General features: G+C 56.4%; 2 protein-coding genes and 1 non-coding gene across 6 annotated transcripts in view; 2 read left to right on the top strand and 1 right to left on the bottom strand.

Moving 5' to 3' along the window:
* The first annotated feature begins 17,537 nt into the window (after positions 1-17,537).
* Positions 17,538-52,817, top strand: MED24 (mediator complex subunit 24). 3 transcript variants are annotated; one of them, XM_039516651.1, is made up of 26 exons: positions 17,538-17,677; positions 18,314-18,452; positions 22,995-23,077; positions 23,659-23,697; positions 26,495-26,568; positions 28,618-28,841; positions 29,424-29,535; positions 30,374-30,524; positions 31,008-31,121; positions 32,022-32,069; positions 33,254-33,336; positions 34,436-34,522; positions 35,040-35,151; positions 35,885-36,027; positions 37,877-37,914; positions 38,679-38,761; positions 41,831-42,009; positions 42,323-42,422; positions 43,278-43,453; positions 43,886-44,150; positions 44,483-44,664; positions 45,156-45,249; positions 45,644-45,743; positions 48,949-49,026; positions 49,595-49,743; positions 50,609-52,817. In XM_039516651.1, exons 2-26 carry the CDS (start codon positions 18,323-18,325, stop codon positions 50,723-50,725), a joined length of 2,961 nt encoding a protein of 986 aa, XP_039372585.1. In that variant the 5' UTR covers positions 17,538-17,677; positions 18,314-18,322; the 3' UTR covers positions 50,726-52,817. The 3 variants fall into 3 exon arrangements, with proteins under 3 accessions (XP_039372585.1, XP_039372583.1, XP_039372584.1); XM_039516649.1 differs by having other exon boundaries at positions 48,946-49,026; positions 50,609-52,813; XM_039516650.1 differs by lacking the exon at positions 17,538-17,677 and adding an exon at positions 18,063-18,171 and having other exon boundaries at positions 48,946-49,026; positions 50,609-52,815.
* Positions 38,267-38,374, top strand: LOC120392321. The gene has a single exon (XR_005591672.1). It is a non-coding gene; the product is annotated as a small nucleolar RNA SNORD124 (small nucleolar RNA).
* An 11,317-nt stretch (positions 52,818-64,134) lies between the features above and the next one.
* The window catches only part of CSF3 (colony stimulating factor 3), a 6,950-nt gene continuing 3,984 nt past the window's right edge, over positions 64,135-67,100 (bottom strand). For both annotated transcript variants that reach the window (XM_039516658.1, XM_039516659.1), the window contains exons 4-5: positions 66,937-67,083; positions 64,135-66,488 (exon numbers count right to left, since the gene is read on the bottom strand). In XM_039516658.1, coding sequence (XP_039372592.1) covers positions 66,315-66,488; positions 66,937-67,083 — 321 coding nt within the window. In that variant the 3' untranslated portion in view covers positions 64,135-66,314. The remainder of the gene's footprint in view (positions 66,489-66,936; positions 67,084-67,100) is intronic.

Genomic DNA, 67,100 nt, shown 5'->3' with positions numbered 1-67,100 from the left:
GATGATTAAAAAAAACACACAAAAACCCCACGCCCACCCTACTGTAGAAAGGATTAAATTCCGTAGGTCGTTTGTCGTTTCTATAGGACCCCATCAAAAGATTACTGAGCCCAGCGGTTTCCCCCTTGGGAAATCCCGCTGGGTGGTTCATGAGGAGTTCTGAGGAGTCTCCCTTGGAGGGTTGCGCTGGGCTCTGCCCATACACCGAACGGGAGACAGTCCTGGCAGCACAGAGTTTGCAGTCTAAGGGCAAGTCGAGGCAGCAGGTGGATCCAGACCGAGCGCCAGCAAACGCTGGGACAATATCAGCAGTATGACCTAGCTGAATTCCAGCTCTGGTTAGCTGCCACCTCAGTCCTTGGCACAGCTAAATGTTACTTCTCCACTGGTCCAGTGTCTCCTGGTGGCCACAGAGCGGGGACAGCTGTCGGTGAGGTGGGAAGCCTGGGGAGGTTGGCCCAGAGGGCAGGGGCTCTCCTGCCAGCGCCAGGCAGGCAGGCTTCAAGGAAGCTGGGCTCGATAGGTGGAGGGGTGCAGAGACAGAAAAAGGCAGATGCTCGTCTCAGTTACACCAGGGAAAATCCAGAGCCTTCTCTGGGCTCACAACTTCCCCTACTGTAACGGAGAGAAGAACCTGCCCTGCAGGCCATGAAACTGGCCGGACAGTTTAGAAACATGGGGCAGGCTGGGACCAGACAAGAGTGATTTCACACACACGCACAGAGAGAGAGACACACACGGTGTGCAAACACACAGCTGCAGAGACACACGCTGGAGCATGCAAAGCACATGCCTGCTCGCACCTGGGCATGCAGGCACACACAAATGCCCCAAGATGTAGAGACATGGGTGGCGTGCAAACACACGTGTTCACATGTGCAGAGATAAGTGCACTGCTGTATGCAAACACACACCATGCACACACAGGCCTCTGCATGCACAGCCGGAGACAGACACACACCCACGCACAGAGAGGCAGCCCCCCGCCCCACAGCCATGCACATAAATCAGCTGGGGATAAACGCGCGCCAGGAGGAGAGGCCGGGATCAGAGCCCAGCGCTCTGAGGTTGCTCGGGGGAGAGCGATGATCTCAGAGGGGAGCAATGACAATCCCCTTGTTGTGGTGAAGATGTTGGCTCCCCTGCCCCCCTGGGGGTACCCACAGGCTGGGCGGGGGAAGATTGCACAGGGTCAGAGGTATTAGTGTCCATCCTGCCTGCCAGCCCCATGGCTGGGGAGGATGGGGACTGGCTCATAGAGGGTCCACACTGGGCCGCCAGCTGCTACGCCCCCAATTGAGTCTAGGTTAGAGGCTCCCATTGGCTGCGCGAGAGGCTCTCAGCCTTTATGAGGCCAAGGCTCTGCTGAGCTGTAATGCTCAGGCCCCCGGCCCACCACCATCAGAGGGGCTTTGTGCCTCCATTGCGCGAGACGGCAAATGTGACAGGAGCCGGGGCATTTTACCACCCCAAAGCCCCCGCTGCGGCGTCAGCTGAACACAGCCCCTTCCTCTCCTCCCGGACTGAACTGCCACCCAGCGTTACCCTATGCGGTTAAAGAGCCGCCGTGCCCCACCCCAGAAGTGGCTGCATTTGGGGGCTGGGGGCAGCAATCCATGGCTGTTTCCTGTATGTGGGTGTCTGGGCCAGCATGTAACCGACCAGCATGGGAAGGACATTAAAAGGTGATGCCCTGAGACACACAGCGCTGATCCCCTTTCCCTGCACCCCAAACCATTCCCAGCTCTGGCTCCCACCCCTTCCTAGCAGCCGCTGTCTCCAAAACTGCACAGGTCCGGCATGCGGCCCTGAGGAAGGCCAGTCTGCAGGTGGGCAGAGAGATGGGCGCACCTCAGAACCAGGTGTGCTGTGCACAGGCCGCGGGGACGCATGGCTCCTCCAGGCTCAGATCTTGCTCAGGAGGGAGGGGAAGGGGCAGGCAGGGTGTGTGGGTATGTGCAGGGCAAGGGGAGGCAGCATTGAGTGCGGGGCAGCAAAGCTTTGGTGAGCTGATGAATATCACCACAAAGGGGTTTGCTGGGGCTCGGGGAATGTTTTTCCTCCAGTAAAGGTTTGGCCCAATGGTGAACATTATAATGGGGCGGGGGGAGGTTGGGTTTGAGGGGATCCGCAGCACCAGGGGTATGGAGATTGCAGGGCTGACACAGCCAGGAACAGGGGTCAGACTCGAGGGGCGTGGGAAGGGAGGCAAGGCTGATACAGCAGGGGAGGGGGCTGCCCTGCCCTCCCTGTTCTGCAGCCTCGGGCCCCTCCCCGAGTGCCAGGCCAGGCCATATTGTGGGGGACGCGCCCAGCCGGGGAGAGGCTAACACAGGATTTGCAATCACCTGACTCGGAGAGACCAGAGCCCTGATTGCGAAGAGCCCTGTGTTTCCGGGGCCCCTGAGTCAGCAGCAATTCAGCCTTGGAGAGTGGGGGTGGAGAGGCGGGTGAGGGAGGAGGGAGAGCAAGGGGCTGTGCTGGAGACGGGGTCTCCGTAACCAGGGGTCCCCCACTGGCCCGCTGGGCTCTGCTCCCTCGGTGGTGCAGCAGCCTGGATGCCAATCGCCACCCGCCCCACAGCCAGGGAAGCTTCCCCCCACCTCTGCTACCTGCCTCCCCACTCAGCCCAGCCAGGGAAGCGACGGAGGCCCAGGTGCCGGCGCCCGCTGCAGCCAGCCACAGGCCAGGTGTGTGTGTGTGGGGATGTTCCCAAAATCTCCATTCTGGGGCTCAGCCCCCCCTACCCCTCAGGGAGCATTGTCACCTCACCCCAGGCAAACCTCCTTAGCAGACCTCTCCCAACACAGCTCTGCACCTCCCTCAACACCCCCAGACCCCCACCCCCTGGATCAGGGCATCCTGGGGGCAGCAGCACCTCAAGGAGGTGTCCTAGACCCCACCAAACAGATTGTACCACTACCCACAGGACTGGCACACTCCCGTCTCTTGGCTTTTATACCTTGTCTCCTCTCCCAGCAGGCCTTGCTTCAGCTCCTCCCACCCGGGAATGGACCCTGGGCACTACAAGTCCCAGAATGCCTGCCCTTAAAGGGCCAGTGACACCTCGTCACCTGGTGGATTGGCACGTGGGAGCACACTCCGGGGACCCCGGTATGTAATGGGGGAGCCCAGGAGGAGGTAATGAGGCCCTGCCTGGGAAGTTGGTTCACACCAATGGGTGTCCCACCACCCTCCCTCCCATGACACACCACACAGGGGCAGGGGCTGGGCGTGGAGCCTCTGCCAGAGAGCAGATGGGGAGCCTGGCACCGTGTCACCCACAGGGCTGGTCTCCGCTGCCCATCCCCACCTGCCTGTGTGCAGGGAGTGCTGCCCCCGCCGGGCGGCCCAAAGAGTCCCCCTGGGAAGCGGGCTGAGGGTTCTCCTGGTCCAGCTGGAGGGGGCGGGCTCAGGGGTTGCTAGCAATCCCCACCACCAGGTTGGCAGCTGGATGCTGGTACCCTCTTCTCCTGACAGGGGCTGTGGCGGCCCTCCAGCCCCCTCCCTGCGCTGGAGGCAGCGAGCCAGTGTGGGGGTGAGGCCGTGCAGCTTCCCCCCTGCGAGTCCTCGCTGTACCGTACACTTTATCCTCTGCAAATAATCTGCGTCTGCGGCAGCGTCTGGCTGCGATAAGGGACCAGCCAGGGCTGAGCTCATCCTTTGGGGAAGGGCCTGCTCAGCAAGGCAAGGGGGAGTCCAGTGTCCCCAGGGCTCCCCTAGCATGTACTGACCTGCCCCTCCGGGACGTGGGCTGCCCCAATGAGCTTCATCCCAGCCCAGACCCCAGGCCTCCTCTCCATGGATCGCAAAGGGCTTTGTCTGCACTGGTGAGCTGAGCCCCCGGGGTGGGGCGGGATCATTAGCCCCATGTTAGAAGGGGGAAACTGAGGCATGTGGTGGGGAAGGGGCCACCCATATTCACATGGGAACAGAGCTGGGAATAGAACCCAGGAGTCCTGGTTCCCAGCACCCTCTCTGCTCGACACCCTTCCATAAGGGCAGAGACAAGAGAAAGATAATTCCCTCCTGACCACAGCCCTGCCTCTCAGCTCTGGCCCTGAAGCCTGTGGACTGGCACTCGCTGTCAGTGCAAATTCACTTCTGAGGCTGCTGCCAAGGTGTTTCAGGCTCAGAAACCCAGCCTCCCTCCTGCCCAGTTAGATAGCAGCTGGGATGACACCTGCCCCCAGTAGGTGATAGACAGCTGGTCCGTCAAAGGGCCCTTTGGTTTCAGCAGGGATGGGCCAGGCCTTAGAGCAGCATCCACTGGAGGCGGAGGGTGGCCATGAGAGGAGGGGGCTGGAATCTGGAGGTCACAGGGTTTTGGGACTGGAAACTGATGACTTTCCAAACTGCTTTGGGTGCAGCCACAGGTTGCACAGGATATTGGCCTGGGAAGCCCAGGGCTGGGCTAGCGGGGGCTGTGGGTCGGGATTGAGCGGCATCCAGAAGAGCTGCGGGGGAGCCCAGAGCTCGGCTAGCAGGGGGCTGCAGGTGAGGTGAAGTGTGGGGCCACGGTCACTGTTCCTATCACCCACAGTGGGCTCAGATCTCAGGACCCAGATCCTAAAATCCCCACACGGTTCCTGACCAAACCAGCACCCCCGTCTGCACCGGCCGCTCCACCGGGGCCCAGGCTATATATAGACAGACCCATGATGCCGAGCTGCAGGATGAATTTTAATGAGCTTGTTCCGGGCGAGTGCATCTTGGATTGGAGAGAGACGCATCCCGACCGGGTCTCTCCGGCATTCTCCTCTGCTGCAAGGATCCACCAAACAGGGTAAACCAGGAGGCAGATTAGTAGCTGCTTCCCCTTGCAACTGTCCCACCAGCCGGCGGGGCTAGGAACAGTTCATCTCTCCTGCATCGTCCATGCCAAACCATCCCCAAACACAGAGGGATCCCTCACCCCGGCCAGAATGCGCCCACCTCTGGGGTGGGGCCTAGCAGCTGCTCAGCAGAACCATTCGAGGGTCGCTCTCCCAGCCACCTCTGGGAGCCCGGTCTCCCAAGTTCTGTTCCCTGCTCCTGGGAGGTCGTGTCCCCCCCCGTGCCTCAGTTTCCCTGACTGTGCTTGGCTAACGCTGGTGACGTGGGGACCCTGAGCAGGATGAGTCTGGGTGGCTCTGCAGGTGACAATGGCTCTTCCCTTCCCCACGGGGCCTGGGGTGCCCAGCAGGCCCTGCCCCCCAGGCTCAGCATGCCCAGGAGCAGAACTGACGCACCTCCCAGCATGCTTTGCACTGTGGATCTGGGCAGCCAGGCTGCACCCGTGCCCAGTGATGCCCAGACCTGGGGCGCCCTGACAGGACAGACCATTTCCGTGGCGCTGGCGTCGGCATGGAGCCGGCTGCTTCTCTGTCCTGAAGCCACCCAGGATGTTGCACAATGCCTGGTGGATCAGCTGTTGGGGGCTGTCGCCGCCGGACGCAGCTGGGGGAGCCGTGCCAGGAACCAGACAACAGCTTGTGCATGGGGCAAAGGCAGGGGGAGGGGAGGGGCTGGGAGCCAGGACTCCTTTTCCTAGCTCTGCCCGATGAACTGCTCAACCGTGGGCGTGTCCCATGCCTGCTCAGTGCCTCAGTTTCCCTGTTTGTAAAACGAGGTGTAAAATGGCATGTGACCCATGCCACTGCCAAGAGGCTGGCTTTGCATGGGGAAACTGAGGCACAGGGCAGGGCAGGCCTTGCCTAAGGGCTGGTCCCCTGGGGGTGGGAGGACGACTGATAGCCCAGCATGCCCTGCTTCCTGCTGGGAACTCATCCTGGGAAGGAAAGGGTTCACACCCAATAAACTGCAGCCCCGGGGGAGTCTCATTGGTGGGAATGGCAGCCAGCCCCCCTCAGCCCCTGCCCCCAGCCATCTCTTCCAGAGCCTGCGGCTCCCCACCTTGGCTCCCAGGCCAGGGACCAGAGAAACAGCGGGGTCTAGTCTCAGGGAAACGGCCCCGGGAGGGGGGTAGTGGTTGTGGGGGAAGGGCTGGGAGCCAGCCAGGACTCCTGGGTTCCATCATCGGCTCTGGGAGGGGAGTGGGGTCTGTGCTGGAAGCTCTGGCTCCCAGCCCAAGCAGGGATCCAGGCCCCCCGTGCGCTGCACACAGGCAGCCTCACACTTCCTTGTAGCTGCCCCACAGGCACATGGGGGGCTCTGTCTCCTTGGGGCAGCTCTGCCAGGCCTGGCACCAGGGGCTGGGGGGAACCAGCCACCTGGGGGGCAAAGGGCTCGCTCGCCCATCACTCATCTCCAGCATGGGGACGCCTGATCCTGGGGCCCCTGGCAGCACCCCCTGCCCCCGGGCTGCTCCCAGCATCTGCCTCCCCTCGGCGCCAGGTGGGGAGGGCCATTAACCCCTGCGGTGCTGGGGGACCCTGCTGGCTCCAGCTCCCCACAGGACCGGATTCCCCATGTCTGCAGGAGGATGAGAACGGGGCCGGAGCCCTGCCCTGCCTGGGCCGTGGGAGCCCATCGCCGTCTGCCAGGGGGGCTGGATGCAGCTGGTCCAGGGCTCCCTGCCAAGGCTGGTCCCAGGAGGGGGACGTTGGCTGAGAATCCGACGGGCTCCCCGAAGCACGAATTCCTCCCCCCAGATGCCTCAGCTCCGTTCCCAGCTGTGGGGGGAGGGGCCTCATTCTTAAAAAGGGAACTGGCAGCTACCCCCCCCAACCCGCTGGGAACTGTTCCGGCCCCCTTTGCCCGTGCCCCGCAATCCCGAACTGCAGCCCCCCCCAGGCTCCTTGTCGCCCGGTGGGTGCAGGTGTCAGCAGGACCCCGGCAGGGCAGCGCTTCCCCAGTACGGGGGTGTGGGGGGGAAGCCTGCTCCCGCAGAGACACCCTGAGCGGGATGGGTTGTGGCAGCCTGGGCAGAGGGCAGAGCGGGCTGGGGGCTGGGCGCAGGCAGGGAGCTGGGCACCCAGAGAGCTCAGCTCGCAGTGCCCTGCCCGAGGGACGGCCCCAGGAGCTCTTTGCGCAGCCCTGCCACCAGCTGCCCGCGCCCCCAGGGGCCGGCCAGGCTGGGGGAGGGCAGCTTCGTAGCTCCCTGCACCTGCCGTCCGTGGGCTCCAGCAGCCTCATTCACCCCCAGGGTCCCCACCCTGCTGCGGACGGACCTGGCCTGCCGGGCTGCCGCCTGCGTGGCCCCTCCACCCCGGCGTCCCATCCCAGCCGCACGGGGGGTGGGGCCCGGGTCCCTCCGTAGAGCATTTGGACAGCGCTGCCTTCTGCTCTCCACCACCCCAGGCGGGATTCGAACCAGCGCCCCACCGACAGGGAAGAACAAGTGTCCCGTTACAGCCCCCCCCCCCCCCGCCCCGGCCTGCAGCTGTCAGACGTGCCGAGGGCCCCGTGCGTAGCCCTGGTCACAGGAAATCTCTCCTTATTAATACCCACCAGCCCCTCCCCACCTGGGCTCCTCCAGCGCCGGCTGCCCTCTCCGGGAGTCACTCCCACAAGCCGGCAAGGCACTGCCCAAATCCCCTTAATCCCGGCTCCATCATAGGGGGATTTGTGGCTCCCTGCTCCGCGATGAATAATTAACGCTGGGAATTAAGTGGCCTTTGTTATTCCTCATCAGTGCGATTGCGGAGCGGACGTCCCCTTGGCTGGCAAAGCTCCCGGCGCCTCCCCTGCCCCTGTACCTGGGCTGGGATTTGGTCCCTGGTGGGTGGGCGGGGGATCTGGGCATGGCATGGCCCTGGCTGGAGCCTCAGGGAGTTATTCCGAGGTGGAGGGGCCTGGAGGGGCCAGGCACCGCTCACCGCATCCAGGCTTGGTCCTCAGCTCCTCACTGCCTAGGGAGGGGAAGGTTCGGGGCTACAGGCCTCCTGAATGCCCTGCTCCAGAACAACCCTTCCCTGGCTCTAGAACGCCCTGCCCTAGAACATCAATGTTCCAGACCAGGAGTCTGGCAACCTTTCAGAAGTGCTGTGCCGAGTCTTCATTTATTCACTCTAATTGAAGGTTTCACGTGCCAGTCAGACATTTTAACCTTTTTAGAAGGTCTCTTTCGATAAGTCTATAATATAGAACTAAACTCTTGTTGTATGTAAAGTAAATAAGGTTTTTTAAATGTTTAAGAAACTTCATTTAAAATTAAATTAAAATGCAGAGCCCCTGGACCGGTGGCCAGGACCCGGGCAGTGTGAGTGCCACTGAAAATCAGCTCGTGTGCCGTCTTCGGCACACGTGCCATAGGTTGCCTACCCCTGTTCTAGACCAACTCGCCCCAGGCCCTTCCTGCTCTAGAACAGGCACCTGCGCTAGAACACGTGTCTGTAGATGCATCCGTTCTAGAAGAACCACGTGCCCCTGCTCTAGAACACACATCTTGCTCTAGAACATGGACGGTTGCTTGTGCCCCACAAGGGTGAGGGCAGCAGGAGACGGGGCCCTCCCCTAGAGTGGGAGCAGGTACCCCATGTCTGACTGCAGCCCAGTGTGTGTGCTTGGGGGAGGTGCAAATGGAACGTGCAGGGGGCTGTGGGTCAGGATTGAGGGGCACTGGCAAAGCTGTGGGCACTGAGGGGCACTGATAGGCCTGTGGCCCCGCCGGTTCACCCACTGCAATAGAAAGCTGCCGTGTGCCTGCGTCTCTGATCCATTCCTCCAGCGAGGCCTCGGCTCCGGGAAGTGGAGCGTGGTGCAGAATTGGGTCTCGGCGGGGTCAGCGCCTCCCCGGGAGACAGGTTCATTAGGAGGCTGCTAAACGAGCTCTTTTCTCAGGGCAGGGTCGCTCTCGCCCTGTAATTAAGCCAGAGCCGGGTTGGGAGACAAAGGCTCCGGCATCTGACTCCCTCCCTGCCATGGCCCAGCGGGGCCAGGAACACAGCTCTGCCCTGCCTGGGGCGCCTCTTATCCCCTACGTCACTGGGATCGCTGCGGCCCGCTCTGGGGTGGGGCCCGGAAGCCACTTCTCCAGCCACCAGCAGCAATTCAAGGAGGCTGGATGCAAGCCCCCCTGCTGGGGTCTGACCAGGAGACAGGGGCAAACACCCCCAAGGATTGGGAAAAGGACCCCAGGGACCAGGGCCTCTCTGTGACAGGCGCAGCCCCCGTGTGCTGACCCAGGCTAACGCCCGCTTGCTACCAGCTCTCCTGTCCCAGTACTGCCCGGCCCAAACCCGGGACGACCCCAGGCACGGGGGCACTGGCTGAAAGGTGCCTGGGGGTGTCAGAGTGCAGGGGCCTGGCCCCAAGGCAGCTCCATCGCTCCAGGCAGGCTCCAGCTGGGCTGTGAGTGCAAGAGGCTCCCATACTGTCCCATCTGCTCCTGCCACCCAGAGTCCCTGCTCAGCTTGGGGTGAGAGGGATCTGAGCCCCGGGGAAGGGCTTGGCACCCTGGGCAAGGCTGGTTCTAGGCCCCCATTATTGGGGGGCCAGTGGGTATCCTTGGGTCCCTGGATGCTGCAATTTAAAACACAACCTGCTCGCCAGGCGCCCGGGGCTGCTGGACCTGGGAAATCCTGGGGCCGAAGCTCTGGCTGCTGGGTCAGGGTTTTGCTGGGATCGGTGATTTTGGCCTTTCTGACAATAATCTGGAGGCCCTTGAAGATCATGGGGGTGGGTGGCAAATGTCCCCTCTTCCCCTCCCACCCCCCATACCAGGCCTGCAGTTGGGACATGGGAGGCTGAGCATCGCGGGGAAAGGCCGGGCCCCCCCAGGAGAGATGGAGAATCCCGACCATGGACCCTGGAGGCAGGGACCCCCCACGGGCCTTGCTGGCTCCCAGGATTGTCCTCTGCTCCCCTCCTCCAGCAGGGCTTGGGCTTGAGGCACCAAGCCCAGGACTCCTGGGTTCCGTCCCTGACTCTAGGAGAGGAGTGGGGTCTTCTGGGTTCGACTCGAGGGGCCAGGAGCCAGGACTCCTGGGTTCCATTCCCAGCTCACCTACTGAGAGCAAGTCTGTGATTCTGCCCCAGTTTCCTCGTCTGTCCCAGGAGCACGTGGGAGCAGGAGCCAGGTATCTGGCTGGGGCAAAACATCCTCACAATGGCGGGTGTTCATCAGCCACAGTCACAGGCCGAGTCAGTGACAGAGCTGAGGACGGAACCCAGGAGTCCTGAGTTCCACCCTCCCCCCCTGCTACTCAACCCTGCTCCTGCTCCCCCTGGGGCCAGGAATAGAACCCAGGAGTCCTGAGTCACTGTGTGAGCGGAGCACAACCACCCAGCACCCCTTCCCCCTGCTTCCCAGCCCACCCAGTGCTGATCCCCCCCACCTGGCGTCGCAGCCGCTGCTGCTGAAGTCTCAGTGAAGGGCGCGGTGCCCTTCACTGCCTCAGCGCTGGGGGCAGGGGCTGAGGTTACCAGGAGTCAGTGCATTTGTCAGGGCCACCGGCAGAGCCGGGGGGGGGGGGAGCCCAGGGGCTGAGGGTCAGGAGTGAGGGGCACCGTCAGAGCTGGGGCGGGGGGGGAGCCCAGGGCTGGGCTAGCAGGGGGCTGCGGGTCGGGATTGAGGGGCACCGTTTCCATTTCCAGAGGCCAGAGCTGGGGTCCATTTCGGGTGGGTTCAGAGATCTGGTTCCTGCCCCAACCTGGACACTGACGCTCCCAGCTCCTCTTGGCTGGTTAGTGCTGGGAAATCCCAGCCCCCGGAATGAGCCCAGGACCCCACCCCCTTGTTCCCCCACTGCCAGATCCACTTCAGCCCCTTCGGCTCGTACCCCGCGTGGGGCTGGGAGTGGTGGCGCTGGGGTGGGGGGTTGTCACCCTGCCGGCCACAAGAGCTGAGGAGGCATTTTCCCCACGCGCGACGGGTCCCAGGGAAATTCCCACCCAGAGCGACGTGCTGAACGGGAGCGGCGCCCCCGGGAAATGGGTGCTGCCCCGAGCACCCAGCCACAGCTCTCCAGCAGGGTCATCCCCCCACAGCCCGGGCTGGCCGAGCCCCACGCCTTGGGGACCGGCTCCGTGCTGGGATGGGGGAGCAGCCAGGGAAACCCCAGGGGCAGCCGAAAGCCGGGTTGGTGTTTGGATAGGGGGCGCTCTGCTCTCTGAGAGGGGGCTGACCCCGGAGCCGTGCTGGGGGGCGCTATGCCGGGGGGTGGGGGGGGGGGTCTCCCCCCAGCAGCCAGGCCCAGGCCCCAGCACTAGTGGGCGTAGTTTGGCAGCCCTCTCAGGAGGGCTTTGTTCATCCTTCCTGCACTGGGAACAAAAGGTTCCAGGGGCCCTTTGCGTTTTCGGTGCCTCTGGCTTTGTTTCTGACGCCGATGTTGTAAACGACCCAAATATTTTACCCCCGGGCTCCGCATCCGGCCCCCAGCTGTTCGGCTGCTGACTCTGCGGAACACGCTTGACGCTGGCCAGCTGCTCCCAAGCTGCTGACCCCGGCCCTCTCCTGGGCTTGGGGGCCCTGGATCTTTCGCAGGCTGCCAATGCTCCGGGATGGCTTCCACCCAAAGGGTTGGTGGGTCAGCCAGCGGCCGGACCGCAGCAGCCCCGACGGGCTCTCTCCTGGGTGAGACCAGAGCTGGCTCACGGGGCTGCGCCTTTCCCGTCCCTGAAGCTGAGCACCGCTGGGCGGGGGCAGGGACTAAGTCTCGTCAGGACCCCTGTGCTCGGCTGTGGTGCTAGCGGGCACCCACCTCTGCACTGTGACCGCATGGGTGAGGCCCCCTGCCTCAGTTTCCCCATCTGAAGCACTGATACGGTGCCACCTCTGCAAAGCGCTTTGAGATCCTGAGCTGCTTCCATAAATGCAGGATCCTGAGTAACTATTCCCTCTCCTCTCTCTCTCCAGCTGCCCTCAAAGCTATGAGGGGCCCGACGGTGTGGTGGGGAAGGGGGGTCCCCTATTGGGCACCCGGCGCCCCTTTTATTCTGAAATTCTTTCCCTGTTGCTTCAGCTCCTCCTGCCGATGCCATGGCCTCTCCCCCCAGCACGGATCCCTCCTGGCATCGGGTCACTCCGCCGCCACGCTGGCAGGGCCTGGCACGTTTTGTGTGGTGCCCACAGCTCAGTGACTAGGCCCTAGAGCCAGAGCGGAAGCTGTACAACGAAGGGACCGAAAGCCCGGCTTGCCCAGGCGTTGGGCTCCAACCTGCCGCTGACATGGCACAGCCGGGAGATCGGTCGCCTTTAGCCCTGGGCAGAGGAGCAACGTCTTCGCTGAACTTGGCTGGAGACCCAGTTTGTGCAGATCCGTGTAACACAGAGCTGGGATAGCGGGGGGTGCTGGGATTGCAGGGGGCTGCGGGTCAGGATTGGGGGGGCACTGGTACAGCTGGGGGGCTGGAGGGAGCCCAGGGCTAGAGTAGCGGGGGGTGCTGGGATTGCAGGGGGCTGCGGGTCAGGATTGTGGGGGCCCTGGTACAGCTGGAGGGAGCCCAGGGCTAGGGTAGCAGGGGGGTGCTGGGATTTCAGGGGGCTGCGGGTCAGGACTGGGGGGGACTGGTACAGCTGGGGGGAGCCCAGGGCTAGGGTAGCGGGGGGGGCTGGGATTGCAGGGGGCTGCGGGGTGGGCTTGAGGGGCGCTGGGGAGATGGAGCCAGAGCAGGGCAAGCAGGCTGCTGGCCCAGGAGCCCTGGCGAGCGGGGGCTGCGGATTCTGGCATTGCCAGGACAAGCGGACCCTTCCGGCCCAGGCGGGGCTGTCGGTGCCGTGGCACGAGCATAGGCTGTTTCCCGGCCTGTTGAATGGCCCCCACAGAGCCATGCTGGACAGACGCCAGCTCAGCTGACAGCTGCTGCCTCTCCGCAGAGCCCCCCCCACCCCGCCCGCCGGCTTCGACCGCCTCTTTGGGAAGGAGCTGAGATGAACAATAAACCAGGGCCCTGTGTATGTGTCGGGGGGGGGGGGGGGCGGGTACGATGGACCGGGTGCCAGGGATGGCCGGGGGGAGCCCAGCACCCTCTGCTGGCCATAGTGCAGAATCCCTGGGCTGGGAACGGTTTGGAGGGGGGGGTAACACTGCGGATTACAGCCCCCCCAGGCACTGGCAGCGGCTGCTCATGTGCGGGCAGCGCCCGCGTGGTGTCAGCTTGAGGCAGGGCCGGGCTCCCACAGGCTGCGGCGGGAGCTGGCGTGTGCCAGAGCCTGGGGCCAGGGCCGTCGCTTGTACCCCAGTGGGATCCCAGGGGCACCCCACGCTGGCTGGGGGGAGCCAGGCCAGGGCCCTGGCATCACGGGGTGCAGGGCCCCCCCATCCCTCCCTGCTGCTGAGCAGCAGCAGCTTTTCCAGGCGAGGTGATGACCTAACCCAAGGCAGCGGGGTGTGGCCTTCGGCCCTCAGCCCCCCGGAGGGATCCAGGCTGCTCTGGCGCTTGCAGTCCTGGGCACAGGCTCAGCCGCCCGGGAGGGCGGCGCCCTCTGCTGATGGCAAGGGCAGTGCAGGCCGTGGCAGGGCCGGCGTCCCCCAGCCTGGCCGGCGAGCCCCAGGTCGAGGTGAGACGTCGCCACCGGCCTCTCCGCTGAGATCACACCGCTCGCCAGCTTAGCCTGTGAGCACTTGGGTCAGGGCTGCCTCTCCGCCTGCGCGCTGCCCGGCATGGCAGGGCCCTGGGCGGGTCTCGGGGTTGTGCTGTCATACAAACAGAAGGGGACAAGGCAACGTTATGTGCTGGGAACGGAGACAGGCCAGGCCACGCCTGCAGGACGGTCAGGGCTGTCTGAGGATTCCCTACGCAGGCTCTCTCAGCCATGTTCTGCTCCATCTTCTGTGCGTGGGCTGGGCGGGGAGGGGGGTGTCCCAGGCAGCAGACGAAGACCCTGGAGGGGAAGAGAGAGGGTTTCTGAAACCACACATGGGCTGATCATTATTCTAAGCCTCTGTCACCTGCTCCCTGCCGCTGGGGAAAGAAAAAGAACAATGTATTGCACAGCCACAGGAGAGGAAAAGAGAGGCAAAGAGGTGGATTACCGCTTTCATGGGAGAAAGGAGCTTCCTAGATAGCTCACGGGCACTCGGAACTGCCTGGGGCTAGATCTCAGAGCAGCACCGAAAGCCCTTGCACGGCCGCTCAAGGGGAATCTCTGTCAGCGGTGAAGGGCCTATGACACACAGCCGAGAAGTTTGCGATTCCATCCAGCAGGGGGCACTGGTGACTCAGCCACAACCACCGGTTGGTTGCCGTGCTGTGCACGGCCATGGTGCCGTTCATCCCAGACACCCAGCGCTCCACAAAGGGAGCGATCAGCCAGCAGCATTGTCAGCATTTTGCAGATGGGAAAAGTGCAGGTAAGAGGAGGTGGGACTCGCCCCAGGTCATGCAGGGAGTCAGTGGCAGAGCCAAGAATAAAGCCCAGGAGTCCTGGCTGATGGTCCCCAGCTCAGTCCACTGCTCCTACGGCCAAGCTGGGAACTAGGTCAGACTCGGTTGGCTTCAGCTGTCGTTGCAGAGAGACAGGGTCCGAAGTGCTGAGCGCCCGCAGGTCCCGCCGGAGCCAACAGAAGTGTCAGGTGTCCGGCACCTCTGAAAACCAGGCTGTGAACTTGCGCCCAGGGACCTTTTCATCACAACCCAGGCCTGATTCTGAGCTGGGCCCGATCTGCTTCCTGACTTCGCCTCGACGCCGGGTGGGATTCGCTCAGCCGACGGTGCCTGTTCTGCACCCTCAAAATGCAAGATCCTCGGGGACGACACTGGAGCGAGGGGAAAACCCCACTTCCACTGGCACGCCCACTGTACCAGGGCCTGGCCTGGCCCAGCCCAATGCATGTCTGCAGCAATGTAAGTGCAGAGCACCCGCATGGAGCTGGCAGCTCACGGGGTTAATGCTGCCAGGAACGCAGCTCCTCCTCCAGGTTCCCTTCCAAGCCACTGCCCAATTACCCTGGCAGATGGCGAATGGCACAGTTCTCTGTTGCGAGTGCAGGGCACATGACTGGGAGACACTGGGTTTTCTGGGAGGGGGATCAGGTGATCTGGGCACACCAGCCAGCCAGCCCGGGAAGGTGGGTGGCACTTTGTGGGGAGAAACAGATGCCAGGAAAGAGAGAGAGAGGAGAGAGAGCTCAGCACAGCTCCCGCTGCCGCTATCCTGGGGGGAAAGTTCCCTGTTGTTTCGGCTACTGCAAGGCCAGAGCGTTCCCCCGTGCAGCTTCCACTGCAGTAAAGAGCAGGGTGCGCGGGCACGGACAATCCAGGTGCACCCTTGCGGAGCCTGCTACGGGGCACAAGGCCACTGCGGGGCTGGGGATGGGCCCGCTGGGAGGCTGCAGCTGGCTGGGGGGGGGAAGGGGGGCTGGGGGGCTGCTAAATAGAGAGAGAGAGAGAGAGAGAGAGAGAGGGAGACCATTGCCCCCTACTGGATTGAATCAGAATGACACAACTGGTGTCATAGGCCCCTAGCTCATTAATAACTAATAGGGCGTCTCCCCTAGCTTGAGCCCTCTGGGATCCGGGCCCGGGCTTTGGTGCCGGAGGATCATGTGTATTAATGGCAACTCCTCGAGGCCTGCAGTGAGACCGAGGCTGCTCTGTGCACAGTTCCTGCCCCACGAGCTTATAGTCTCGCGAGACTAGGAGTGGGGGGACCAGGCCCAGAGAGGGAGCGTGTCACACAGCAGGTCACGGGAAGGGACACCCCTCCCCCCGCAGCTCTTTGGAGTCCCAATTCACTGTCCTAATCACAGGATCATCCTGGATCTAAGTCAACCCCCCCTCCCCAAATCACTCTGACCAGAAGCCCCAGCTAAGCAGTAAACAGCGAAGGGGCTGGGGCTGGGGAATGAAGAATGAATCAGGTGCCCATCAGCCCCGAAGCCAGCCTATGCCGGGATGCGCCTGGGAGCGGGTAGCCAAGAAGGTGGCTTTGATTTTGTCTTCAGCGCCGGGGTTGCCAGCTGCAGCTCCTCCTCGAACACACAGCTGCAGCTCCCAAGGGGAACATGTCCCAGCTCGAGCCTGATCGGGGAGGCAACACGCTGCCTTGATCTGATTGGTGAGGCCCACGTAGACAATGGGTCCCCGCACGTGAGCCAATCTGCGGCTTTGCACAAATATTGTGATTGTGCATGTGGCAGTAGCAGAGCATTTCCATCCCGGCATTGCCACCTCCCCTCGAGACGGGGAAGGGAATGAAGATGATCCAAAACCATCTGCCAGGCCTGCCCCTTCAGATGGCCTCCCTCAGCCGGAGGGCTTGGCTAGAGATGTGAGCGCCAGGTTGGAAAGAGAGAGCTTTCCCCTTACAAACCTGCCAGTTGTCCCAGAGAACGGAAGAACGGTACCTCTGTATTTGCAGTAAGTAGAGAGAGGTGCAAAGGATTGGTGCAAATACTGGAGTGTTCCAATTTATCTCGGAAAGGGTCTCCCAAATGTTCCCTCTTGTGGATAGCCCTCCCCTCTCATCTTATTTATTATCTGTATGGCCCTACCACCCCTCCAGGGTGCTGGGCTCTGTACAGACACAGAAGAAGGAGATAATCCCTCCCTCAAAGAGCTTACAATCTAAGTATAATATAAGAGACAACAGATGGATACAGACAGGGGAGTATAAGGAAATCTCTCCTCCCATTGCTCAAAGCCTGGCCCCCACCTCCTTTCCCAGTCCCTATCACATCCATGGGGGATTGTCCATCATTGGCCATTTTAAAATCAAGCTTGGATGTTTGTTTTTTTCCTAAGACAGCTCCTCTAGGAATTATTTGAGGATGCTCTGTTCTGTTCATTCCCTCTGGGGCACCTGGCCTCGGCCACTGTCAGAAGACTGGACACTGGGCTAGATGGACCTTTGGTCTGACCCAGTCTGGCTGCTCTTATGTTCTCTGGCCCATGTTACACAGATGGTCAGACTATATCACAATAGTCCCTTGTGGCCTTTGACTCTACGGCTATTGAAATTTGTGGCTGGTAGAGCGACTGCTTGCTTGGGGAAAGTAATATTGAGTGAATTATTAAACATGTTGCATCGTGTAACATGGTGTAGCCGTTGGAAATGAGGGGAGCCCAGCCGACCCCAATGCCCCACCTGCCCTGCCCAGAGCTCTGCGCAAAGCCAATGCCAGTGCCCAGCCTCTTACTTGGGGGGCCATGGTTTGAAACCCACTGACTGGAGGAGAGGCAACTCCTCAGAGGGTGAGCAGGTGCCCGCCTTCCTGGGTGTTTGGGACGTGCCTGGCACTTGGCGCACGCTACCCTAAATGAAGAGTAAATAACCGTCATTAAGGATGCATGCTGAATCTTTGCTGGGGTGGGATGGGGGCGGGTCACAGCCCCTCTGGCTGCGGCGCCCACCCCGGGATTCAGCCCCATTTCTCCGCAAGCTGCCGGGGGGGGGGGGGGCAGCACAAATGTCTGTTTATAGATTCTGATTTAGTTGGGGTTGGTCCTGCTTTGAGCAGGGGGTTGGACTAGATCCCTCCTGAGGTCCCTTCCCACCCTGAGATTCTGAGATTCTATGATTCCAGCTGGCAAAGGGGCACCACTAAATAACCCCCCAAATAACAGTAAAAAAAAATCCTACCATTTTCAATAGGCTGGAAAATCCACCCGCCCCATCAGAGGGGCGGCCCTGCTGTCTCTGGCTGGGACCGGTATTTGTAAGTATTAAAACACCACCCAACCCCACGCTAGCGCAGCCAGCCTCAAAAAAACTACCGCTCCCAGCAAGCTCCGCGGCGGGCGGCGCGCTTCCAGCCAATCCGGGGAGGGCTTGTTGGTGGGTGCCAAGATGGCGGGGCCCAGGGGCTGAAGGAGGTGCTGCAGTTTGGCTGCTGGGTGCGAGGGCTGGAAGGTGAGCGCCCCCCCCGGGGTGTGTTTCCAGATGGGGGCCCCCGGGGGGGGACCTGGGTGTATTTCCAGGGGGGGGCTGCCCCTCCCCTCCCCCCTAAGCAGGTTGAAGGGGTGCTAATAGGAGACGGGCTCACACCCCCTCCCCCTGGGATGCCCCACTGGGGCGGGGGGGGGGGTGATGGGCTTCACTCCTCCACCTCCAGCCACAGGAGCCTGCCCCCTCCCAGAGCTGGGAGCAGAACCCAGGAGTCCTGGCTCCTGTTCCCCTGCTGTAGACACGGGGGCACCCCTGTTCCCCAGATCTGGGAGTGGGAAGGGAACCCAGGAGTCCTGCCCCCCAGCACCCTGTGCTCCCTCCCAGTGCGACTAGAACCCAGGAGCCTTTGCTCCTGCTCTCACCGGTGGACTGCAGTCTCTCCCTTATGATGGGACTAGAGCTGCGGCGTCCTGGCTCCCAGCCTCCTGCGTGAACCGGGCTGCCCTACCTCCTCCTAAGTGAATCTTTTATTATAGAAATAAAAGATGTGTTTAATTTATAGAGCCCCAGGGGTGATGTGCGGGGGAGCTAAATCTGTGAGAGGAATGGGTGCGAAATGCTGTTGTGAACAAGCTGCTGTATCTTCTCTCTCCCTTTCAGAACGGAAAGATGAAGGTTGTCAATCTAAAACAGGCCATTCTCCAGGCTTGGAAAGAGCGGTGGAGCGATTACCAGTGGGCCATAAACATGAAGAAATTCTTCCCCAAAGGAGCCACGTGGGACATACTTAATTTGGCAGGTCAGGGTTTTGTTTTGTTTGATTGCTTGGGTGCACATGTCTGTTTGTGTTATGTGCGTGGTACAAAGTGAGACAAACATATGATCTGGAAAAGCAAACTGCAGCACTTGTATTATGTTCAGTGTTATTTCTCTGCCCCAGTTATCAGGGCTGAAAAACTTCCCAACAGTAAACTTTGGAAATGAAGGCTTCTGCCCTCCAAAGACTTATACTCGTGTGGAGCCCTTCACTGGGGCCACTCATGCTTAAAGCCAAGTATGTAAATCTTAGGAAGAGGGGGGTATATAGCACGATTGTTGGCTGCAATAACTTGCTGAGCTATTACTGACACTGAGAGATGCAGGTTGGCTTAGTGGATAGAACACTAAATGGGGACTAAAGAAACCTGGGTTCTCTTCCCAGCTGTGCTGCTAGTTTGCTTGGAGACCTTGTGCATCCCCTTGTGCCTCAGTTTCCTCACCTGTAGAGTGGGGATAATGATCCGTATCTCCCCTGTAAAGCACTTAAAGATCTGTGGATACAAAGCGCTGTATAGGAACTAGGTATTTCTGTTCTTATAAGCGTTAGGGATTATTGTTTATTAAGAAACTGAAAGCATCTTCCGGCCCACAGATCTTATTATTTCTCATCCCAGTTCAAGAAGGGAGATTGACACAAATCCTGCTAAATGGTGGTACCTGCTGAGTATACGTAGGTAAAATAATTGCCAGGCTTTTATGCCAATTATGGTAACATGTTGTTAGTTTTTCCTGTATGTGGTGTGTGTTTGAAAGCCCTGTGTAAACTAACACAAATCACTTGTTCTTGAGTTGATGTAAAGGAGAGGTTTTCAAGGGAAATATTCCCCATTCAAACCAACATGGAGAACTGGATTGAACGTCCGAATTATGCTAGATGAGAGTTGGTTCTCGCATAACCTAAGATCATATCTTCCCCACATGCGATTCCATTCATCTGGGTCCATTTTCTGTTTAGTGAGGGGTGGGGAATCTCTTTCACTTGTGAGATCCCATTTCTGTTCCTTTCAAAAGTTCTTTATTGGTGCATTAACATAGTTTTATAGAATTTACCAGACACCTACTGGCCAGAGGACTAGCGTGGAATCTGGATTGCAGGGACACCAGTAAGGTCCCAAGGCTGTAGGTGGAAAGTCCAGCTCAAACCTGCTGGGTAGAAGGAGGGTACTGTAATGTTATGCCCGGACATTGCCTGAGAGTACCATTTTTGTAATCTCACTCTCTGGCTAGAGGGTAATTGCTAAGTTTTGAAGCCTCACCTTGCCTGCTGGGATGGAAAAGAGTTCTGCTTTGCTTGCCCTCCAATTGCAAGCCTACTGTAAAGTGTGGTATCTGCTACTCTACCCGACCTCATCTTCTCAGCTGCTGCAGAGGGTGTATTCTTCTGCTACAGTCGCAGTCCCCAGTGAGGAGCTCCATTTTCTGCTTCTGCTGTTAGCCATCTTGAGCAGCACAAGAGTAAAATGGCCATGATTATTTTCACAGTTCTGAAACTGATTAGTGTTCTATTATTTTTGCTGTGTTGCTACTTGGAAAAGCTCTGAGCAGCAGCAGCGGCACTGAGGCACAGTCTGCAGGCTCAGGAAGACGATGCTGTATTTATATTTGGCGTGTGTTCTTTACAACTACTAGGATTAGAAAGGTAGTGTTTTGAGAGCTGCAGAAATTTATCATTTAGTGCTCCCCTCCCCTAATTATAGAAAGCTTCCCATTCACCAGTGGTGAATAGATTTTTGGTTTTAAAGACCTGCATGATCTGATACTTGTCATGCAAAGGAATTTACTGGGTACCACGTGATCCACATGGAAGATCTGTGACTCTGAGTTACCACTTATAACTGTTGTGTACTGCAAATCAGTCCCAAGATAAAAATCCTTCAAATATCATTGTGATAGGATATAGCTAACCCCTCTCCCCCTCAAGTTCTGAAAACATAACTGTAAAAATGCACCTATATGCACCGATTCAGAGCTCAGCCACCCCAGCGGCTGTGTATTCCTCCTCCCAGCCCTACACTCCTCCCTGCCTATTGTTTCCTGCCTTCACTCCTTTGTCTGCACTTTATCTTCTTAGGCTATGGCTACACTTGCACTTCAAAGTGCTGCCGGGGCAGCGCTTTGAAGCGCTAAGTGTAGTCAAAGCGCCAGCGCTGGGAGAGAGCTCTCCCAGCGCTGTCCGTACTCCACCTCCCTGTGGGGAATAACGTACAGCGCTGGGAGCCGCGCTCCCAGCGCTGGGGCTTTGACCACACTGGCGCTTTGCAGCGCCGCAATTTGCAGCGCTGGAGAGGGTGTGTTTTCACACCCTGCTGTAGCGCTGCAAATTTGCAAGTGTAGCCATGGCCTTAGATGATAAGCTCTTTCAGGACAGAGATTCTGCCTCCTTCTAGGCCTTGACCATAGTTAGCACCGTTTGGGCACGGTGGCTAGGGTGACCAGGGGGTGGGGGGTAATAGGTGCCTATATAAGAAAAAGCCCCCAAAATCGGGACTGTCCCTATAAAATCGGGACATCTTGTCACCCCAACGGTGGCAACGATTTTCAAACCCAGGTACCTAAAGTTAGGCGTCTACGTCCAGATTTAGCCACGTTACCTCAGCTCTGTTGGGGCAGGGGAACCGCAGCCGTTCAGAATTGTTGACATTCAGGGCACTTCCACGTGGTTGCCGAAATCTGCATGCGGGAGCTTGAGTTTAGGCTCCTGGATTTGAAACTTTTGGCGCATGTCAATTATAACAGAGTCTCTCTGTCGTCTGTAGAGTTTGTGTGGAAATGAGGCAGTGATTCCCCATTATGAAGAGGCTGACCTGAGGGGGTGGGAGGCAGTGGAAAGGCACTAAGCAGACTCTGGAGACTGGTTCTAGCCCCAGTTCTGTCACTGCTGTGCAGCCTTTGGCAAGTCTGTTCCCCTCGCTGTGAGCCTGTATTCTCTTCACCCCCTGCCTGCCTTGTCTGGGTAGGGTAAGGACTGGCTCTTACAAGGTGTGCGTAAAATGGGCCGTTGGTCTCGATTGCGATTTCTAGTACTGCTACCTTAATACAAATAATGACCGGGCTGCGGGAGTCCAGGGAGGACTGGTTTGTCACTTGGAATAGCTCTGATGATCATCCTTGTTCGTAATTTCGGATGAGGTGATTTCCTTTAAACCCCCTGTGCATTAGCCCTAGAATGGGTCGTTTTTAACATTCAGACGCTGCTTTCAAATCCAAAGACCAAAGGAAAATATCTGGCAGCGAGATGCCAGAACAGCCCCAGTGCCTGGCGGAGCTGTAGTGATATGGACGCGATGGATCATAATGTCTCGCCTGGGTTGTGTCCTGCTCCCTGGTTACAGGATGACAGGAAGGGGAAAAGTTACCATTAGAATTCTCTCTCTCCGGTGAGCAGAAAGATGCATTTGGTTCCCCGTGTCCGTAATTGCAGCCAACAATTCTGATTCAGTGCTTGCAATTTAGTATTGTCTGGGGATTCAGACTGGTGCGTTATTTTTGAGTGGTTGCGCTCCAAGAAAGTGAGGGATGCACTTATTTAGAGATTCCCAAACGGCAGCTTCCACCTCCAGCGTCTGGGTGCCTCAGACTAATTAAAAAAATGCTGCAAAATATGGGTCTGGCTTCGTGAGACAGCCTCCGTGCTCTGCTGCAGTAGTTCAAATGGTCAATTAAAAGCTTGACTGAACAGATAGGACATGCCCTGCACCCGTGAGCTGCCAAACCCAGGCGCTGGCAGATTGCCCGGGGAAGCGGGTGCCAAAAGCGCATGGGCATTCTCAGCAGAAGGGCCATTCGCCAGGCCTGGAGAGTTCAGGAACCAATAGCAAAAGCCACCCAGCTGTGGCAGCAGCCAAGAGATGTGTGTGAGCAGAGGTTTTCTCCCAGATCACTGGGCCCCAGTAAGTTGGAAGTAAGTGATTGGATGTTAGATGGGATGAGATCTGAGTTACTACAGAGAAGTCTTTCCTGGGTGTCTGGCTGGTGAGTCTTGCCCACATGCTCAGGGTTTAGCTGATTGCCATATTTGGGGTTGGGAAGGAATTTTCCTCCAGTGCAGATTGGGGGTTTTTCACCTTCCTCTGCAGCGTGGGGCACGGGTCACTTGCTGGGGGATTCTCTGCACCTTGAAGTCTGTAAACCATGATTTGAGGACTTCAATAGCTCAGACATAGGTTAGGGGTTTATTACAAGAGTGGGTGGGTGAGATTCTGTGGCCTGCGTTGTTTAGGAGGTCAGACTAGACGATCATGATGGTCTCTTCTGACCTTAAAGGCTATGAGTCTAAGAAGGCCCAAGATTCTCTGCAAGAGCTGAGCTAGCGGCAGGATACTTTATGCTTCCTAAGTTATTTATTGTCCTCTGCTACTGGGAATGGACAGTTGTAGGATTTAATTTAAAGACGGTGTCGTGCTAAATCTTTGGGATCAGCAATATTTTCTTTGTCTCCCTTCCTGCTTGTGGGATGTGCTGACAATGAGAGATCATGTGTTAGCTGAACTGAAATCTCTGGCCTTTCTTGTTTCCATTTCAGAAGCTCTCCTTGAACAGGCCATGATTGGCCCATCACCCAACCCACTGATCTTGTCCTACCTGAAATATGCAATCAGTTCCCAGGTAACAACCTCCGTAGCACTTCTCCTTTTCAAAGTGCCTTACAGACACTGAGGAATTACCCTTCCCAACCCCGAGTTAGGGGACCTCTTGCTCCCGGGAAACCAAGGTTCAGAAGTTAAGTGACTTGCCTAGATCCACAGAGGGAGTCAGTGTGTGAGCCAGGATTGGAATTCAGAGTTTCCTGTTTCCCAGTGTGGTACTCGATCATGCTTCTCTCCTCTACAAGGAGATAGTGGCGGAGTGTCCCCCTGATCAATATGTGCCAAAGCAGTGAAGCTTCTGATGGTGGCCTAGAGGCGGGCATAGAGATCCCTTGCCCTCTAGACAGTTCCTCAGCTGCCAGACACTCTTGCTTTCCTTAGCTTGTTATTTAAAATTGTAGTTTAATGTGAAGTTTGTGTAAAGCAAATCAGTGATCACCTAAAAATGTCTCTTTAAATTTGTGCTGGGTCACTGCCAAAGCCCCGTTTTAAGAGACAAGTAGCGCAGCTGTAAAATGACCTCATTATGCCTTGGCAACAGCAATTGCATTTTAAAATGTTAGCCAATAACTTTCTTGCTCTGTCTTTTTTTGTTCCTAGATGGTGTCTTATTCCACTGTCCTGACGGCCATCAGTAAGGTAGATCTTGACGGATGCTGTCTTTCATTTTACCTACAATCTATGCATCCATTTCTGTCCCACTAACTCCTGCCAGATATAGGTCAAGCAGGAAGTGACATCATTTGCTGAGTCAGCAATGATCAGATGGCACAAACCAGAGATTACGTTTCTGTGTCCCTGCTCTGTGGAACAGGCTGTTCACCATCAATGGAAAGAGATCACTTTGCCTTTCCTTTGGGAAACTGCGCGCAGTTCCTTGCGAGAGAAGTTTAAAAGCCTAATCCAGCTACATGTGGGTACGACACATTTAAACCCACATGCTGGCGCATCCTTCTCACAGCAGTCGACCACTCCAGCAATGGTGGGGGAATCCGGGGTTAATAATTAAAACCAGCAGCATGGGGATGTAGTGCTGCCAGTTAATGCAGTGTCATAGCCAGAGACTGCTGTTTATTCTCTTTGAATCAGTGTTAACGTCTTAGCCAGTGTAACTTGTATTAAATGTCCCAGGACCTGAGGTTACACATGAAGGGTCAGTTTCACAAGTACTCAGCATCCAACAGCTCCCACTCTTCATGGATGATAGGTCCATCAAAGGCTATTTGTCAGGATGGTCATGGATGCAACCCCATGCACTAGGTGTCCCTAGCAGGGGCGGCTCCAGGCACCAGCACACCAAGCGCGTGCCTGGGGCGGCAAGCTGTGGGGGGCAGCCTGCTGGTCGCCGTGAGGGCAATAGTCAGGCTGTTTTCAGCAGCATGCCTGCGGGAGGTCTGCCGGTCCCACGGATTCGGCAGCGGGTACACCGAAGGCGCGGGCGCGCTGCCAAATCCGCATTACCAGCGGACCTCCTGCAGATGCGCTGCCGAAAGCCGCCTGACTGCCGTGCTTGGGGCGGCAAAATACATAGAGCCGCCCATGGTCCCTAGCCTCTGACTGCCAGAAGCTGGGAGTGGACGACGGGATGGATCACTCAGTGATTGCCCGTTCTGTTCGCTCCCTCTAAAGCACCTGGCATTGGCCGCTGTCAGAAGACAGGATACTGGGCTAGACAGGCCATTGGCCTGACCCAGTCTGGCCATTGTTACTGGGCAATGAACCATTCTAAAAATCTGTCCATGGCGACGTTGCATTTTAGTGACAGAGGGAAATGCATTCCCAGCACAGGCTGCTATGGGTAATAAATGGTTCATATGAAAGATTGCTAGTGGTTGCTAGGGTAAGTTACCTGATCAGTGTTCCTCAACCTTTTAAGGAGGGGAGCCCTTGTTCTCAGTCAGAAATTTTTCACGAGCCCTTATGTTTACTGTAGAAATAAAGGGAATAAAGGATCGATGATGATGATGCTTTAATATTTATTTGCGTGTATGTCTGAGAGTCGAGAGGTTAGGTTTAGGGGAGGGACAGCTCAGTGGTTTGAGCATTGGCTGCTAAACCCAGGGCTGTGAGTTCAATCCTTGAGGGGGCCACTTAAGGATCTGGGGCAAAATCAGTACTTGGTCCTGCTAGTGAAGGCAGGGGGCTGGACTCCGTGACCTTTCAGGGTCCCTTCCAGCTCTAGGAGATAGGTACGTCTCCATATATTCTGAGGTTGACAGAGATCACGTGAAGGGTAAGAGCATGTGGGCAGTGGAGGAGTGAGATTTTCTTTGCTTTAGATTGTAATAAAACTTCCAACCCTTGGTGGTCCCCTGACTGCCTTTAATGATCCCCTCCCAGCAGGTCGCGACCCGCCCCTTGAGAAACATTGACCTAGAATCATAGAAATGTAGGACTAGAAAGATCTTGATGGGTCATCGAGTGTACTGAGGCAGGGCTATGTATTATCTAGACCATCCCTGGCGGGCGTTTGTCTAACCCAGTGATACTCAGACAAGGCTTGTGAGCCGCAAGTGGCTATTTAATGTGTCTCCTGCGGCTCTTTGCAGCACATGATATTAAAACACTGAGTGATTTAATTATTAACCAATCAGGGTGCTTTTACTGTGGTGTTAACCAATTAAGTTATCAACTTGCACTAAGTTATTAACTTATTTGCTATGAGAATAATATATATAAATATTTCCCCTGTCATACTGTTTACATCTGAATAGTACTATAGTAAATGAAGCAGTGAATTCACATGATTGTGGGTCTTCTAGGTAATGTTGATCACTAATTTGGCTGATGAACCACTGATCTGAGTTTCACTGCTCTAACCTGTTCTTAAAAATCTCCTATGATGGAGATTCCACAACCTCCCTAAGTAATTTGTTTCAGTGCTTAACCACCCTGACAGGAAGTTTTTCCTAATGTCCAGCCTAAACCTTCCTTGCTGCAATTTAAGCCCGGTACTTCTTGTCCTGTCCTTAGTGGAGAACAACAATTTATCACCCTCCTTTTTATAACACCCTTTTACGTACTTGAAAACTGTTATCGTGTTTCCCGTCAGTCTTTGCTTCTCCAGACTAAACAAACCCATTTATTTCACTCTTCCATCGTAGGTCATGTTTTCTAGACCTTTCATCATTTTTTGTTGCTCGCCTCTGGACTGTCTCCAATTTGTCCACATCTTTCTTGAAGCCTGGTGCCCAGAATGTCTCATTGGTGCTGAGTAGAGTGGTAGAATTACTTTGTGTCTTGCCTACAATGTTCCTGTTAATACAGCCTTCATTTCTGAGCAGCTGTGAACAAGCTGCCAATAACAACGCTTGGCTGGGAGCCCTGTCCTATCCCAGAGCGGGACGCAGACGATCTTTTAAAGTGTCTGTTTAAAAACCGAAATCTGTATTCAGTGCGTCTGGTTTTAAAATCCTCTTGTATTCCTGTGTTGTAGTTCGATGACTTCTCCCGAGATCTCTGCGTCCAGTCCCTGCTGGAGATCATGGATATGTTTTGTGATCGGCTCAGGTACATGCTGCTGCTCTCTTCTGAAGGGCTGTGTGATGACGCTGTGGGAGGAGTTGCTCTAATGCCCCTGAAAGGCAAAGATCGATAACACTGATGAGCCAGGAGTAGTGGATATGTGGGACCGCGGTTCTCAAACTGTGGGTCTCACCCCCGAGTGGGGTCGTGCCGTCAGCCAGTGGGGTCGCAGTGATCCCTAGTGTACAGAGGATGACACTTGGTGACCTTGCATGTATGATGCATGTGAGGTCGCGCTGCATGGAGGATGCCATTTTGTTCTACAAAGTAGCATCCTCTGCACAGCATGACCTCGCACGCACCATATGTATGAGGTCGCGCTGCATGGAGGACAAAATGGCATTGTCCACGGTGCGTGCGAGGTCAGGCTCTGCAGAGGATGCCATTTTGCTCTTGATAATGACGTCGTCCTGCTGCCTGGGGTCCCGGGAGGAAATGATTCGTTACAATGGGGTCGTGCCGAACAAAAGTTTGGCAGCCCCTGATGTAGGAGCTGGGCAGGTCACTTCCCTCAGCTCTGCCTGTGCACCTTGATTGGCAGCCCTCCTGCTAGTCCCGTCCTGGACGCCCCACACAGCTGCGCTAAACACAGGGAATACAGGAATTGCCAGAGTGGCTCAAACCAGTGACCTGTTGCTGCCATGGCCAGTGCCTGCTTTGTAGGAAGGTACAAGAATCCCTGCATCTGGCATTATGGGGTAACCTGCCTCCACAGAAAGATTCTTCCTCAGCCCCAGTAGTTAGAGGTAGGCTTAAACCCGTCCATGTGAGGGATTAGATCCCTGCTAATGCATCTCAGTCCTCACCTGCAGCACCTCCTGCTCCGTGCTCCTGGGCTGCGCACACCCAGCACTGCCAATGCACCTCATTGTTGCAGCCCTTCCTACTTCTGTCTCTGAACACAGCAGGCCATTCTTGCAACCTTGAGCATTTGCGTTGGTGCAAGTCAGTAGGCATTTGCTGTGACGCTGCTGCGACTGTGTCCAGAGAGTGAGCGAGGGGCTGATCTTCTGTCGATGATTCAGGGCAGTAAACAGTTTCTCGAAAACCCAGAATGCTTGTAGTTTACCTTAAAACCCAACTAAACCTGTTTACAGGCATCAGTGATATTGCTGAGCTTAGTGTGTGCAGGGGGAGTGAATAGATGGGGTAGGAAAGCGGAAATAGCTGCTCTTATATTTCATGAAGCAGAATTGCAACAATTAATATTAATTTGTCACCAACTGTTGACAAGGAGCTGCCGCTGGCCGAATACAAAGCTGGCCGCTTCATCCAGTCCCCGGTTAATTTGATCCTCCATTTAATTAGATCCAAACCTCTGATTTGTGCTCCAGAAGGCGAACCCCCACCCCGTCGTTTGTTGATCAATGCTGATCACTTTTGGCAAGATAATTCAATTGGGGGGCTTAGAAAAGTATCCCTGTAATTAAAAGCCCAGAGAGGCCAGGAAGACCCCGAGATGGTGAGATTTTTCAGCCATACTGGAGGTGATAAGCATGACAAAGTGCTTTGTGCGAGTCGAGGAGCGAAAAACAGTCAACAGGTGGATGAAATTCAGCCACGTGAATAGGAGGAAGAATGGTCCAGTGGTTAAGGTGCAGGGCTGAGCCTTGAGATGTTCGGGGTCAATTCCCCAGCTCCCTGTGGGACCTTGAGCGTCTTCCTTTGGGTGCGTCTACACTAGAAACGCTGCAGCAGCAGCACCACTGTAGTGCAGACCCTTCCTCCACTAACAGACGGGGTTCTTCCCTCACTGTAGTAAATCCAGCTCTCCAAGAGGTGGTAACTAGGTTGACGGATGAATTAGTCCCTGGGCCTAGCAGTGTCCACACCAGAGCTTAGGTCAGTGTAACTACGTTGCAGAGGGGGGTGGTTTTTTCACAGCCCTGCGGGGTGTAGTTAAGCTGACCTAACTGCAGGATCGTTAGGTGTTTGGATGCTGCAGTGGTGGGGACACCTGGCCAGCTGGAATAAGGGGAACGTCCCATAATGAGACATTCAAACCTAATCTTTTCTTCTGCCCCCCTCTCTCAGCTGCCATGGCAAAGCGGAGGAGTGCATTGGCCTATGCCGGGCCCTGATGAGCGCCCTCAACTGGATGCTGCGCTGCGCGGCCTTCTATACGGAGAAGTTCAAAGAGATGCTGGACCAGCTGGCTGCTGAGAACCAGCTGAAGATGTGCCTGGAGCGGCTGGAGAAGATCCTGGGGAGCACCAAAAACCGGGCCCTGATTCACATTGGGAAGCTGGAAGAGACGTGTATGTCGCTGGGCCGTTACCGGCGTAGCTCTGTCCGTCCCACCCCCTCCCCTCGGCTTGTCTTCCTGGTGTCTCTGCCATGGCCAGACCGGAACTCCTGAGCTTCCCTCCCTGTTCTCTCTCGCTGCCATCCCCTGGGGGGTCATCTTCGACTCCTCCTCTCCTTTACCCCGCTCAGCCAAGCCCAGCCCCTCCCGAAGCCCTCCTTGTCCCTGCCCTCCAGTCCCCGCTGCCCCGGAGGAGGGGTAGTCTTAGCATGAAGGCTGGGGGAGCTAATGGCTGCTGCAGACTGGCTCCCTTGCGGGCTGGCTTTCCCCGGCACACCTGGAGAGGGTGCTGTGCAGAGCCGAGCTGTGTCCCAAGGCGGTTCTGAGGCAGTACAGATCTCGGCTGGGATTTCCACAGGCACCTCATTCCCATTGAAATCCAACGGGATTTGGCTGCCCACTCCCTTCAGCTCCTAGGCAAGTGCCAGCCCTTGCCAGGACCTCTCAGCTGTACAGACCTACCGGGACTCTCACATACTCCCTGGGATCCCTGCATTGAAAATCTTACGTTTCCCACCCCCCCTTTTCCCTCCAGCTTCGTGGAGCGCCATAGAGCAGTCGCTGATCAAACTGGGGGAGAATCTGAGCAGCCTCAGCAACCCCCAGCTGCGCAGCCAGGCGGACGAGTGCATCTCCCTGATCAAGAGGTAGCCCCACTGTTTTGCCTTCCGGGCGCTTGGGGTGACGAGTGTGTGTGTGGGGGGTGGGGGGGGTCCGTGCACCTGCTCTGCCTGTTGGCTGGGACAGCAAGGGTAGCTGTGGGAGCAGCATTGGGGATGAGTGGGCAGCTCACGTTGGCACATCCCAGGAGGGCTCCCGGCTGATGCCTGTGGACTCTGCTCTCGCCCTTGTTTGCGCCCCTGCTCCTCTGCTGCTGGCCAGAAGAAGCCCAAGAGGTCAGAGAGCCTCATTCTCCTTCCAGGGATCTCCTGTGCCCATTGTACAGCTTGTCCTGCCCCCCACACCCCGAGTCGATGGAGGGGTTGGGAGCTGGCAGTGGGGAAGGAGGGTGCCGGGCTAGGTGGAACTCAGTTGCGTCCCAGGCTGGAAGCCCCACTCATGGTACCCCCTCAGCAGCCCCGCCCCCTTTAACTCTCTGGCCTTGTCTACATGGGAATGTGGCCGGAATAGCGATTCTGGAATAAGGCCCACGTGGACTCTGTTCTGTACTAGGAGTGCCCATGCAGGGACCTAGCCAGGGTCTTTAAACTCTCACCCGACCTTATTCCGGACTCACTTCCCCATATGGCCAAGCCCTAGGACTGGCCAGAGCCCAGGGTGTTAAACACCAATGACCTCGCCAGGGCCCAAAGGTCCTTCTGTCAAACCAGAGAAGAGTCGAAGGGCCGTCGCCTGTCCTGACCCAGACGTGGCAGCAGCATAGGGGAGGGTTGAAACCCAATGACCTTCAGCTCTGGTGGGTGTCGGGTCTCCCCCACCATCACCCAAGCCCCCTGCCCAATTACCGCTGTTCTTCTTTTGCAGCATACCCACCATGCTCTCCGCCCACTCCGAGCAGCTGAACAAAACCGGCTTCCCCACCGTGCACGCCGTGGTGCTGCTGGAAGGAACCATGAACCTCACGGGAGAGACCCAGCCTCTCGTGGAACAGCTGATGATGGTGAAGCGGATGCAGGTACAGCGAAGGAGCAGCAGCGCGTTTCCTCCCTGTCCTGGGCGAATCCTGACTCAGAGAGGCAGCGTGGCCTAGTGGGACCGGAAGCTGGGCCTTGTGAGCTCTAATCCCAGCTGTGGTGCTGAATCTGTCTGGCCTTGGCAGGTCACTTCTCGTCTTGGTGTCCGGCTTGCCCCAGAGGGGGTGAGCCTGAGGCTGGCCCCTGATCTCGGACGGAAATGCAGGGAAGTACGACTCCCTCCAAATCCAGTTGTGCGTCACCCCCATTAGTGCCGGGTGGGTCTGGCTGGTCCGTGTACGAGTCTGCTTGTGCCTCTGGTGAATGGAGTTACTCCTCCAGCTCAAGCCGCAGAGGCACCTGCTTTTAAATCGAGAGGCTCCAGGTTCGATCCCCGCTGACGCCCCGCGCAGCGGGGTGGGAGGTGGAGTGGGTGGCATACCTTAGGCTCTCCGGGTCTGACATCTGTTCCCTCCCACTTGTAGCGCATTCCTTCCCCGCTCTTTGTGCTGGAGATCTGGAAAGCCTGCTTCGTGGGCCTGATAGAGTCCCCGGAGGGGACGGAGGAGCTGAAATGGACGGCCTTCACCTTCCTTAAGGTAACCCCTTGTCATGCATCCCGCCCCTGCCGAGAGCCCAGAGTCTGTCACTGCCTGGCTCCTCCAGGACCCTGCTGAGTGCCAAAACCTGGCGCAGCAATTCTCTCTCCTCTCCCACTGCATCCTCCCCCGGGGACCCTTTTCATGCCCCAGCTGTACAGAGCATGTTAAACCGCAGGCTCGGAGGCTGAGCCCGCAGGCAGCATCCCTTTACACAAGCCACCAAACGTTGATTTGTCGGGCTTATTTTAGTTTTGCAAAACTTTCGTCTCACTTTGTTCCTGGCTGTGGGACGCGGTTGGTCTTGGCTTAATGGAGAACCTGCGCCCTTGTGGGACATGACATCAGCTTGACTTGATCCAGCTGTATGCAGAGATGCCCTGATCTTATTTGTCAGACAAGAGCTGGCTCAGAAACATGGAGATGATCCCAAGGTTCATCCCAAACAGCAGCAGATGGCCCTGGATCCCCTGTCCCAGCTCCTTTATCTCTTAAAAAGAAATAAAAAAAAAAAAGACTGAGGACTGATTCCCCAGAACAAGCTTCATTACAGCATTCCATCTCTCCCCCTCTCGTCCCTGTATCTGCACTGGGTGAAGGGAATCGGGGGCCTTCTGAGTGATGGGGACTGAGACACTTCCCTTTTGTGCGGGTCATTCCATAAATGTCCACTAGGGGGCTTTCCTCCCACCTTCCTTGGGAACAGATGGTCCCAGGGCACTGACTAGATGGATCGCTGGGGCAGTTCTGGGGGGCAGCTCTGAGGGGTGTTTCCTCTAGGGCTGGCGTCTTCCGCCATGACTCCTGGGTGGGAGCCATGTGTCGTGCTGCACGAGCCGGAGTCTCCGCACCCAGGATCTCTTGGGCTAGATCTGAATGTTTTAAAAAACTTTCTTTCAGATCCCTCAGGTTCTGGTTAAACTAAAGAAATATCCCCAGGGAGAGAAGGTGAGTTGCTGTGACTGTTCGTATTTAGTATTGATCATTTACAGTGCGGGTGTGTGTGTGTGTGTGTGTGTTGTGTACACAATACACACACACACACAGATCATGTTTGTAATGGAAGTGCCCAGGGACCAGATGAGATGGAGGCCCTATTGTGCTCGGAGCTGTACAGTCACTTCCCCAAAGAGTTTACGGTCTAATAGCCTGGGAGGTCACGTGCTTTGTACCTTGTATTGTCTGAGCTTGTACACACCAGGGGCTTCTTGCATCCCTCCCCCAACTCCCGAGTGCCACCCTCCTACCTCCCTCTATTTCAAGGACTTGCTGAAACTCTGTCCCTCTGCCTGGGGTTGTGTGTGGCTCCCATACCAGGGTCCTCCCCCGCCGTAGCAGGGGCTCTGTGTAAACCCTCACACACACCCCAGCCAGCTGGGGCCCTGTTGTTCTAGACACTGTACAAATACAGACCTCGCTCCCTCAGAGACATAGGCCCATGCTCAGCTTTGCACCGGAAATGATCTGATTGGTCAGCAGGGCCCCTCGTGTCCGTAACCGTGAGCATGTGTGTAAGTCTCGGCAGCATCAGGGCCGTGCAGCCAAGGGCAGTGCCTGCCCCAAGGAGCTAAAAGAGGAGAAGTCACCGGGGGAGGAGCCACACTCCTGGCCTCGGGGGTGCGATGGGAGGACGGGGTACCACTGTAATAGCTGCTCTAGGCTGACACACCTTGGGGGAAGGTTTATAGCCAGTGGGCCCAAGTCGTCCCTGCTTGGCTGCTCTTCTACTATTGTTGTGGGCGATTTTGTTTCGAGGGGTGGGAACTCCACAGTAAAGCACCAACCCAGCCCGTTTCTGAGGATCTCCTCCCTCTCCTGGCTGAGCAGTGGATGTCAGCTTGTAATGCCTGAATGGCTTCAGTGGGAGCCAGCACCTCTGAATATCAGACTCTGGCTGCCCAGCCTTCCCCGTGTCCCGGAAGCACCGTAGGATAATCCGTCCCTTTGCTAACGTGTCACTGACCGGCCAACGCTCTGTTGGTCCACCAGTGTGAAGTTGTGCAGAGTTATTCGGCTGACGGGGAAGAATTGAGCCCAAGTTTCTAAGTGGCTTTGTTGCTGCAGCTGAAAGAATCTCATGTACCTTGTGAAGCGAGGTCTGACCCAGTGCTTGCTTGCTTGTGTGGCTGCAGGATTTCACCGAGGACGTGAATTGTGCCTTTGAGTTCCTGCTGAAACTCACCCCTCTGCTGGACAAAGCTGATCAGCGATGCAAGTGAGTCCTTCTCCCTCCCGTGTCTGCGCCTGACCTCGGAGCACCCAGGGGAAAGGGCCTAAGCATGTGGAAAGGCACAGCTGCTGTATGCTATGGGCAGGGTCTTCCATTGAGCTGCACACACAGCCACGGGGACAGCATGTCCCTCATGCCGGAGGAGCCCCACAGCCCTGAATGGGTAAACTGGCCTGTGTCCTGGGCTTAATACCTAGGCCTGGTCTACGCTGGGAGGGGGATTGATCTAAGAGACGCATCTTCAGCTACGAGAACAGAGTAGCTGAAGTTGACGTATCTTAGATCGAATTAAAATGACTGACTTTGTGTCCTTGCGGCGCGGCTCCCCCATCAACTTTGCTTCCACCTCTTGCTGAGCTGGCGTTCAGCAGTTGACGGGAGAGCGATCGGGGATCGATTTATCGCGTCTACGCTACACACGATAAATCGATCGCGATCCGGCGGGTAGTGTAGACGTACCCCTAGTAGAAAACTTGGATCCAATTTCTGAGCACCTGGATCTGTGGCAGAACACCCAGCCCAGCCTTCAGTGTCCTGGCTTTGCTCGTAGCCATTGAGGCGGGATTGAACAACTGCCGGCATGTTTCCCGCTGGCTGGTCGTGAGGCTGGCGTACAGCCTGGAGGGCAGCTTTTCTCTCCCCACGTTTCCCGTGCCTCATTTCCCCTCCGGCCAGCCGGTGTTTAACAGCTGAGTCCCATGTTAATAACGCTCTCCGCTTCTGAGGCACCTTACAAACACACACACACACACAAGCTGGCAGGCCCCTCTGTGAGGTGGGTAAATATTGTTAGCCCCGTTCTGACAGAACTAACGTGCCCAGTGGTACAGTGGCCTGACACCGCCAAAGAGAGAACCCAGTTCTGAGTCCGTCTCTTGTCTGAGTCACTAGGCTCCCAACGTCTGCCTAAGAGTGGGGCTGGAACCCCAGAGTCCTGACCCCGTCTCCTTGGCTTTGGTCAGAAGCAGGAACGCTCTGGCCTCTCTGAAGTAGCTGCTTTCCCGCTCCCGCCCTAACGCGGGTCAGTGAGTGCGCGTGTGTGTGGGATTCCTTGTGCCCTTAGCTCCATCTCTCTCCATTCCAGCTGTGACTGCACCAGCCTGCTCCTGCAGGAGTGCAGCAAACAGGGACTGCTGGCTGAGGCCCACATGACCAACCTGGTCGCCAAACGGTAGGTCCCCAGCTCTGCTGCCTCGGGAGTTCCCCTGTGAAATCCCTGCACATTGATAGCAGCTGGGTCTTGCTGCCATCCCTTTCCCCCTGGGGAATCACTGGCTTCTGGGGGCTCTGAGTGTCTTAACTTCCTCACAGCGGAATAAACGGGACAGCTTGGATCCAACCAGCCGTCAAAACCCTAAAGGAAGAGCCAGAGAGACATGGGGGCTAAAAGACCCTGGGTGTCGCAGCTTGAATAGAAAGGTCTTTGCTGGTCTCCGCTGAGCACACTATGGGGACTGGGAGGGAAGGGGGCCTTGTCGACCCAGGGAACTGCCTCCTCGGCTCAGATCTGCTGGTCTGGCTGGCCACAGGCTCCCTACGTGGGAGGGGCGCGGGTGCTGCGTTCCCGCGGGCTGTACTAACCCTGACCCTCTGGGAGAAGGGAGTGGGGGATCGCATTGTTTGGAAAGCAGGGGGAAGAGGGGCTCCTCCTCTCTGATTCCCTCATCTCCGTGCATATCCCCCCCCAGGACGGCTGACCGGGAGCATGCGCCACGCTTGAAATCGGCAGAGAATGCCAACATCCAGCCCAACCCGGGGCTCATCCTGCGGGCCGAGCCCACTGTCACCAACATCCTCAAGGTAACTTCCCCAGTGCCCCCCGTCCCAGACTGCTGCGGACACCTGGGACCCTTGATCGCTCGTGAGCGGCTGTAATGCTCCAGGTTCTCTCCCAGTGCTGGGGGAAAGGCGGCGCCTCTAGCCAGGCTTGGAGGCAGGCTCACTGGGGGCGGCTGGCCGACAGCAGCCCTATACCGCGCCATTGGTATCTGCTGCTGTCCTGTTCCGCTGTAGTGGCGGTCAGAGTCAGAGGGGCTGTTCCCCATGCCAAGCCATCCCTTTAGCTGCGTCTGGAAGCAGTGACCTTATGCAGCATGTTAAAGCATTGGGCTGTAACAGCATGACTCAGGCCTTTGCAGGCAGAGAACTCTGCTCCCAGCTCCTTTCTCTCTGGATAACGCGCACACAGCTCACGCAGGCGGACGCAGTCTTTCCCTGCATTGTTATGGCCGCCACGGGTGCGTAGGATCCCGAGCTTCTGAATCAGCAAGTACATTTTGTCCCACCGGTCCCGCTTGAGCCGCAGCAGTGGTGGATTATGGGTCATTACAGCTGTCCTTGGGTGGTGGCTGAGCAATGCTCGAGCCCTGTCTGGCAGCTCTGATCCCTCGCTCGTTTTCTCACGTGGCGTCTGATGATGACTGACTTGCGTATGGTGTTACCGACAGCCAATCAGAGAGCTCCAGTCGTGCCCAGAGTTCTACAGCCGCTTTAGAACACTGTTTAAAACTGCTTTGTTCCCCACCCCCCCTAGACCATGGATGCAGATCACTCCAAATCCCCCGAGGGGCTGCTAGGCGTCTTGGGCCACATGCTGTCTGGGAAGAGCCTGGACCTGCTGTTGGCAGCTGCAGCGGCGACGGGGAAGCTGAAATCTTTTGCTCGGAAGTTCATCAAGTGAGTGACTCCAGAGAGACTGTCCGTGCTGGGTTATCGCTGGGCACGGGGTGCCGTGGCAGCTGTGTAGCATGTTTGTGCCTCTGACCTCCCACCTCTGCGCAAAATGAGGGAAGCAGGTGGCCGCAGACATCCAGGAGATGTGACGAGGCTGGATCGGTCTGTTTTTTGTGTTCTCTCCCGTGATGGGTGCAGCGATGCAGCCGTCGTTGGCCACGCGTTGGCCTCGGCTGGCCGTGGGAGCTGTACAGCAAAGCGCCCTGTGGTGCTTTGAGAATGTGTCTTTAACTGGTGCTTTTCCGCAGTCCCTGGCTGGGTGTGCAGATGTTCAGAGCTCAGATCATTATGCGGGGGGGTTGTTAGCCTCCTGTGCTGGAAACATACAACCCAGGCACAAAATCCACCTGCCCCGCCATGATATCGAAAACAAACAGCCCTGCTACAATCCCTCGCTGCCCCCAGGCGGGCAGAGGAAAAGCTGCGGTGTTGGATGGTGCATTAAAAATAACGAGCTAGAATTGTGGGGTAGAACTCGTGTACTTTAAAACCAGCTGATGTGGGAGTGCATGTGCTAAGCCAACTTGAGGCACCCAGGCCCAGTGGGCAGGGCATACCCTTGGAGTCAGGACTCCTGGGTTCTATTCCCAGCTTTGCCATGGACTTGCTGTGCAACTTTGGGTAAGTCCTTTCCTCTCTCCGGGCCTCAGTTTCCCCTCCATCCCGTAGGTAATGTCTACATTACAAAATTCTGCCAGGGTAGCTACGTCAGTCAGGGATGTGATCCCTGAGCCGCCTCGCTGTGCCAGCAGGAGCCCCTAGTGTAGACGCAGCTCTACTGACAACACTGCGCTTGCTTTTACCTGTTTCGCCTGTGTTGCGTGTTTGCGCGCATGCTGCATCCACGCGCTAGCATATCCTGGTGTTCCTGGAGCAGCAAAGCGCTCCTAAGAGATGAGGGGGCTAGTCTCTTTAGATTTTGCAGCTGGGGGGCAGAGGGATGGATCTAGCTTTTCTGTGCAGCACCCAGCAAAATCAGCGGGGTCCGCGCGGGCGCATAACATTACACATATACACATATTTTCCCTATTTTTTTTTCGTTAAAGCCCTGGCTGTCCGCTGGAAATCAGTGGAAGGGAAGTATTCTTCATCAGACCTAGACAGCAGGGGCAGGGGGCCAGGTTGGTTTTTTTTATTTTTTTTTTTTGCAGCTGGGCTGGGCGGAGGTGATAGGGGATCAGGCTGTGTGGTGTGTGTGGTGTGCGTGTGTGTGTGTGGTGTGCCAGTGAGCCCTGGCTGCCCTTGTTCAGTGCACCCAGGGCAGATGTGGCACGTGCAGTTACTCTGCTAGGATTGATGGCTGGAGCAGCAGCGGCTGGAGGCCCCAGCTGAGATCAGGGTGTGCTGCACTGACAGTCCCGACCGCAGGGGCTCCCAGGCTAACCAGACCCGGCAGACTAAGGGTGGGGGAGAGCAAGGACCCTGGGCAATGGAGGCCTTGAGAGACAAAGGGACGAGGGGACGCGTCATTGAGCTGGGAACTGAACCCAGACCTACAGAGTCCCAGCCCAGCGTCGGGTCTCCTTCCCCTTCCATCTTTAGACCGGGTCTGCGCCAGGAGGCCAGCAGAGAAAGGAGCTGGTGGGAACTGGGAGGCTGGCGCTGGTTGGGGAGAGGGTCCCAGCTGGGCTTGAGCTGCTGTGGCAAGCGAGGGTGGAGGAGGGTTGGCAGGGGGCAGCGTGCGTGGGTAGCCTGCCCTGCTCTGGGGATAAAGCGGTTTCAGTTTCACCAGCCGCGGAGACCGAACCCACAGCTATGGCGCCTCATTGCTTCTTTCTTCACCTCTCTTCAGGCTGAATGAATTTACCAAGCACATCAGTGGAGAAGGCTGTAAGTGTGACATGGCAGCTTGAACGGTAGAGCCCCTTACTGCTGAGTGTGGAGGAGCTGGGCCCAGGCCCGGTCTGGAAGGGTTAACGCCGTAGGGTAGCAGTAGCGAGCACTGTCCCAGCTGCCTGCACAAGGGGGCATTGATTCGCTCTGGCAGGGTGCAGGGCTCACTGGGGTTCTTTATCCTCTCCGGTAGCACGTGTGCATTACCCTGCAGCCCCCGCTGTTCGTCCCCCGCCATTCGCAGGTTGGGGGGCTCTGTGCTGGGGGGGTTGGCGGAGAGATGAGCCCCCCCTTCCTCCCCCTGAGCGGGGAGGGGGAGGTTGGCCTGCTGCCTGTGCCCCTTAGCCTCTCCCTCTTTGGAAGGGATGATGTCTGAGCACAGGACCCAAGATAAGGATTCTGAATATATTTGCATGTGATTAAACATGTGAAATGCTCTGACCTTCCATTGGCTGGAGGGAAGGCTTAGCTCCGGGCTCGGTGCAGCAGGTTCTCGGCCTAGGGGGTGGGGTGGGGGTTAGTGACAGTTCCCGGCCCGTGGACGTGTTGGTCCCTCAGGTGAGGAGATCTGGGCGGTGTGAGCACTGCCCTGCTCTCCCTGCCAGTGGGAGCGCCGGGCGCCCCAGGGGAGGCAGCATGCGCCAGTGCAGTGGGGTCGGGGGAGGTCCCTCCACAGCATCCCACTGGGGCCTCGAGGGAAGGAGCTGGGTGAGCTGGGGTTGGAAAGCTCCTCCGGTCACAGCTTGCTTTCTCCTCTGCAGCCAAAGCCGCCTCCGTCAGGGCCCTGCTGTTCGACATTTCCTTCCTCATGCTGTGCCACGTCGCCCAGACCTACGGCTCTGAGGTAGGCTCCCCCGTCCGTGCGGCTCTGCGGGCTGGCGTCTCCGGGAAGCCTGAGCTCGTGCCATCTAGCTAGGAGATCCTGAATGAATAAACACGAGCTCAGACCATGCAGCGCGTCTACAGCCCAGGCTAATGCACTGTGACCCTTGATGCCCCTCTAGTGGCTGGATCACGTAGAGGGTGCGGCTAACGGAGCTGGGTCTTTTCATTTGGGCGGCAGAAGCTCCTGCCTTTGGATCCAAAGGTGGTGGGTTTGATTGCCACAGACGGTGACCCCTGGGGGTATCTGTGCAGAGATCTGGTCATTTCATTTCACCAGCTTCCTTTCAGCTTGGAAAAGAGAGGGCTGGGTTTGGAAAGAGCAGGAGCCCTGGTAGCTGTGGCGACTCCTGTTCTGCTCTCGTGTCAATGGATACATGAAATTAACTTCCAGCCAAACCTCTGCCAGTGGCTGCTGACTTCAGCTGCTAGCCAAGGGCCTGATTGGTTTTTTCCCCTCCCCAGAAGCACTGAGCACCCAAGACTCCAGTTGAAGTGAACTGCGGGTGCTCAGCACCTGTGAAAATCAGATCAAAGGGCTGGGCGCCCCCAAACTGAGGCCACCCCCATTATCGGGCCCGACAGAATGGTTCATCTGCTGCAGGGATCCCTGGCTGAGCTCTGGGGCTGTGTCCTGCAGGGTCAGATCAGATGATCATAGCCAGCCCTTTTCGCCTTGAAGCCTGGGAACCTCTGAAAATCAGTGGCCGCTCCTAACTTTGGTTTAACCTGCCCGTTCCTTCGCAGCTCTCACGTTCCTACTCCCCCTGCCGCTTGTGTCAGCCCCACAAAGTGCGGGCGTTTGGTGTAACCTTGTAACATCACAGGAGGTGGAGATAGAAAAAACCATCCCCTCCCACTCCCGCTTTGTTTCCTAGAGCTGGGTCCGGATTAACTTCTGGCGAGACGGGCTCAGGGATCGACCACGTCTCTTCCCATCTCTGAACCTGTGTCCTCCTGCTTAGTTTTGATATTTAGGCAGAGGTTAATATATAAAGATGCCCACCTGGGGGCGCTGTGCAACTACAGTTAACATTGTTGGCGCTCATGAAAGAAGGTGCTAACGCTGGCTCAAGCTCTGTCACTTGTCCATGTCCCTGTTGGATTCGGGGGGGCGGGGGGTCTGTTTCTCACCCATTGGCCCCCAGGGCCCCAGTCGGGTAAGGATGCAGCATTGGCCTAGCCTGTATGAATACCGTACAGACAGCGCTAGCACTGAGCAGCTCCAGGGGTGGTTACGGGGAACTCTCTCGCTGCTGTTAAACACGTTGTATTTGGGGAGTTAACCTCCCTATCCTGGGCACGTTCCCATTCTACCTTCGTTTTTCTAACTGACGGCGGCTAAAGCTTAGGACAGGGGAGTCCGGACTCCTGGGTTCTGTTTCTGGTTGTGCTACTGACTCGCTCTGTGGCCTTGAATAAGCCACTTCCTTGCTCTCTGCCTCTGTGTCCCAGTCTTTAATGCCCCCCTCTCAGGAGTGTGGTGAGGATTGATTCACCCTGTTTGGAAGGTCCTGGTGGATCCCTTGGGGGAAGGGATAGAAAGGAACGAAGGATTGCTAGTAAACACACCCTGCGACTTCAGCTGGCTTTGTTGTTAATTATTTTCCATCCTAAACTCTTGTGCAGCTTGGCTGGGTTCTGCTGAACAGCACTGGTGTGTCACCCCAGAGGCGGCTGCATTTTGGTGCTGCTTAAAGTAATCCTAAAATGTCTCTCTCCGGGGGCTTGTGGGGCTTGCTTACTGTTTGTGACGGCGTAGAGGGCTAGGGAAGTGCGCAGGACTATTCCTGTGTACTCGGTAGGGAAATATACATATTCTTGAATCTCCACGGCTCGGAAGCCAGCCATACTCCACAATCCAACCCCGCTCCGTTGTGTCAGTGCACAATCCAGGCAGCAGCCTCCTGTATTCTGAGCAGGAAAATTCACAGCCGTGTCTCCCCCTTGGAGATTCAAAAAGCCGAACTGCCGTGTGCGGGGGCGGACTGCAGCCCCCTTACATCTGGGGCTCCCACAGGCCCCCCGTGACGGTACCAAACAGCTAATGAAGTGGCAGTGCCAAGGAAGGCAGTGCAGACGCTGGTACCTGTTGGGCTGCTTTTCCTGTGCCTACAGCCGAGCAGTTCAGTCCTTTGGCGTGTCGCACACGCCTAGATCTGCTTCCAGGGAACGTTAAAGGGGGCAGAGAGCTGGGCAGGGGAATTGGATGGCTAGTGAAACAGCTCTTTGCGGGGGGGGGGGTGACTTTTGGTTTAACCTTGTGCTGTGGGTTGGTTCAGCTGGAGTCCCCGGCGCTCGGCTGCATTGCAGCTGATTTGCGTTCTGGTATTTCCATGCTTTACTTGACCTGCTGTGCAGCAGAGCCTGCTCCTCCCCCAGCCCTGCTTCCAGACGTGGGTTGTGAGAGCCTGCAGGGTGCTGCCCCAGCTCACCGAACTGGGCCACACACCAGCAAACCAGAGGTGAGGAGGCCAGCCTGATGCAAACCTCCCGGCTCCTGCAGTCCCCGGCTGCCGGGATTTCCTGTGCACAGGTGTGGTGGGGAAGTCCTTGCCCCAAAACACTACCAGGGACCTGGAGTGATTGGTTTGTAGGGAAGCAAGGGACGCACCCTAGGAGGGCTTGGGGGCATTCTGCACCTGAGGAGTTGGCCAGACAAGAATCCCTGCTCGGGACAGATACGCCAGGTCCCGGTGGCAGTCGTGTCTGCCTTCCAAAGAGCACTTTTAGAGGCTGATGCAGGGTCTGCTTCCACTCTGTCACTGAAATGCAGCCACCTCTGGGGTGGAATGTGCAGTCTGTGCACAGCACAACAGGAAGGGAAGGAGAATCCCGCGGGAGAGTGACGCTTCGAGGGCAGAGAGTCACTCGCCTCAGAACCACGGGGATTTGCCTTTCCATCAGGACCAGTCCCCTGACATTAGCCACGTTGGCCACTATGTGTTGCTGTTGCTTCAGCTGGGAGCTGTGTGTTGGCTGGGCTGCTCCTTGTTCTCTTAGGATGCCTGTGCTTGGGGCCTCTTTCCAGGTGATCCTCTCCGAGTCCAGCCCCACTGGCGAGGTGCCATTCTTCGAGACCTGGATGCAGACCTGCATGCCGGAGGAGGGGAAAATCCTCAACCCAGATCATCCCTGCTTCCGGCCCGACTCCACCAAGGTGGAATCGCTGGTCGCTCTGCTGAACAGCTCCTCGGAAATGAAGCTGGTGTATGTAGCTCGTGTGTGTGTGTGCGGGGGTGTGTGTTGGGGGGGGACCCGACTCCCACCCATACTCCAGCCTGGGCTGAGGTAGATTCCCAGCTGAGCAGTTTGCTTGAGCCCATTCCCCTCTCAAACAGCTCCCAGAACCCAGCCGAGGCTGAGGGCCGGCAGCGTGGCTTGCCCGTGGGACCCATGCTGCCGCCACTACGTGACCTGCCTCTGTGGGCTGGTGCGGTCACGGGGTGTGAGCGTTTAAAGGTATCCTGTGCCCCTGACCAGTCTTCCCTCTGTTTCTCTCCTCCCCCCTCCCCCCCGGCAGGCAGATGAAGTGGCACGAGGCATGTCTGAGCATCTCGGCGGCCATCCTGGAGATCCTCAATGCCTGGGAGAACGGAGTGCTCACCTTCGAGTCGATTCAGGTAGCTGCTGCGCTGGCTCGTCCCCGGGCACCTTAGACGAGCCCTCCCTGCTGGGGTAGAGCCGAGGCACAAACCTCCCTGGGCTGGTTGTTTCCAGAAGGGTTTGGTAAACAGGGACGTCGGTCTCTAGAACGGCCAATCCAGCATCTTTCACCAGCCTCCAGCTAACACACAGAAACCACGTTTGGAATTTCACTGCTCACCATGTGTGTGATCCGTGTGTCACGTGCTCAGTGGTACCAGCCTTCACAATGCAAGTGTCTAATGCCAGCAAAGTTGGATGGAGGTGTAAACCCTCAGTTAGGACCGAGTCCAAATCTCCCTTGTCCTGCATTGCGGGGTCCAGATTTTACTCTTTTCTGGGAGCTCTCCCCACCAGGCATTTACACCTCCAGAGCTGGAAACTAACAAACCTCCAGCCCTTTAGTAGGGGGAGACACGTACGAAATCCTGTCCTGTGGCCTGGGGCGAGGTGCCGTGCCCCTCTGTGCCTCAGTTTCTCCATCTGTATTGGGGGATCTCGATGCTGACCGCACCCCCCCCCCCCCCCGTCAAGTGCTCTGCGGTCCGGGGAGAAAGATCACTGCAGAAACGCTGCGTGTGACCGGTCGCTTTCAGCACTTGCCTCCAAGGGGCTGGTCCAAGCTTTCCCCTGACTTCCCCAGGGATTGGGGAAGGCCCTGGGGCTAGACCCACCCCCCTGAAACGGATGGAGTTGCACCCGGGGTGGATTTGGCTCTTGTCGCTTCAGGACCCCCCAGCGACATGAGACCGGGCGGTGTCTTTGGAGCGGGGGCGGGGCTGCATTAGTGTCTGGCGCAGAACCTCAGCTGCCGGCCTGTGTCTCGCCCTCAGAAAATCACGGATAACATCAAAGGGAAGGTGTGCAGCATGGCCGTGTGCACCATGGCCTGGCTGGTGGCCCACGTCCGCATGCTGGGCTTGGACGAGCGAGACAAGTCGCTGCAGATGATCCGGCAGCTGGCCACGTCCCTGCAGAGCGAGAACACGCTGCAGTTCTACAACGAGCGGTGAGCGGGGCGCTCACGGAGGGGAGGGGGCTCTGTTACTAGAGAGACTAGCTTGGGCAGAACTCTGACCAATAGACGGTAGGGAATGACCATGCACTGGCTGGGCGCAGGGGGCTGGCGGCTGCTCCTCCTCCTCTCCAGCTGCTGCAGGCAAAGAAGCATCAGTGTTTTCCAAATGTTACTTGCCCCAGGGATGCTCCAGGGGAGGGAGATCTCGAGTGGCAGGAGAGGAGTTGAGCTGTCCTGGAGCCAGTCCCTCCATTAGAAGGTGAGCCAGGCTATGGACGTTTCCCACCCTGGCTCGATTTCCTGCCTCTTGTAGCTTTAAATCTCAAACTGGATGTTGCAGGAAGCAGGTGTTTGCAGAGAGCAGGGTGTGGGTGCGGGGTGCCCTCTCATTCAGCCCCTTCCGTGTGTCTCTTCGCTTCCCAGCGTGGTGATAATGAGCTCCATCCTGGAGCGCATGTGCGCCGACGTCCTGCAGCAGACGGCGACGCAGATCCGGTTCCCCTCCACGGGGACGGACCCCATCCCCTACTGGAACCTGCTGCCCCCTAAGAAGCCCATCAAGGAGGTCCTGATGGGCGTGTTCACCAAGGTGCTGGAGAAGGGCTGGGTCGACAGTCGCTCCATTCACATCTTCGACACGCTGCTGCACATGGGGGGCGTCTACTGGTTCTGCAACAACCTGGTCAAGGTACGTGCTGGGGGATGGGCGGCAGGAGGCTGTATGTAGAATGGTGCCAGGCTTACAGGTGGGGAAATTGAGGCACAGATGGGGGGGGGGTGGGTTTGAAGGAAGTGGCAAGTTGATGTCTGAGTTGGGAATAGAGCCCAGGAGTTCTGATTCCCAGACCTCTGCTCTAACCATTGCATTACGCTGCCTCCCTTTTGCTGCGCACAGGTAATGTGTGTTGCTTGCAGGAGTGACAGCCATGGCCGCCGGAGATCCCTGTATCCATGGCAATAGGGGCAGGGCTGCCAATCCACTCCCCACTCCTTGATTTGTCCCCCACCGTCTCCTCCTAGGAGCTGCTGAAGGAAACCCGCAAGGAGCACACGCTGCGGGCCGTGGAGCTCCTCTACGCCATCTTCTGCTTGGACATGCAGCAGCTGACGCTATCCCTGCTGGGGCACATCCTGCCCAGCCTGCTCACCGATTCCTCCAAGTGGCACACCCTGATGGACCCGCCTGGCAAGGCCCTTGCCAAGTAAGGGAACCGCCCGGGGCCCTTTGACAGACATGTACCGCCAGCGTTAGGAGTCCTGCTGTTAGAGCTGGGGGGTGGCGGGGACTGAGGATCCCTGCTGGAGGTGACCCATGCTCTCCTGGCAAGTCAGTGGCATACCTGGGAATAGAACCCAGGCATTCTGCTGCCCGTCCCCCTGCTCTCGACACCGTCTCCCTCCCTCAAGGCAATGACTAAGCAAATCTGGCCAGGCTAGCAGGAGGCAGGAAGTCTCCTGGATTGTGTGTGGGGGGCTCAGTGGGTAGAGCCGTGGGGGCAGCGATAAGCTGCTGTGTCATGTTGGGAAGCTCCTGCTGACGATGACGCTACCCCCCCAAACAATGAACCAGCCACGGAGGCAGGAACCCACATCCTCTTGAGCACCGTCTGCCGTGCTGCTGAGGTGATACTGAATCCAGGGAAACCGCCCCCTGCAGTTCACGCTGCTTTCCTTTCCCCGATTCTCATGCTAGGCTCTCCGTCTGGTGCGCCCTGAGCTCCTACTCCTCCCACAACAAGGGCCAGGCTTCAGCCAGGCAGAAGAAGAGGCACCGAGAGGACATAGAGGTACGTGTGTGTATGTGGGGTGCATGGATCTGCATCCTGTGGACAGTGCACATCTGGGCAAACCCATCTTACGCAGCCACTCAGGATGGGCTGGAAGTCGGGTTGTTTTCGAGAGAGCTGGTTTTCTCATAAAGGGAAGGCTGCCATCTCTGGGATTCTTCGGGCTTGGCTGGTGAAGTTTGTTCGCTTGACCGTTTTCGCACGCACACGTGTGTGCGGTGATCCCTCTGCACGGAGCTGGACCACACCTCCGATTGCTGCCGTGCGAGCTGCGGGTTAAAATCCCCCACCTGGCCACACGCCTTGCCCTTGATTTCATCCCGTCGTGCTGCGCCCTGCCCCCAGGGAGGTGCTGGGGGTGCGGGCCTGAATCTTCTGCTTTCCCCCTCCCCAGGATTACATTAGCCTGTTCCCACTGGACGACACCCAACCGTCCAAGCTCATGCGCCTGCTGAGCTCCAACGAGGAGGATCCCAATGTTCTGTCCAGCCCTAGTAAGTGAAATTGTGGCACCAGCTTCCCAGAGGCAGTGTGACTTGGGGGCCGGAATTGGGGTGGGGATCTGGGCATCAGGAGACCCTGCTTCTCGTCCTGCCTTTCCGACACCGGTGATACCTGGCCTCGGCCGATCGCTTCATTGCCTCTGGTTGGTCTGGGGCTATTAATACTGACCTGCCTGCCTCACGGGTTAATCGCTTAATACTTGAACGTGTCAATTGCCGTATCGATGCAAAGCATTCGTCTTATTTGTGATCTGTGCAGCTGACGTGGCTGAGAGTGGGGGGTGCTCAGCACTTCATGGATTCAGGCTTTCTATGTAGTGTGACTAACCAGTGGGTTTACAGCTTTCTCTGTGCCCAGCGGTGCAATGCAGCCACCTCTTGTGTGGAACACAGCCGTTATTTAACACTGATCAGCAGGTACCGCACAGTATCTTTAGAGGTGAATTGCAGAAAGCCGTAAGCAACGGCCGTGACCCCAGTTCGGGGATTAGATGGAGGAGGAGTTGAGGAAGATTTAGAGACTTCACTACAGAGGCTTTTGTGACTTGAAGCCATAAAGGTGGGAAGCAGGAGCAAAGGCTGGGCTTGTGCCTAAATTTGCTTCCTTATGATGAATGAAGGACCTGGGTGGGGATGAGTGGTAGGAAGGCCGCCTTGCTTGTTAACTCCAACATCTCTCACGCACTTGGGGACACGGGCGTTTTTTGATAATCTTCATCACTTCTGCCCTTTGCGTAAGGGGCAGGAGAGCTCTCTGTCAGCATCAGAGACCCCTACCACGTGCTCCAGCCGAACTAGTGCCGGCAGGAGCTGACATTACTGGTACCGCTCAGGTAAAAATGGACGTGTGTGGAATTTCACTTGGCCGTGGCCTTCATTAAAGAAGCAAAATGAAGCTAATTTTAAGAATTCCATGTGATGTAACATTTATTACTGGTGTATGGATGAATAATCATTGCGACAGATCCAACAGGAAACGCATTCTGGGGTCTTGGCTTATATATAGCAGGATGTTACAGGTCAGAAATATGCTCGCTCAGATTCATCTGAAGTGAATCAGCGATGCCCTTGCAATTCTCCAGGCCATCAATCTGTTGAGTAGTTTCCTTTCAGCACGTGTCCTTTAAACCGGTGGTTTCTGATGGTTTTGTTGCTGTTTAAACATGCACGACCTTCTGTGTGGTTTTCCCCTTATTTCACCGTCTTTCCTGTTCTTCTTTTCAATGTGCCTTTTTCTCCCCTTCTCCATGACATGTTGGATTTTTGAAAATTTGCTGTGACGGAGCAGTGATTTGGAAATCCTGCTTCCTGAGTTTACCCGTAGTTCTCGAGCAGTTTGCAAGGGAATATGCTTTGCATTGGCATCCTTAGCTACCTGTCCGGTCCTGCGTGAGATGTAAACCCGAGGGTCAGACTGGCTTGGCTAGTGTAGATCCCGTTGGTCCTTTTCCCGAGAGTTGCAGTGTTAAACTCTGGTGTCTTGGTCACACTTCAGCGCCGATGATAGAATTCTGCCGTCTAAAGAACAGGGCGGTTAGGCTCTGGAACAGGCTGGCACAGGAGGCCGTGGACTCCCCCTCACCGAAGATTTTTAAGAAGAGTTTAGACAAATGCCTGTCCGGGATGGTCTGGATTCACTTGGTCCTGCCTCAGCGCAGCCGCTGGACTTGACCTCTCAGGGTCCCTTTCAGCCCAACGTGTCGATGAACCCCCCTGTCCCCAATTATGACATTTAAGTGAGTGGTCAGTAGCACCCTGCCCTGTCATGCAGCGTTGTTGTGATGCTGTTAAACAGCTGCCGTGTTCCACCCCAGAGCTGGCTGATTTCAGTGCTGGTGATGTGAACCGTAAGAACAAGATGTGCATCAGTTTAATTTTGTGAAGTACTTTGGCACAAGAGGCACTATATAAATGTTTTACTGCTTTACATTAATCATGATTTTACTGAGTGTCGGTTCAGAGCCATTAGTCAAACCAAATCAGACGTGGAGTGCTGGGGAAATGAAGACGGATACATCTTTGTAATAACCACTGTTAAGCTTTGCCTGCCTCGCTGGCTTTCCGAAAGCACCATAAGCATCTGGGCTTGTGCAACAGTGAAGCACAGTGATGTATCCATGGCATTTTTAGTCCAATCCCAGAATGCCGAAAACCCTGTGATACGTCCGATTGACCTACAGTAATATTAACAATAGGAGCCAATGGGCAATAATGAATCCCCCCAGTGTGGTGATCAACATAGAAATCCAGGTGATGAGTGCAAACGGTGTGTCTGTGGGTCTGCATTTCGAGCGTGGGAGCAGAAACAAGTTTTCTCCTACCCCAGTATTGCAATGGACTAACATGGCAACTCAAATCCACGTGTGTTGTCTTCAGAGATCATCTTAACACCTCACATTTGGAACCGGCTTTGGATCTTGCTCCGAACCGCTTAGCTCCCCTTTCTGCCTGCTGGGCCGGAGCAAAGCCCTGGATCCAAACACCCCCAAAGGCTGGGAAAGCTTTGATTGTATCAGAGCAGTGATTCTCCCACTGAGTCTGGAGAGCCGCAAATGGGTCTCTTGTGGCTCTTTGCAGCACTGGTTAATAACTTAGCTTGGTTAATAATTCCATCACACAGTCAGGGTTATTAACCAGTTTCACTAGGTTATTAACCAATTAGGTCATCAACTTGCACTACGCTATTAACATATTTCCTGTGAGAATTATATACATATACGCACTGCATATATAAAACTAAATATTTCTCCTGTCATACTGTTTAAATATGAACACATAGGATTGTAGTAAATGAGACAATCATTCACATGACTGTGGCACTTTTGTGTAATGTTGATCACTAATTTGGCTCCTGAACCACTGAGGTCTGAGTATCACTATATTAAAGACAAAATTGAGGGTTTGGGGAAGGCATGTGCCCCCCCATTGAGGGTGGAGGGAGACCCCTCAAGTGGCAGAGCCAAGCACACCTGCAGGTGGGCTCGGTACAGCAGGAGTTTTCTGCTGTTCCTCTCCGCAGGGACGGGACCGCGTCTGGTTTGGTTTTCTCCATGGTCCTGCAGGGTTAAGATTAGGAAGGGGCAGCAGTCCCTGATCTGTCAACGTTCCACCCCAGGCAAGCTGTGGTTGAGCGCAGGTGCACGGTGGGGTTATTCTAGCTGCCATCCTGACCGGGGTGTGTTCTCCTCCGCAGCAGATCGTTCGCTGAGCAGTTCGCTGTCTGCCTCCCAGCTTCACACCGTCAGCATGAGGGACCCTCTCAACAGAGTCCTCGGTGAGTCCTAAGCGGGAGCTGTTCCCCAGGCTCGCATGGGCTGTACAGGAGGGTAGGCCTGGATCGGATCAGGCAATGGCCTGTCAGGTCGGGTGTCCTGCCCGCAGCTCCCTGTGCGTCAGAGGAAGGTGGAACCACCCCCTGCCGTGCTGTGACGCACCTGGTCAGTTGCAGTGTATGGGCTCCCCGGGGAGATGCCTTTCTGAACTGGATGCTTTCATAGTCATTGCTCCTGTTGATTCCCCTCGGCTTGCGTCCCTGCGTGGCAGGCTCGCAGCGTGGATCCCGTCCCACCAGCGGCAGCAGAGCGCTGGCTGGTCTCCCTAACGCAGGGGTTTGGTACGTTTCCTGCTGTAAAGCCATTGTGGTGCTGAATGAGCCAGTGCTGCTTTTGCTGCCTGACTCTTCTTGAGCAGCCCGGCAGAGTCAGGTGTCCTGATACAGCGGGTGAGCCTGGGGCACCCCAGCCCTTTGGAAGGAGACCCCAGTCCCCAGGGGTTGGAGGCACCACCCAGCCCTTTGCCAATCCTGAGGCTACAAATACCCGTTCGTTTCCCTTCCTCCCCAGCAAACCTCTTCCTGCTGATCTCCTCTATCCTGGGAGCCAAGACAGCCGGCACGCACACCCAGTTCGTCCAGTGGTTCATGGAGGAGTGTGTGGACTGCTTGGAGCAGGGCAGCCGCGGGAGCATCCTGCAGTTCATGCCCTTCACGATGGTGAGTTCTGGTCCCGCTCCTGCTCCGCAGCCCCTGCTGAGATCTGTGACCCAGCCCCCCACGTGGCAGACCCACGCGCTTCACTCTGCAGTGCCCGCGCCTGGGGCCGCTGAGGCGTGGAACTGGGGGCAGGCCGCCTGCCTCTGGAGCAGCGTGGCACAGCGAGAGGCCTAGTCAGACCTATCACGCCTCACCGCGACGGAGGGAGGGGCGAGGGTCAGTATCGGCACCGTGGGCGACTTGGGTGATTGCTAGCGTTTAACTGACTCAGGGAAGCCCGTTACACGGGGCAGCGTCTCCGGCCAATATCCTGGGCCTCGGCCTAACGGCGAAGGCTAAACTGTTATAGCAGCTAAGTCCCGTCGCTTGGGGCAAAGCTGGTCTTGTGGTTTAAAGCCTGGCACTAGGAGTCAGGAGATCTGGGTTCTGTTCTCAGCTTTACCAGTGATTCGTTGTGTGAATTTGGGCACCTAACATGCCTGCTCCCATGCCTCAGTTTCCCCTTCTGAACAATGGGGTTAATTCCCGCCTTGCAGGGGGTTGTGAGGCACAAAGTGCTTTGAGATCCTCTGATGGGACTCTCTAGAGATGGGCAAGAGGTTGCTGCGGTTATGAGAACCTGATCTGCTAGCACCGAAGAGCAGCCCCGTCAGTTGCCTCCAGCTGCAGGAGGTCGTCTTGGGGCTCAGATTCCTGTATCTTAACCTGTTGGCAGCAGGGTCACCTCCCTTTTCTAGTCTGGCTCAGGTGACTTGCATGCTGCGAGGTTTTGCACACGTGCTATTCTGAGCCCTCTCTCCAGGCCTGTGGCGCCTCCAACGCTGACTCGAGGCATCCGTTTTTCTCCTCCCCTCTCTCTGGGCAGGTGTCAGAGCTGGTGAAAGTGTCCACCCTGTCCAGTCCCAAAATTGTCCTGGCCATCACGGATCTCAGCTTGCCCCTGGGTCGCCGGGTGGCTGCCAAGGCCATTGCTGCTTTGTGAACACGGCTCCCCCTTCCGCGATGCCGCGTGAGGGGAAGGCGGGACAGAAGCCGGGGGAGCTAGGAAAAGCGGAGAATGGATCGTCTCTGGCTGCATGGATCCTGCCTGTTCTCCGTGCCAGGGGGCACCATTGCAGTGAACCCTGAGTCTAGCAGTGCCTCATTCCCAGGAACAGCCTGGGTGACTGGAGAAGCCGCTTTCCCCAGCACTGGGCGTGTTAGAGGTACCATGTGGGATTGTGGTTCCCTATCGTCGTCTGATGCCGAACACTGTTTGGCTGTTGATCGGATCTTTTTTCCTAATGTTTTAAGACCTAGTTTTTTTATTCTCATAAAGCCCAGGTGCTCGGTTCTTTCCTAATAGCCTTTGTGCCAAGACGTGGTGTCTCGAGAGACTGATGAGATCCCTGTGGGCCCAGTAGCTGGTATATTTCTCCACTTGCTGTTGGGTCTGCGGAGTTGTGACTGAGTCCTGGACTCCTGATGAGCAAAACGTCCTGCACATGGGAACCGGAGCTGACGAATGGCTACGGGGACCCCACGGCTGCTCCACACCTTCCTGCCTCCACCGCGGGCAGCTTTGTCCGCTTCACCCATGGACCGGTGACCCTGAAACAAATGTGTCAGGGGCCTTCATCTCCAAACACCCAACTGACAAGCAGCCACACGACATCTTGTCTGTTGCAAAGGTGCTACCTGCTGCGATTTACAGATCCCAGGGGTTTCTGAAGTGGTATTTTTAAATCTGTAGGGGATGCAGAACTGGTATTGCTAGATAAAAGAGGGGTGTTGTGGTGATTTCTTCTGTAGCCTTCTCTGGCGTGATCCTCTGCTGGTTTGGGAGTCTTCAAAGTCCAACTTCGCTGCTGCCGCCGTGGCTCTGCAGACAAAACGTTGCAGCAGACAATTCATGCTTCCCTCCTGTTGTGATTAGCTCCATCGCGTAACATCGCCCGCCCCTGTGCATGGGTTCCCGTGGGAATACAGCTCTGAACCAGGGCTCCTTGCTAGATTTACCCCGTCTCCTAAGTTTTGCTAAAATAAGCAGCTAGAACAGATATGGCACCTCTGTCGCAGGGGGAGGAGGCGCCAGTTAGCGCTTGTGGAAGACAGCAAATAATACTGTGTCTTGGAGCCAGCTAGCTGCTGGGCCCGCTCTCCCCACGCCGCTCTGCCAATGCCCCCCAGGTGCTGCCAATCAATCCAGATATCCCTGCGGCTCCGCAGTACATGCCCTCGCGGAGCCTGGGCAGAGATGAACCAAACTCACTTCTGCCACGTGGCACAAGCTGAGTTCAAGTCCGCGGGCATTGCTGGTTCATCCCATGTGATGCCAGAAGGGGGATTTCAACACGGAATTTGCCCTCGCGCCTTCATAGGGTGAAACGCTTGTTCCCCTTCTGCCGGCCAGTGTATTTCTGACACCCCGTAAGACGCCTGTCGTGTGCTATGACTGAATTGTACCATGGGCTTAAATAAACCTACGATAAACCCCCAAGAGCAGATCACTTTCTGTGGCATTTCTCTCCCGTCGCCAGGGAACTAGCGGTTCTGAGATACAGGAAACCTCACAACTTCCAAATGCTCCTTCTTCCGCCGTTCAGCCTGGTGCTTTTCTCCCCCCTCCTATAACACAACCTTATTGTGCTGCGGGGCTTGCCTGCTTTTTCCAGCTGTTCACGAAGCCAGCCTAAAACCTGCCCTTTCCCCTCTCCCGGTGGAATGCATCGCGACGGGAAAGCGGGGTAGAATGATTTAATGCAATCTTAACGTAAGGGAGTCCAGAGCTTGCCTTCCCCAACCAGAGGAAACCAACATTGCTTGCAAGAAGAAAGGATTCTTACCCTTGCTGAAGTCTTGCCCTGCGTTCCAGCCCAGAGGCAGCAGCATTATCTCAATCTGTATCATCTGTAATTCCCTTTGGACTCTGTTTTGTATATTTTATCCATTCCTGGTGCTTTCAGATCTGCGGTTCACGACTCTTCCATGTAAGATTGATTTTAAAAATAAAAAGACCTCTCTAAGGAGAGAACAAGATCTGTGCATAGAGGGAGGTAGAGCCCCCAAAACTGTCTACCTCTCCTAGGGATGCAAACAGACTTCCCCATAGCTCTGACTAGTGCTTGGAAGCCAGAGCACCCTCTGAAACGTAACGTGAGCCTGCCTGGGGAGAGCGCGTCTCATAACCAGCGCATGTCGTGCTGCTGGAAGGGCTGGGGTCAGGGTCCAGCCCACTCGCGGTAGCAGTCAGGGATGCTGGACTGAGCTATCCTAGGAAACCCCTGTGAGTGAGTGAGTGTGACCGTGATTGTAAGTTCCTTTTGTTACAGCACTCGCTGGGCAGGGCTGCCGTGAGAACAGAGCTTTGATTCTGTGCAAGTCGTTTGCCTGGAGTAAATAGCGCCTGCTCCTTTTGCTCGCCCAGCCCTGGGCCGGGTCGGACTGCGACGGTGCTGGGTTGCCTGGCGTATTAGCTCCTCACTGACAGGCTGAGTGGGAGCCGTTGGCTTTGCGGAATCTTTGCTGGTTTGTCTTTTCTTTGCTCGCGTGTTTTGCTTGAGACAGGAAAGTGAAAAGAAGGGTCGTTGAGGGGCTCCTTTGGCATTAGCACTTGGCTCTCCCCGTCAGCATCTCTGTAACTGGGCCCTTCCCCTTAAGTTCCCTGTGTCCCCAGGCTCTGATCCATCCCAGCTGCCCTAGGTTCTAGTGCAAGGTGGAGCTTGCCATGTGGCTATCCCGACACGGCCGATTCCAGCCAGTGGTGGTCGGCTGCGAGTGCAGCTGATCCGGTGCAGACCCCTAGTACAGCTAGACACCATTGACACCTGCTCAAAACTGGAGTGAGCTGCTGTGCCGATTGTGCCAGTCCTTGTCTACGCCTAGTGGCTGCCCCAGTGCAAACGCTGCTGGCAGGGGGAGGGTCTCTTAGATTCCCTTCTGGCCAATTTCTACAAATCTCTGCTGTGTTCACTGGCCCTTAACCCAGAAATCCTGTCTTATTGTGTCAGGCCGCAGATCCTGGCTCTGAAACTGGCTAGCCACTGCCTGTTGAGTGGGGAGGTGAAAAGTTAGCGCCTGGCTGGCGGGGCAGTGTTACCCAAGGGGGGGAAGGTTGACGGACTCCTCCTTGTTCTCTGCAGCCATTTGCTGGTCAGACGGGTGGCAGATTTTCAGCGAGAGCCTCTCCCTATACAGGTGGCGGTTCTGGCACTCACCAGCATTGTCATCTTTGGGAAGAGTAGCTAGGGGCCAGCTCAGGGCATGACCTGACTCTTGTAAGCTCCCTTCCTAATGATCTCCACTCCCGCTCACAGCTGGCGCGAACCAGGCCAAAGACATCAGTGCCATGAGTGGAGTCTCTGAATTCGTCCCTTTGCCTGGATCTGTCACTCTAGTTTGTCCTCAGCAGCTATGGGGTTGTTGTCCATAGTTGAGAAGATGGACCCCTGCTCTGGAACCTGCTGTAGGGACCTTTCCATGCGAAGCAATGTCCATGCAACATGCCTGGAAAGCGGATTCACCGCTAAGCAATTCCATTAAAAAGGATGTAGAGAAATTCCTGCCGGGAAACGTCCATTGGGATTCCTTGCTGAACACCCCATGTGACTCACGCACGGGTCTGATTCAGGCAGTGAGCCATTGCTGAGACAGCACAGCCTGGAACAGAACATACCCCTGACGCAGCCCTGCATGGGAAATTCAACTCCTATCTCGGAATCGGCCTCGCCAAGCAGAGATTGCGGGGAGTGGGGACCAAGGGCTTCTCACCAGCAGTTTGCTTTCGCCTCAGTCCCTGCTCTGCTCCACGCCTGCCACCCCTAGCAGCAAGCAGGCAGTGTGCCCCGAGAATTCACCAATCCCCGGGAGGTTTGCCCACTTCTAACCGGGGGTGGCCGTTTGTGCTTAGGGAGACAGTGCGACTGCTCTTGCAGAACAGCTGCCTTTGAAACCAGTGGGCATCTTGCCATCGCCTGGGATTCTGCATTGGCCTTAGCATGGCTGGCTGCAGAGTCAGCTCAGGAGCTTCCTTGAGAGGCTCTCGGCTCCTATGGGATTGGGTAAGGGAGCACCATGTCCTAGAAGCCTGATGAGCATTTCCTTCCTGTTTGGCTGTCACATGGCCCCACCCGCCAGCCCACAGTCATTGTGCGATGTCGGGGAAAAGACACTGTGTCCGGGTAGGAGAGCCAGTGGCTGACAAGGAAAGATAAAGGGAGAGTTGGGACGCAGGCTTCCCGGCCGAGCCAGCTCCGCTGTGTGTAGCAACAAGGCTGGGCTGTTGTCCGCTGGCTTCGCCAAGTGGATTCAGAGAGCAGCGCTATCCAGCCCGGGGCTGATGTAACCTTGTTATGTAACGTGGAGCGACTCACCCCTCCCCTCATTTTTTCAGCGGGGTGGGGCAATAAAGGGGGCTCGTAAATCACCTGCGGCAGCTTTCAAGTGGTTGGGGCGCTCGGGGCGGTTGAGCAAGACTCCTGCCAGCTGACGTAGCGAAGGGAGGAGAGATGGTTGATAGGGCTCATTGGCATGTGGCTGGAATGATGACAATCATTCCTGGAGCCTGGGGGGTGGGCTGGGAACGAACCCTCCCCCGGCTACGCTTCTTCCTGTGATACAAGAGTAACGGGCGCTGCTCTTGGGTAATGGACAGTTAACCTGTGCAACTCCCTGCTGCAGGAGGTTTATCTTCAGCCCCTTTTAAATGGGACAGGAATGGCTCAGCGTAGCATCTTGAGAGGCAGGAGAGGAACGAGACTCGTCGCTCCTGTTTTAGGACTTGGTGGGAGCAAACAGTTCCCGTGGTTGGCTCAGAGTTGCACAGGCGGGTCCATTGGGGGGTTTTATGGCTTCCTCTAAAGCAATTGCCCTGGGCTATTGGCAGAGGCCACTCCCCCCTCTAGGGTGGCAGCTCTCTGCCTCGTCCTGCCTGGTATCCCCTTTTATGACCCGTTATCGTTACAGCAAAGCAAACTGTTCTGACCGCCCCGGCACACACCCATCCTGCCACCAGCCCAACCGTTGCCAGTATTGCAAATATTTGCCCTCCAAAGCCGCTGCAGCCGCAGCCCAAAGTGGGGCAGTCCCAGCAGCTCCCTGCCGAGCAGCCGGCTTTGCCTGGCAGGAAGGGAGTAGAGTTTGGAGAACAGGTTTCCTGTAACTGCTGATAAGTGGGGAGGGTGGGGATGGAGGTTGAACGAAGGAGCTCAAGCTCGTTATCTTTGTCTGTCTCCTAAAGCTTGTGGGTGGGACGAGCCCCAAAAGAGCCGTGGCCATCAGCGATATTGGCCAGGCAGTGAGCTGGGATCGTCTTCCCCAGCAAGGGGCTGGGAACCCCAGCACTTGGGACGTTTAAAAATGACTTTGAACAAAGCAAGGGGCCCACGGGAGTGTTCCAGTTCTCAGAGCTGATTTCCACTAGGGATGACTGGGTTTGGAAAATGACGAGGGCGTGGTGGGTGGGGGCGGGGGCGTTTAAAAAAGGGAAACCCTTTGCTCATGGGACAGTGAATGGTAGAGACTCTTGCATCACTTTCCCTGTGTCATGCTCCCCACCTAACACCTACAGCAGGGGAGTCTGGGGGAGGCTGTGGCAGGGTCATAGGATGAGGGGAAGCGTATCTGGTAGCTAGGGAAGTAGCTGCTGTTGTAATCCAGGGAACTGGGGGAGAGAATTGTAACTATAAAATACCCCAGGAGCAGGAATGAGGAAGAGATGTCAGCTCAGTCCATGCCGTCATAAAGTGACGCAAGAGGCCCAGTCCATGCCTACGGTAGTGTTAACCCCCGGCAGTGACCAGCTTTTTGCCAGGTGGGGGAGTGGACTTATTTCAGGCCAGGCCGATCATCCTTGGTGGGACTGGAAAGATTTTCTGTGGTGAAAAGCACAGTCCGCTGGGCAGGATCTCCCTCTGGAGCAAAATCACCGTGTGGCATTGGGATTCCTGTTACCTGAGATTAGGGAAACTATCTCACGTGGGCCTGGGGACCAGACATCACTGTTGGCACCAGCTGTTGCAAGGCAACAGATCTTCTGGTGAGCTGAGGGGTAAGATGTCATGTTGCCTTGGGACTGACTCCTGAGCTCTCCCAGGACAGCTGCTGGTTGTTGAGAGTGATGAAGCTTGTGTGTGTGTTAACACGAGAAAGCAAGGCCTAGAGAGCTGAAGTGACAGCGCAAGCTAGGCAGAGAGTCAGTAACGTACCTGACAACCCAGACATCCCCTGCCTCAGTTTCCCCATCTGTAAAATCGGGATAACGATCCTGACCGCCTTTGTTGAAGTGCTTGAATATCCGCTGATGAAGAGCAAGGGTCTGTGACCATCATACTAGTCCGGCCCACTCCTGAAATAAATCCCCCTCACAGCAGTAGTGAAAGAGGAATTTGTTGGGCTGGAGTCCCCCACATGTCATGCCAACCTGTGATGTGACCGAAATTGAAAGTGACAGCAAAAGAGAAAGCAGGGGCATGACATGCTGGTGGGTTACTTTGTAAAGTTCATTATTTCCAGGCCGAGCCCTTCCCCCTGCAGTTTTAAGGAGCCACGTGGTAGAGCTGTGAGTAGTTGTAAGGTAACTGTGTGTTATGTCCCTCCCGACATGACTTTGTTCTCTGAGGACACCAGTCTACCACTGCTGCCTGCTGATGGAGTTACTCCTTTAGTCCAGGCAGTAGAGGTGTGTGTCATGATGCTGACCCAGCAACTTGTGCCCATTGTGCGCTGACTGGTGCTAAAGGGCCTTGTGGGAGGCTTCTGAGAGAGATGTTGCAATCGATGGAAAAGCTGTTGTAGCGCAGGAACCTGACAGGGCTGGGGGCTGAATTTCTTCTGCAGAAATGTTTCCTGTTCGCATCAGTATTCCTCAGTAGCTCACTAATGTCATAGAGACGGGCTGGAAGGGACCTCAAGAGGCAGGACCAAGTGAGCCCAGACCATCCCTGGCAGATGTTTGCTCAACCTGTTCTTAAAAACCTCCCGTGACGGGGATTCCACAGCCCCCCAGGAAGCCTGTTCCAGAGCTTAGCTACCCTGCGAGTTAGAAAGGTTTTTCCTAATATCTCACCTAAATCTCCCTTGCTGCAGATTAAGCCCGTTACTTGTCCTACCTTCAGTGGACCCGGAGAATAATCGATTACTACCATTCTCTTTATATCAGCCATGAACATACCTGCAGACTGAGATCAGGTCCCCCTCAGTCGTCTTTCCTCAAGACAAAAGGTGCCCAGTTTTTGACCCTTTCCTCATAGGTCAGGTTTTCTAAACCTTTCATCATTTTCGTTGCTCTCCTCTGGACTCTCCCTAATTTTCTTAAAAACGGGGTGCTCAGGACTCCAGCTGAGGCCTCCCCAGAGCCGAGTAGAGCGGGACAATCACTTTCTGTGTCTTACATCTGACACGCGTGTTGCTGCAGCTCAGACTGATACTAGCCTTTTTCACAGCTGCATCACATTGCTGACTCATGTTCCGTTTGCACTTCCCTGGAAGCCCCAGATCCTTTTCAGCAGGACGACGGCCCAGCCGGTTATTCCCCACTGTGTAGTTGGTCTCGCTCGCTCGAGGAGAGAGTCACTGTTCCCTTGGCGTGGGACAGCTGAGAAATGAGTGAGTGGCTCCACTAGGATTACCTGGAAAAGCACCAGCTTGCAAGGTCGGGCCAGCTGAGCCGCTGTCCAGGTCCAGCCATCTGTCCTGGGGAAGCTATTCCACTTTGGATAACTGGTGACAGAATCATTGGCCCAGGGAGAGCGGGTGCAAACATGAGTCTGGTGCTTGGGGGGGAGGGGGGGGACCCAGCATTCAATCCCTCTGCTCCAATGGCTTTTTATGATTTATTATCCAAAGTGGAACAGCTCCAACAGGAGTCCGTGAAGGAGCCCTCACCCCATTGTTGGGGCATTCACCTGAGAGGTGGCAGAGCCCAGTTCAAATTGCTTCTCCCCTCTGGGGGAGGGGGGACATGAACCAGGGGTCTCCCACATCCCAGCTGAGAACCTAACCGCTGGGTGGCAGCTGCTCCTGCTGCCACTGCTACCTGGTGTGTGCAAGCTCGCCCCAGGGGTCTCATCCGCTCTGTGAGCTTGGTGCATGCTCGCTGGGTCTGGCCCGGAGGGGGCTAGGTGAAAGCCCATCCGCCCCCGGTCGCGTGTCACTCTGGGGCTTCTCCAGCAGCCTGCGGTGGGGCTGGGGCTGGGGCGCTCATGGTCACAGGCAGAAAGGTAGCTGGGAGCTTTCACTGCCACAGCGTAGGTGCTCAGCCATTGTAGGCGCCTACGGGGTCTTGTGAATCCTGCAGGAGCTTGATTCTGGGTTGAGATTTAAAAATGTTATTAAATTTTCTAAAATACAGAGGTTGGGGAAAGTGTGTCTGTACATCTAGGTATAGTGCTTAGATTATCCACAAATACAGTCACATGATACATAGAGAACATAATCAGCAAAAACCCACATTTGTGTGAAGAGATTTAACAATACAGTTTAGAAATTAGAATCCGAGTACTCGGGTCCATCCCTCATGGAAAGTTGGACAGAGATTTGCTTGTGGGAAGTAAAATATCTCAATGAGTGGAGATTGTCCCTCAGTAACTGAGAATTAGGTTGCTTTTCCATTTAGAAAATACAATCCATGAGGAAAGTATTTGTTACTTTCCTGACTGTGCTTTTCACTGGCCTCCATCTCGTCCCTCCTGGTATTGCCGATGTCCGGTGATGTGTTCTATGTAGATGTCCCTCGACCACCTGATGGCGTCCGACACCATGAATTGCCGCATCAGCCGAGCGTAGCGCTGACCCCTTCGGCATTCGCTCAGCACTCGCTTGTTACTGGGGTCCCGTGCGCCTAAGGCTCCGACGATCAGTGCGTGTGTCTGGACCTGGAACCCTTAGCTCTCAAGGTGTCGGCCAGAAGGGCGTATTTCTCTACCTTTCGAAATCGGGCATCGTGGAAGGCCGGGGTCCTGTTCTCGAACAGCACTGTGACTTCCACCATGACGATCTTCTTCCACTCCTCGGTGGTGGTGATGATGTCCGGTCGCAGTTGGCTGTCGGCAGGGGCGGCTCCAGGCATCAGCATGCCAAGCGTGTGCCTGGGCCGGCACGCCATGGTGGGGCGCTCTGCCGGTTGCTGGGAGGGCGGCAGATAGGTTGTTTTCGGTGGCATGCCTGGGGAGGGTCCGCTGGTCCCGCGGCTTCGACGGACCTCCCGCAGGTGTGCCCCCGAATCCGCGGGACCGGGAACCTCCCGCAGGCAAGCCGCCAAAGGCAGCCTGCCTGCCGTGCTTGGGGCGGCAAAATACCTAGAGCTGCCCCTAGCTGTCGGTTCCGGGGATGGCGGAGTTCACGGGCCCCCCCGGGTGGCAGGACGGCTCTGGCCAGGCGGTCTTGGGTGGTGTTGTGTCGCAGCTGCCAAGCTCTCGCCTGGGGCTTGCAGCTACCCAGGACGTGGGGTAGCGTCTCATTGGCCTAGCCGCACTTCCTGCATCGCTTGTCCCGATTCCCATGGCGCACGGCTCCGTTCAGCGGGACGCAGTGCCACAGCGGCTCCAGCCCTGGCTGCCTTTCTGGCAGGGATTGGGCTCAGGGCAGGGTGCCTGTGTTAGAAGCGGGTCCTACTGAGGGAGACCTCTGGCTCCTCCTGGCCTTAACTTCTGTTAGCATTAGGCCTGGGGGTACCTATCCTAGGAGGTCTGCTTCAGATTCAAACACAAATGTGATCTCGCTTAGACAGAGGAGCAATCCCCGTATCTGCATCCCCCTCCGGCTGGCCCTGGGGGAGGGGAGGTGGTCCAGACCATACAGGAGGGGCTGTCTTTACGCTGGGCCATTAGAAATCAGCCCCGGGCTCTCTCTGAGCTCTCCGAACAGCTGGGAGTTGGTGAATAATGACAGGGGAGTCCCCCTCTTCCCTTCATCTTGAGCCAATGGTCAGGCAGGAGTGTAGCAATAGTGGAAAGCTCTTGGCTTCCCAGGGGAAAAACCCTCCCGCCTCTGCTAGATGTACATCAGGGCGGCCTTCCAGAGGGGACTGGCCTCGACATGCCTGGGCGGCAGCCTGGCCCTGATATCTCCCTCTTGATCATCCCCTGGCTCTTGCTCTGGGTCGTCCCACCCTGCTGACTTTTTTGGCCTTTGCAATAGTTTAATCCCCTGCAGCCGCAGCCCCGTTGGTTTATCGCTGCGCTGAGGCCCAAAGCGGCCGAGGCAGAGCTGCTGCTGAGCAGCCCACTCACACCGGGAGCAGAAATCGCTGGGGAGGCCTGTTTGCTGCCCAGCCTAACTGCAGCACCCAGAGAGTCCAAAGCCCCTGTAGATAACCTGTCAAGCCTTTGCAGCAGTGAGTTCCAGCGGTGGGTGGGGGGATGGGATGTAGTGAAAGGTAAGGATAGTCCTTGCGCTGAGGAGTTCACCATCTGAAAGTCTCCTAACCTGTGTTCTCCCCCGCTTTGTGCCTCAGTTTCCCCATCTATAAAAATAGGGCTCATGATCCTGACTCTGCTTTTGGGATGGGTGGGGCGGAGCGGCAGCCCAGGAGCTAGGCATTGTGATTAAACTGCTGTGGTGCCCACCCACCCAACATTTGGTGTTTCACGTAAAGTCCCGGTCCTTGAAAATGAGAGACCATGGGAGAGCCTCACCTTTCATAAAAAAAAAAAAAAAGTCAAAAGTCCAGATGCTCATGTCTGGGCCCAAGTCCTCTAGCTGTTGTGGTGTGGAGAGTAGCTTGAAAACATGATCCGAGTGCACCTAGAGGTTAAAAACCAGGTCAATTAAATAGAACCTCATGTGCTATATTATTATTTTTTAAAAACCTCATGGTTTTCAAACCAGTCCTTCTGGTGCCGGAGCTGGTTCCAGACTTTTGCACACTGTGGTTGGTGATGTTGATTGATTATTTAGGGTTTGAGCCAAGCAGCAGAATAGGACATTCTCATAGTTCCAGATCAGCCTGCCAGTCCCCTGAAGGCTGTTTTCAACCCCTGACAGTTCGATCCAGCCATTAAGCATGTTGTAGGGGACGGTCTTTTGTCCTTAGCGGGTGATTTTTTAGGTGCAGTCATTCTGCTGTCAGGAGGTGGGGTGGGGGGCGGAGGCCAGGACACTTGCCATACCTGCACTCAATGGGGGTGCCTCTGGGACTGGTTTGGGAAGCAGACCCCTTGGGGGGCACAGACCGGCTTGTCCTGTTATGTTTTGATGGCTTCTGATTCAGCTCTCGAGTCGCTGGATTGGCTGGCTCTGATTGCACTGAGTGGGGATTTGGGGCACGCCTTGTGTGACGCTGTATGGAATGTGAGGGGCACTTTAGGATATTATGAATACCAACATTGTAAAATTGCAGTGAGTTGTGCCAGATATGCCATGTAAGACATCTGCAGAAAGGTTATAATCTGTCAGGTATGACAATCTTGTTTGTGTTTGTATCACCTTTGTATTGTGGGTTATACCTGTATTTCAAAACTTGTGTTATGCTTCTGGGTGACACCCCCAGGCAGTTTGGCATCAGCACTTTCTAGCCTGACACAGCTGATCCGGGGGCGGGGCGGGGAGATCAGGAGCACAGTGTGTGGCTGGTTGGGGAGTTTAACTTCAGTGTTACCCACCAGTCTTGGGTGGATCTGTTCTCCCATTTGCAGCCTGCCCTGACCGTGGCATTTCCAGTGCGGGCTGCCCTAGGCACACCGGGACTGGCCCCGCTCGTATCCAGTCCGATCGTTCTCCTCGCCTGTTGCTTTGCCCATGTCTCCCCTCTCTTTGCATCCCACCCCGGCTTCCCCTTCTCCATCGCATCAAACCATCGCTGCTCGTCTTCACGGTCAGGGCCCTTCACAGCTTCCCTCCTCCCCTCCTCTCGTTCGCCATCCAGCTGTCGACTGCCCCCTCCGATCAGCCTCCGTCACCCACTGGTTATCTTTTCAAACTAGCACCCATGTGCTTTCTTCCCTGCTGCCCCCGGCGTTTGGGCAGGGCTCCCGATCGATACCCACCTTCAGATCCCCCCGCAAAACTCTCCGAGGCCTCCAGGAGGGCTACAAAAACTGGGCGAGGCTGCTGGGGCTAAGCTCCCTGCCTGCCACGCTGAGCAGTACGGTCTCCCTGGTTCCTTGCACTCCCCTGGCTGTCTTCATCTCTTGTCTTGCACTTAGCTCGTCAGCTCTTTAGGGTGTCTGGACAGCGCCTGGCCTGAGGGGGCCCTGGTCCAGGCCTGGCGCTCCTAGGCGCTGTGGTGGTGTTATGGGGAGCTATTCAGCCTAATTATTCCCTATGGAGTGGAGGGAGCGCTGAGCTGAAGCCCGTTGGACTCGAGGCGAGTATTTCACAGGTGGAGATGGGCTTGCGGCAGCCGGGGGGCCCTAGGCTTGTGGTGCCATTCAGCCCAGAGGGCTCCTGGGAAGCGCCACCTCCCTCTACCCTCCCTGACCATGATGGGAATTGAGGGCCCTGGCACCTGGCGGGTTCAGACCCCAGGCCTGGCAACGGGGAAAAGTGGGGGCTGAATGCCTGGAGCATCAGGTTTGAACCCGTCAATCCCAGCCGACCTAGCGGAGCCCGGGTAGCTGAGCACTGCACCACGCACAGGTGGTGGGAGTGAGACAGCACCCTCTCTGCCCTGGTGGACATGAGAGAGCCTTGTTCCCACGCTTCCCCCCGGCTCCTCGGCCCCGAGCTCTGCCTTTCTCACCCTGTCACGCTGCATGGAGCCACGGGAGCTCCAGAGCCCGGGAGCCCTTCTCTGAGTAGATGCCCCTAGAGCAGGGGTGTTCAAGAGGGGGACAAGGATTTGGGGTACTGCAGAGGGTGTGAGAAAGATTCTTATCTCCTTCAAGTGCTCCTTGGTCTGGTGACAGCTTTCCCCTCCCTGCTCCTGAGATGTAGTATCTCCCCAGGTTCCTGTGCCCCCCAAAGCACGGCAGTCAGGCAGCTTTCACTGGCGCGCCTGTGGGAGGTCCGCCAATCCCGCGCCTTCGGTGTACCCGCTGCCGAATTGCCGCCGAAGCCACAGGACCGGCAGACCTCCCGCAGGCATGCCGCCAAAGGCAGCCTGACTGCCACCCTCACGGCGACCGGCAGGCCACCCCCCACGGCTTGCCACCCCAGGCACGTGCTTGGTGCACTGGTGCCTGGAGCCGCCCCGGTCCTTGAGCTGTTGAATTGCCTTCCATGTGGGCTGGAGCTGGAGCTCCTGCTCTCCCTGAAGCTTTGGGTATGAACTTTTTCAAAGGTGTCAAAATCCCGTGAAGCTCAGCACTTTGAACAAGTAAAGAGAATTATTAACTCACCCCGTAGGGACCTCTCTGCTGTCTTCCTAGATAAGGGACTGGTTTATTTCTGGTTAAAAGCGCCAGCACTAGGACCCTGCCTCCTGCTACATTCAGCCAAACAGACCTGCTTTAGAAGGTACCAAAATATTTTTATTTCTCTGTTTTAAATAAAAATACAAATCCATTTGGTCTGAGCCAAACCCAGCCGCAGTAATAAATAGTACACATTGCAATATAAACCAGTTCAAGACAATTACAGAATATCGCACTCTGCTGGGCATTTCGCCAATCTAATAGGCAAAACTCCAGAATTTGTCAATGAAGATCTTGCCTTTGTTTTTTTTAATTAAACTCCGTCCATTCAAGAATGGACATTCTTCATCTGGATCATCCGGGGAGGTAGAATTGCACAGTCTCCGCTAATCTAGTACAATGTGATTTATGTTGAAATTCACGTGGGCTGTCTGTCGGTGACAGCTTTGAAACATACAGGCAACGCCGGTCCCTGCCAGCCCAATCCACACTGGGTGGATTCAGGGTAGCTGGAATTTGAGCCAGTCAGAAGTCTGGTAGGAATCAGGTCTGAGCTATTCTCGGCAAAAAATCATTTGACATTAAAGGAGTGATAATAGTTAATGATTGATATCTTAATTCTTACTATTAAGTTAAATTATAATAAATAAAATCAGTTTGACATGAATGTAAATCTCATGGGTGAACGAGGAGGAACAGTGGATTGAAAAATATAAATAAGAAAAGTTACAGAAAAGCTGGTTTTCTGGGAGGGTGAGCTGGAAACCTCCCTGTCATTCAGTGAGAATGGCTGTGCATAAACAATTCCCCAGCCAAGGACTTTGCTAATTAAGGAGCCTGCCCTCCTGCCAAGTCTGTTAAATAATAATACTCGGTTATGCATTAATGCACTATCATAACACAAACAATGTTAGCCAGTTCTGTCCCTGCACTGCCCACAAGCCAGGAAGGAAAATGCCCTTTTAAAGTGCCTTCAGCTGAGGATAAAGGGGATTATCCCTCTTTATAGATGGGGAAACTGAGGCAAGGATAAGGGAAGCAACATGCCTAGGGGCATGCAGCTAGTTGTGGGGTGAGCCAGGAATAGAGCCCAGGAGCCCTGGTCCATTTGCCCGCCGCCCGGCAGGCTTGTGCTCAAGCCAGGAGCGAAGTGGCTTGTGTTACGCACTGCGTGCTTGGGACCTAACCCAAAGCTCTGGAGGCTTTCCAGAGCGCAGGCTTCTCCACGCTCAATGGCCGAGTGCTCCCAGCAAACCCTTCTCTGCAGGTGCTCTACCGTCCTCCTCACTCAGACCTTGCCCTTGGCTGGACAAGGGAAAATGAAGCCTCACACCAGCTTTGTGAGGTAGGTAAACGTTAGCATCCTCCATTTGACATGGGGAAACTGAGGCACTGATTGTTAGCCAAGATCCCACAGGGAGTTGGGCCAGGAGCTGTTGGCGCCCAGCCCTGTGCTTGGTCCAGCTACCAAAGAGCAAACATCTGGTACTGGAGACGCTCATTTGTTTAAATATTAAACAGTAATTACACTGGACACACACATCACAATGCACGGCCAGCATCCCAGGCCCTGCTCCTAGATTTGCTGATGCTGCAAAACATTCGGGAATGATGCCCGTGGTTTGTTATAAAGGGAATGGATTTTGACTTTAAAAACATACCATAGACTAGTTGCACTTAAATACTTCTCCCAACAGGTTCCAAACCCCTATAAATATATTAAATAGTGATAAATATTAAATAATCCGGGCAGTGTTTGCATTGGGGCTGCATGCGTGGATGCACCAACCAGTGGTGAAGCTCACAAATGAGAAATAAATAACCTTTAAATAGCATAGGGTGACCAGAGAGCCTGATTTTGTAGGGACAGTCCCAGCATTTGAGACTTTGTCTTATGGAGGGACCTATTACCCCCCACCCCATCCTGATTTTTTCAGACTTGCTATCTGGTCGCCCTAAAAGAGAACCATGCCCAGCCCCAAACCCTGGGGAATAGTAAACAGGGGTTTGGGGCAGGGGTTGCCACTGACCCAAAGAGGGAGGGGGCAGCTGCTGCTAATATCCCAGTCCAATAGTTAAGAGCCTTGGTTGTTGCTTTGCAGAGTGGAGGGGGTGCGGGATGGGCTGGGAATAAGGGAGAATCCAGGCTGGATGAGCAGAGCATCCTCCGGCTGGGAGACGCTGCCCTTCCCCCCGCTCAGAGACACCCCCCCGTAAAGCTCCCCCTTAGATCTCAAAGCCCAGAGCCTCCCCAAGGCTGGGCCGGAGGCTGCGGTGGGGGAAGCGCGTCCCCGCGCCCCTTTACACCAGCGTGAGGTGGCGGAGGGCCCGCAAGGACGTCTCCAGGAAGCGCTTGAAGTTGGCGGGGATGATGAATCCGCTGGCTTGTCGGTCGAAGTCGGACGAGAGGCTGGGGAGGGTGCCCTGGCCCTCGGCCTTGGGGTACGTCACCGTGTTCAGACCCAGATCCTCCATCTAAAGGAACGGGAGACGGCAAGCAGCATTAGCAGGAGCCCAGCGGAGCCAGCGCCTGACGCACCCGGGGAAGGTTGGGCCTGCCCTGAGGCAACTGTGCTGGCAAAAGGCGCCCGAAGCCTCAATCTAGTCCCAGGTCAGGGCCGGCATGGGGGCGAGCTCCCCGCAGCCTGGGAGGCCCAGCTGTGACGCTCTCCCCGTCCCATTCCATCCTGCGCACAGGCTGCCGGCATCGGCCAAGCGCCTCGGGCCCGGGAATGCAGCAGGGCGATGGCAAGCAGGGATTGGCTTCACCTTCGCTGCCAGGCCCTGCCCTGGCTGGCTCCCCGCCAGAGCCACTTGGTCTGGGTGAAGGCCGCCAGGATTCTGGCTGCATCCAGGGGCCCTGCCCCGTCCCCGCCCCGAGGGCCTGGTCCCACCCAGCGGGGGAGCAAGCGGAGCGGTGTACCTGCTGCTGGATGTTAGTGGACAGGTTTGAGACGTCCAGCCGGAGGGCGTCCAGGCGGCTGGAGTGAGCCGGCAGGAGCTGGAGGAGGAGGGCGAGGTGGCCGTGGTAGATTTGGAGCCCGTCCCGGATCTGGCTGAAGCAGGCATCCTGTGGGCACGAGGAGG

The sequence above is a fragment of the Mauremys reevesii genome, linkage group 27 (assembly GCF_016161935.1).
Source record: "Mauremys reevesii isolate NIE-2019 linkage group 27, ASM1616193v1, whole genome shotgun sequence".
Classification (NCBI taxonomy): Eukaryota; Metazoa; Chordata; order Testudines; family Geoemydidae; genus Mauremys; species Mauremys reevesii.
The sequence above is the reverse complement of the archived record's forward strand: the minus strand, read 5'-3'. Positions and strand labels throughout refer to the sequence as shown.

Bases quoted from the DNA above. Each gene is read 5' to 3' on its own strand.
- MED24 (XM_039516650.1), top strand. From the start codon at position 18,323: ATGAAGGTTGTCAATCTAAAACAGGCCATTCTCCAGGCTTGGAAAGAG. The intron at 26,569-28,617 runs GTACATGCTGCT...CCCCTCTCTCAG, and splicing joins ATGTTTTGTGATCGGCTCAG to CTGCCATGGCAAAGCGGAGG. The intron at 29,536-30,373 runs GTAGCCCCACTG...CTTCTTTTGCAG, and splicing joins TGCATCTCCCTGATCAAGAG to CATACCCACCATGCTCTCCG.